The sequence below is a fragment of the Sceloporus occidentalis genome, unplaced genomic scaffold (assembly GCF_023333645.1).
Source record: "Sceloporus occidentalis isolate IW3139 unplaced genomic scaffold, rSceOcc1.0.p SCAF_286, whole genome shotgun sequence".
Lineage (NCBI taxonomy): Eukaryota > Metazoa > Chordata > Lepidosauria > Squamata > Phrynosomatidae > Sceloporus > Sceloporus occidentalis.
Genome location: NW_028317266.1, coordinates 198,462 through 270,550, shown reverse-complemented (window position 1 = coordinate 270,550; position 72,089 = coordinate 198,462). Strand labels below are relative to the sequence as shown.

At 41.7% G+C, this 72,089-nt stretch overlaps 1 protein-coding gene across 1 annotated transcript; it reads left to right on the top strand.

The window, feature by feature from the left end:
• The first annotated feature begins 23,643 nt into the window (after positions 1-23,643).
• On the top strand, positions 23,644-66,228 carry LOC149275456 (tubby-related protein 3-like). Its single transcript, XM_089504707.1, has 7 exons — positions 23,644-23,793; positions 28,599-28,769; positions 28,876-28,988; positions 39,166-39,274; positions 42,167-42,265; positions 42,386-42,557; positions 66,095-66,228. Exons 1-7 carry the CDS (start codon positions 23,644-23,646, stop codon positions 66,226-66,228), a joined length of 948 nt encoding a protein of 315 aa, XP_089360833.1.
• Positions 66,229-72,089: the final 5,861 nt, after the last annotated feature.

The following is a 72,089-nucleotide window of genomic DNA, read 5'->3' as shown; positions in this document are numbered from 1 at the left end:
CGTGGCATTGCAGGGGTTAACATTTGTCCCCACAAGCTTGTGGGGACTTAATATCAGTCAATGCTGTGCTCCAATGGAACATCAGCATTGAAAGTGTTAAACCCCCCCCCCAAAAAAACAACAACAACCAGCACTGACCTGAAAGTCCAGGGTGCTTCCAGGTCAAATGCTGTGAGTTTAGTAAGTGGGCTGATAATGATCAGATCACTCCTGACCAACTGTTAGTTTAAAAAAAAATCCTGGCTCCTAACTTTTTTAGCTGGCGCCTAGATTCACAACACATTTGTCAAGCCCTGTTATAGTATGTTCCCTGGTGCCGGGAAAGTATGGAAAATCTATATAAATTAGGTATTTCTGAAATCAGGACACCTGAATTGATAAACTTGGAGGGGATTTTCCATCACTTTACCTAATTTTGTGAGGATTCAGAGGGAAAATTAAAAAAAAAATAGGTGTATTGTGTAATTTTCGCTAGTTTTTACTAAATTTCTCATTTTCAGCTAAATTGTCAGCTAATCATCCAACTATGGTATCAAAAGAAAGCTGTATCTCTCCTTGAAAAAAACAATATATAGTTTTCATTACACTATTCACAGGAAAAGAGACTTGAGGTACCAAAAACCCCTGGGATTGAAGGGGTTAACAGCAGCCCGTACATGTACCAGCTTTGTCATTATCACGTTGCACTGCAAGCCCGTACATGTACCGGGTTTGTCGTTAAGGGGTTAAATTCTCAGAGATAATTATCCCTAAATCCCTTTCCTCGCACGTTGAGGTTAGGACAGTATCAAATATTCTATACTCTGCCCTTGGGGTCTTATGCAAAAACTTTGCAAATTTTTGTGTCGTCAGCAAATAGACATACCTTTCCATCAAAACCATCTGCAATATCACTAATAAAAATATTAAAGAGAATGGGTCCAAGTACAGCATCAGTTAACTCTGATCAGTTTAGTTAACTAGACTGAACCCCCCTTGCTTTTATGTGTCTATTTGCACTCACTGGCCACATTATTAGGTATACATGTTCAATTGCTTGTTAACACAAATAGCTAATCAGCCACTCACATGGCAGCAACTCAATGAATTTAAGCATGTAGAAGTGGTCGAGACAACTTGCTGAAGTTCAAACCGAGCATCAGAATGGGGAAAAAGGGGATTTAAGTGACTTTGAACATGACATGGTTGTTGGTGCCAGACGGGCCGGTCTGAGTATTTCAGAAACTGCTGCTCTACTGCCTTTTTTACCACAACCATCTCTAGGGTTTACAGAGAATGTTCTAAAAAGAAAATATATCAAGTGAGCGACATTTGTGTGGAAGAAAATGCCTTGTTGATGTCAGAGGAGAATGGGCAGACTGGTTCGAGATCACAGAAAGGCAACAGTAACTGAAGTAACCACTTGTTACAACCAAGGTATGCAGAATACCATCTCTGAACGCACAACACGCTGAACCTTAAAGCTACAGCAGCAGAAGACCACACAGATTGCCACTCCTGTCAGCTAAGAACAGGATACTGAGGCCACAATTTGGACAGGCTTACCAAAATTGGACAATGGAAGACTGAAATAATGTTGCCTGGTCTGATGAGTCAATTCCACCTGCATCATTCAGATGCAGGGTCAGAATTTGGTGTAAACAACTTGAAAGCATGGATCCATCCCGCCTTGTATCAATGGTTCAGGCTGTTGGTGGTGTAACGGTGTGGGGGACATTTTCTTGGCACACTTTGGGCCCCTTAGAACCAATTGAATGCTTCCAGTTTAGAAAGTATGTCACAAAGAATGAAGGCAGTTCTGAAAGCCAAAGGGTGTCCAACCCGGTACTAGCAAGGTGTACAAAATTAAAGTGGTCGGTGAGTGTATAGTGCTTAAGCTCACTTAAAAAGGGCCCTCTTTTTTTTTATGTAAGTCCAAATTCGGATGTGGTGTACTAGTCCTTTGAGATCAATGTGTTCTAGATCAGTGGTTCTCAACCCGTGTATCCTCAGGACCCACACTTTTCTTTGGTCATTAAGTCGTGACCCAAAAATAACCTCAGAAAAGATGAGGGAGTGGAAAGGCTGTCCGCGGGCTGCAGCATGAAGAGGGGAGGAGCAATCAGAGAAAAACTTTATTCACCTCCCACTAGGAGCAGACAGTGACCGCAAACCAATCAAGCAACTTGCTTTGCGGTCGGGGAGTAATACTAAAGAACATGCCGGACCAGAGGCTACCTGATGGCCCTGATTGTTACGGCCGCGGTCCTGACAGTATGCCTCCAGTCCGGCCCTGACCCTCCGCGACCCACTGAAGACAGGGTCGCGACCCACTTTTGTGTCACGACCCATGAGTTGAGAACCACTTTCCTAGATAATAACAACAGAATTGATCAAGGAAACATGGACGGGGAAGAGAGGAGTGGACCCCTTTGGTTAATAATGGGTGCTTCAGACCCAGTTTTGATTTTGTTTTAATGTATTTAATTTTAATGTAACGGGATATTATTTTGTGAGATACAGACCAGGACATGCCAGTTCATTGTGCATTTACATGTCCTCCCCTGTAACTCACAAAAAGTGTAGACATTCACAAGCCCTTACAAACAATTTGCAGGTTAGTGGATTAGCAACATGTTTAGTTAAATCAGTCAAATTCCTCAGGTCCCTTCGCTCACTTCATTATGCATTATAAAGGGTGAGCTCAGCCCTTATTGCTGGAGAAACATGCCAGTATTCTGCATTACAATGAATAGTAAAGCAAGCCAGTTGAATACGCAACTTTTCTGCAAGCCCCCCGAAACATCTCCTTTGAATGAAAATACCCATTACATTCATTAAAAGTATTACATTTACATATAGTCAAAAGCGCAAAACAAAAATCTATCCCACCAAATGATTGTTCTTCCTGGGTTACTTTTTTGTCAGTTTTTAATTTTTCCTCTTTTTTTAATTCTTCATGTTCTTTGGAGCATGGAATTAAACTGATATTTTTGTGTATTGGTGGTTAGTCCCTTCCTGGCAAAACACAGAGAAGGCAACCCTGGAAACACCTACGTGCAAGGACAGCAAGACAATCACTGAGACTCGCCTGCCCCTTTTCATGGTGGTTGGGTATAGCTATCACAGCTACGGGGGAGTGGCTAGAGGCAGTGATCTAAGCCCTGTAGGGAAGTGTGAACTGACAGGTGACACCACTGGGTAGGTAGCCAGAAAGTGGAGGAATAGGATAAAGGGGTGGGGCCCTCTGGGCTGGTGTCCTGCGGCTGGAAGGTAAATTTTGGTCTGGATAGCTCGCTGTAGTTTGGGACAAGATCTTAAGAAAGGGGCTAAAGGTTAAAGCTGTAGCCAAATTATTATGGTTAAGGTTAATTTGTTAATTGTATGTTGCTATCCAGTCAAGTGTTTTGTTCATTAACCCTTCAACACCTGTTTGTTTCTAAATAACCTTCTGGGCTTATGCGAGCAAATGCTAGTGCTTTTTATTTTTTTTTATTTAATCTGTTATAACTTTATTATTGGTAAATGTATGCAATTGTCTTTGATATCTATTTAAGTGAACTGCCACTTTAATTCTTGACAATGACAAGTAGGAATTAAAGTATTTTTTTATATTACAGAAAATAATGTTTTATCTTGTTTTCAAGTGGATAAAAAAGAACTTGAGATGAAAAATAAAAAAGTTAAAGTGAACTCTGGAGCGCATACCAACGCAGTAAAAAAGGATGGCAAACACAAAAAAAAAGGTACATTTTTATAGCACATTAAACTCACTAAAGCAGAACTAGAATTACAGTGCCATCGCCTTCTTTTATTTAAGCCAAATATGTTGCCATCTAATTTGCTACATTTGTTGTGGTGTACTGTACAAAAGCCAGATGACAGTAAAAAAAAGCCAAGCTCCTTAAATGGAAGATATCAGGGATAATTACCTTGCACCCAATTAATTGAAATGTTTTTTTTCTCTCAGGACAAGAGGTTGACAATGAAAGTTCAAATTTCAGTTCAAAGAATCTAAAGTCATCAATGGAGGAAACAAATTCAATGTTTATGACCAAAGCTGATGCAGCTAAAGATTTGAAAACTAAGAAAAAGGGTAACAATTGGTGTGCTTTCCAATTCACAAATACAGAGTTTTATTACAAATTAAATGGTTTTACGTTTTAAGGCAAGCTGTTCTGTATGGTGCATTTAGTTAAGAACTATTAACAAACTCGCTATATAATACAGTGATCTCCTTATATTACCCTCCAACAGCTGCTTTAAATTCTAATGTGGAGGAGGAAGAAAAACCAGTCAAGAACACAAATAAGAAAGGGAAAAAGGGAAAGAAATCTAAAAAGGTAAGTGTACCCTAACAACAAAATCAAAATTTTTACAATCAGTAAAACAGATTCTCATAAGCATTTTTAGAAGAAAAATGTGTGTGGTTATATTAGCCTAGATTGTAAGCTTGTTTGAGCAGGTGTGTTATATACTACTTCTTATGTCTTGTCCACCCATTGTACAGAACTATGGACCATGATGGTGCTAAATAAAACAATACTTAAAAACCCCTTAAGGACAATACTGTTTCTTACTCGTAGTATATTGTGGGACAATGGCTCTTAACATTTTTCAGTGTTGCTGTTTAGCTGTGATTTTCTTCTCTCTCATTTCGTGCTCCTACACATATTATATATTGTTTTTTTCAGGACAAACAGGGCTTTCTTTAGATACCGTTATTTTTATCATATCATCTAATTTACTTTAAAAAAAAATGTTAAAATATATGGTATGGTAATATATATTTTATGGTTAAAATGACTTTTTCTCACTTTTTAAACAAAAAACTTTTACTCGTCTGCAAAAACTAATGAAAAAACTGCTAAATAGATTCTACTATTTGTCCAGAGTTTAGAAATACCCAATGTTTTATGCTTTTTTTCTGCACGTTATGGGGCAATAAGTACCAGTAGCGTTATGCTATTTCAAAACCATTTTTCCCCCAAAGCTGGTCATTCTGCCTCATATCCTATTTCGGGTATCTTTGAAGCTGGCCAATACAACTTACCCCATCAAACCAAATATTTTTGAAAACTAAACACCCCAAAGTATTTGAAATGCTGGTATTTTAACTCTTTCCATGCACTAATTTTACCACCAGCCTTTGTCAAACTTTATGGTAGTGTCACGGAACCGGGTCCATACAGATGACTGCATTGACCCAGTGCGCCCAAAGATTGTGTGCAGGAGTTACGGTGCAGTAGCGGAGTTGGACAGGGCCTGGCGCAGGGCGACCACACTCACCCGGGTGTTGAGCACACATACCAGCACCCTGACATAGCAGCAGATGTAGTCTAAAATGAAACGAAGTGATATCCTGCAGGCACCCTGGAACAAGCATGAGACATAGCACTAGACTATGATAACATTATATAAATATACTCGGGGCCAATACAAACCATTGTGTGGAAATCTGTTCATAAACAGGACTATGCATAGGACACGTGGTCATGCGTTTAGACTGGAAGAAAGGAGATTTAGTCTAAAGCAGAGGAAAGGGTTTTTTACAGCAAGGACAATAAGGATGTGGAATTCTCTGCCTGCAGAGGTAGTTTTATCAGAGTCTGTACAGACATTTAAACAGCAACTGGATGTATACTTGGAAAAACATAATGTTCGGGGATATATTCTTTAATTATGGGGAAACAGCTTATTGATCCAAGGAGAAATCTGACTGCCATTTTGGGGTCAAGAAGGTTTTCCCTGGTTAGTGCAAAATTGGAAAGAGCCAAACTGGGGGTTTTTTGCCTTCTTTTAGATCAACAGCAACTAGTTAACCGATATAGGAAAGGCTGAACTTGATGGACGCATGTCTTTTTTCATCCTATATAACTATATAACTATGACTCGCGTGCAGGAAGCGAGTATGGAAGCTAAGCAAAGGATATAGCAGAAACATAACAAGCAAGGGGGACAGAGTGAGCAAGATCCAGAGAGAGCAAGAAAGAAACATAACCAAACAAGACATACATAATACAGGCAGGGCCGGCCTTAGGGGTGTGCGACCTGTGTGGCCGCAACAGGGGTGTCTGCTCGGGACTTAAATTAAAACATCTGTTTTTTTTGTTTGTTTGTTTTTTTAACTTTATTTAACATCCTCCATGTTAAACAAAGTTTTTTTAGCAATCACACGCCTATCATGCCAAGTCGGCTAGTACAGGCTGGAATCTGGGTATGCCTGGGCATGATAGGAGTGTGATTGCTGTTAACATATTGTTATTTAAATTTTTTGTCCTATTCTGGTGTGTTACTTACTTTAAATAAAAGTGTGAGATTTTTTTTTATGGTGTGGGGGGGGGGTCATATTTGGTTTCGGCCAGGTAAATGCTGCATTTTCTGTTTCAGTCCAGAATTTTCGTTTCGGTGCATCCCTACTACTAAGCCAGACAATGAAGTGGTAGGCCTACACCACATCAATGTTTGGCTTAGTATATAGTGATAGGAGTTATGCTGCAATATTGTCATTGTCTGGCTCAATGTATAGTGATAGGGATTACGCTGTACCACCGTCAATGTCTGCCTCAGTATATAGTGATAGGTGTTATGCTGTACCCCAGTCAATGTGTGCCTCAGTATATAATGATAGAAGCTATGCAGTTTTAAAGTGTGTGTGTGTGTGTGTGTGTGTGTGTGGGGTGCCACATACAGGATCCGCCCCAGGTGCCAAATACTCTAGGTACACTCCTGCATGCGAGAATTTTTGTGAAGATAAAGAATTGCATTTTGTGACAGTGGGGATTTTTACATGTTACCATATTTGTTTTTATTTTTTTTTTGAACATTTTTGAACATTATTTATTTTTTATTTTTTTTAATTGTTTAAAATGTATTTTTTTTTTTTTACTAATCACTCTGATTAGTGAGCTGGGCTCCATTGACCTTGCATGGTTGGATGCAGTACCTGCATTCAACCTGTAGGAGGAGATCTAGAGTTCTCAAGATGCCATTGTGTGAATTACGGCAACGTCTTTGACGGCTTTCGGGGTAGGGGGGTTGTGTAGCTACACCGTTAATGCTTAGGAAGCGATTCCGATCGCTTCCTAAGCTGTTTTAGCCAGGCCATTTTTCTTCCGGGGAGGGCTTTCCTCCCCACATCCACGGTCAGCCTCACTTGTGAGGCTTCCATGGATGCTGCAAAGCAGCTATTTAACGGGAGCCCATACATGTACGGGCTTTGTCGTTAAGGGGTGAAAGGAGACACAGTGCTGCCTTTTGCTCTATGTGAGCGCCCATTTAGAAGTATCCACCCTTAACTGATATGGAGCACTAGACTTGTACCTACGTATTTGTACAAATTTTAATTTTAATGAAAGTTGCCACTTTCGTTAATTCATACGAATGTCAGAAAACAAAGATGGACCTCCTAAAGCGATTTTAAATTTGCCTTTCATTGCTTTTTCACTCTCACTGACTCTCTTACACAGACACACTTTCTCACAATGTCTTCCTAAGTTCTCCTACCACTTCTGTGCCCCTGTCTCCTTTTCCCCAAGCTCTACTTCTTCTTTTGCCTCCTCTTGTTCTGCCTTCTTTCTCTGTGTCATGGTGCTGGATAGTCTGACTGACTACCTCCGCTGACTTGTGCTCCCTTAGTCTGGGACAACACACTCTTTGCCTGGTTTCCCAGTCACTAGCCGAGACTCAATGTAGGGTATAACATTCAGAAACCTTTACTGTACACAGGCACAGATATATATCTTCACATAATCACATCAACACACAGAATGAGATCTATGAGTACTATAACCACCCCCTTTAGCTGGGGTATTCAGGTCTCTCAGGAACAATAGGGAAGATAAAGGGATCCACAAACAGACCCCAACCTCTGATATCTTCCTCCGATCACCAGGCAGGAGCCCTGGCTGTGCACCCTGTGGAGATAATCCTGTCTGCTTCACAGATGGCATAGTGGGGCAGGAGGCTATTCTGGCCGCCCAATAGTTCCAAAAGGAAAACCTGTATGTCCTGGTACTGGGCCTGGGGGTGTGAGCGGCAGAGGGGCAGCTTCTGGGTCTGGGCAATACGAAAAAAATCTCATCAACGATTTCTACCCATAGCCATCCCTCAGCATTCAAGCATCTTTCATTTCCGGTTTCAGGCCCTTTTGTTTGGTCTGTCAGCAGTCCCAGGTTCTTCACAAAACTTCTGGCAGTGGTGGCAGCTCACTTCGGGCTCCAAGGAATTTCTGTCTTTTCTTACGTAGACGACTAGCTTATCCATGCCAGTTCGGCTCCTGTTCTCCAGTCTCATTTTTCCAGAGCGGTCGAGACCTTGCAGGAGCTCAGATGGATTCTGAATTGGGACAAGTCCAGCACTGTTCCCTCTCAGCAAGCCATGTTCCTGGGTCTACATCTGGATTCTCACTCGGGAAAGGCTTTCTTCCACCTTTCAAGATCGACAGCATTTGTTCTCCACAAGATACACTGTTCCTTAGGCTTTGGCCCACCTGAGGATTCTCCAGAATTTTCTTTTGCATCAGTGGAACGGGAGCCTGCTCGTCCTGGACAAGCTCATCCGCCTGCCCGCTTGTGTCAGAGCATCTCTCACCTTGTGCCTTCGAAGAGACGTCCTAGCTGCAGGGAAAGTGTGGTCCTTACCGGCCAAGGAAACCCTAACCACCGACTCAAGCATCAGAGGATGGGTGGGGGGGCACTTATCAAGACAGCTTTCCTCAAGGCCTTTGGTCTCCTGCTGTTCAACCCCTTCCTTCCAACTGTCTGGAATTGCTTGAGGTGGAAAACGCCCTGCGTCATTGGGAGCTGCAGATGTAAGGCAAGAACATCCTGCTTTGCTCCGACAATCGGTCAGTTGTAGCGTATATCAACAAGCAAGGAGGTACCAGGAGCCCTTGTCTGCTGCACATATCTCTCAGGATCTTCTTTTGGGCGGAAGCCCATTGTCACGGAACTGGGTCCATACAGACGACTGTAATGACCCAGAGCGTCCAAAGATGGAGTTCAGGCAGTAGTGGAGTCAGACAAGGCCTGGTGCAGTTCGACTGCACTCACTAGGGTGGGCATCTAGGGTTGTGCGGCCACATACCAGGGCCGTCAGCCTTCCACAAGAACCAGGAAATCGTGTTACCCACCTTTTTTCCATTGCCCAGATCATCTGGGGAAGAGGCCCTTCACAATCTAGACCATGAGGTGCTTCACCATCTATCTGGAATGGACTCTGCTACTGAGGAAGTCCTCTCGCCTATTGTGGCCTCATCCGGTCCTGACAGGGGATTGAGCATTTCCACGTACTCCATTGCTATCTGGATTGTGTCGGCCATCAGTTTGGCATATTCTGCAGCCGGTCAGTCTCCCCCAGGATGAATCCGGGCCCACTCTACTCGGGCAGTATCCACCTCTTTACCAGATCTGTGGGACTGCTACCTGGGGAAGTCTCCATAACTTTGCCCAGCATTAGACTCAATAGCATGGCTAAGGAAGACTCTGTTTTTGGCCAGAAAGTCTTGGAAGCCATTTTTCTTCCTCTTAATCTTTTTTCCCACCTTTTTTAAGTGATTGAGTCCTGCCCTATCTCAGGTACAAGTAGAACTTACTGCTTTAGTAAAGTATTTGACCCTTTCCCTGATAGGAGACTCATAAAATATTGTCTTTGGGTTTGGCTGTGACGCAGACAGAAGTAATAGTATTTTGAAAAAAAGTAGTTTTACTAGCAAGGTTGTGGCTTTTATTAGAAATATTAGTAGACCTGTATATTGTCTGCAGCATGGTAGATATTCCTGGTGTAATGAGCCAAATGACAACTTTATTTTTGTTCTAATTGTTTAGCTTTTTTAATTAATTTTAGCAAAAAGCCACCAAAGCCTACAATACACTCCTCCATCTTCCCAACAACAACTGAAGCCCAAGCAAACTTGAAACTTTTACTGATGTTTTTATTTGTTAAAATTTATGTCACGCCTGTCACTAATTACTCCCCATTAAACCTTTCTAAATCTTTTCCCTCTCTACCTTCACAGCTACCCCAGTACCTCAGCACTAAACCTCTATATGTATAACCTGCCTGTGTTTGCTCTGCTACTTCTGTCCCCCACATATTCTTCCCTATTCCTATCACTGTCAACCACTAAACTCAACCAACATGCGCAACCTAAACAATCTTATTCCTATCATCTCTTACTCATCTCTAACCAGAAACCCCCTCCCGTCTTTAACTGCGCCCTATGGAATGTCCGCTCGGTATGCAACAATCTGGCTTGTATACATGATGTTTTTATCTCCTATGCTTTTAACCTCCTAGTACCTACTGAAACCTGGATCTGGACCTGGAAGGCCCATGATACTACCGCCTCTGCTGCACTCTCCTTCGGAGGATTACGCTTCAGCCACTCTCATAGGCTTGATAGCAAATAGGGAGGGGTGCAGGCATCCTTCTCGCACCTCACTGCACCTTCCAGCATATACCAAGCCCTCCCTCCCTCTCATGACCCTTGCACTGCCCATACCCAGGAGGTTCCCCATTTCCCAAACCCGAAATAAGAGACAGACACATTATTGGATTTAGAAAAGGCCGAGACATTTATTTAACAAATGTCTCGACATAACTTTATTTAACATCTTATAAATTATTGTAAAAACACTTTAATAATAACTTCTGTATAAATACTATACAGTCTTCTGTACACCTGTGTACAAACAGCTGAGGGTTCCCAACCTAAACACAAAACAATGGCTTCACACTACCCCTTCCGCCGGATACCACAATCGCCCAAGCGACCGCGGGTCGGATAGGGGAGCTCCACCTTAACGCTTTGGTTAATCCTGTACAGGGAGGGCATTAACTCTAACCTCTAACCAAAACCATCAACTTGCCACTCCCATTATCATTCAAACTTCTCCAGGGAACTCCTCCGCCACAGCAAAGAAAACAGATCCTGCAAAAAGAAAGAGGGAAAGGGGGAAAGAAAAAACACACAAAGCCAACACAGAAACACAAAGACAAAAGAAAAAAAAGGGGGAGGGCGGGCGGGAAACTGCTCCTGTGGTGTTCAGTAATTGCCCCTTGCACGTGTGCTTAGAGGGGCTTTATAGCCCTGTCCCCTTCCCCCTACAGTCACGTTCCTTGTGACTTCCCCCTCGTTCCCTGTGCATTCTCACCTCGTGCTAACCCTTGCTGAGTTAACCCTTTCCTGCCCTAATACCATGTGCACCGTCCTGTAGTGCTGGCAGGGTCATGTTCCCCTTACGCCTATGACTCCAGGGTTTCTTTCTGTTCCTTTGAGGTTCACACAATCTGTATTTTCTCTCCGCTCTCTCTTCAAATTGCAGTAATATCGCCCTACAGGTCCTACCTCACAATTCTTTGACCACTTTTCTGCCTGGCTCCCTTTCTTCCTCTCTCCTCATATTCCCTGTTTATGGGTGGTTTTAACATTCCTTTGGATATATCTAACAACTCTGTTGGCTCTAAACTCCTCTCCCTGACATCCTCTTCTGGTCTTTCTCAGTGGACTAATTCCCCTTCACACACTGAGAGACACTCACTTGATCTGGTTTTCTCCATCTCTCCCTTCCCTCTGTCTGACCACCACCTTGTAACCTTTTCTCCAGTGCTAACCCTTAACAAAACAAAGTTGCAGTGCTCCCCTCATATTTGTAGGCCATTACCAGATGATACCATTACCCAACTGTCAGCCTCATTAGAACCTCTTACCTTCCATTTTAACCCTTTCCTGCCCAGAAGCAGCAGCCTCCTTTTATAACAATACACTTGCCTTATCTCTTGACAGCGTAGCGCCAATTACTAAATGTTACCCCCGACAATTGAAACCAAAACCACACGCTTTCTTCCGAAGTGCTGCCGCACGGCTGAACACTACTTCAGAAAATACAAATCCAGTGAAGACTTTACTCACTATAAATTTATGCTTCGCACCTACTACTCTGCCCTCTCTCTCGTAAAACAGCTCCACTCTCATATACTCCCTTTCTTCCAACCTTTTTTCTACCTTCAACTCCCTTCTCTTTCCCTCCATACCCACAACACAAACCTCTCACTGCCCAAGATCTTGTTACCCACATCAGAGACAAGATCGAGACTATTAGACAAGACCTCTCTTCTTTACAACCCCCTCCTTCACCACCCATAACCACTCTTTCCACTCATCCTGTACTTACTGCCTTTTCCCCTACTACTGAAAAAGAGATAGCCACTCTTCTTTCTTCCTCTCACCCAACAACCTGTCCCCTTGACCCCATCACACCTCAAAGTCTCTATGTCCATCTCTTGGTCCTTCACTTACCTACCTATTTAATCTTTCTCTATCATCTGGAACTGTACTAACAGCCTTTAATCACACCCATTCTAAAAAATCCTTCCTCAGATCCCATCTGTCTGACTAACTACCGTCCTATCACTCTGATTCCTTTTATGTCTCAGTAAGGCGATTATACACAATCCGTTCAAGCAACTAACTTCCTCTCCTCCAATTCCCTCCTTGACCATCTACAGTCTGGTTTCAAACCCCTTTACTCTACTGAAACGGCTCTAACAAAATTCTTCAATTACTTGCTCTCTGCCAAAGCAAAAGGTCACTTATCCATTCTAATACTCTTGGATCTCTCTGCTGATTTTGATACTGTTGACAGAGCCGGCCTTAGGTGTTCTGGCGCCCTGTGCGGACTACTCCTCTGGCGCCCCCCCATCCCAAAAAAAGAAAGGAATAAAAACTTGTAACAAAACTTGTAACAAAACCCCAATCACTATATACTATGCCAAACATTGATGTGGTGTAGGCCTACCACTTCATTGTCTGGCTTAGTAGTGGGGATGCACCGAAACGAATTCTGGACTGAAACCGAAAGTGCAGCATTTACCTGGCCAAAAAAAAAATCTAACACTTTTATTTAAAGTAAGTAACACACCAAAATAGGACAAAACAATTAAATAACAATATTATATATATATATATATATATATATATATATATATGATTAACAGCAATCACATTCCTATCATGCCCAGGCATACCCAGATTCCAGGATGTACTCGCAGACTTGGCATGATAGGAGTATGATTGCCCTATCTACCCCTTCTCACTCTCTTCTGCCCTATCTACCCCTTCTCACTCCCTTCTCCCTATCTACCCCCTTTCCCCTGTCTCACTCCCTTCTCCCTATCTACCCCCTCCTAACTATCTACCCTTTCCCTCTTTGAAGTTCACTTACCTTTCAGGAGTCCTACGGTTGGGGTGCAAGGCCTCTGCCTCCCAGCTCTGCCACTGTATGGAACAGTATAGAATGATGGGAGTTATGATGTACTTTTAGAGCATAATTAGATCATGAAAAAGACATTGGAAATGGTACAACATAACACCCATCACTCTCACACACTTACCAATCCACATGTATACCAATCCACACGTATACCAATCCACACGTATACCAATCCACACGCATACCAATCCACACGCATACCAATCCACACGCATACACTAATCCACACATATATACCAATCCACACGTATACCAATCCACACGTATATACCAATCCACACATATACTAATCCACACATATACTAATCCACACACATACCAATCCACACATATACCAATCCACACACATACCAATCCACACACATACCAATCCACACACATACACTAATCCACACATATACACCAATCCACACACATACCAATCCACACATATACCAATCCACACATATACCAATCCACACACATACCAATCCACACATACTAATCCACACATACATACACTAATCCACACATACACTAATCCACACATACACCAATCCACTCTCTCTCACCGAATGCTTTCCTACCTTTCCTCTTTTCTCCTTACAGCTCCTTTTCCTTCTCTTCGCTCCTCTTCTTCAGTTCTTCTGTCTTCTTCCGGGTCAGAAGGCACGGACAGCGGTGGGCGCGGCTTCTGACAACAAACCCCGGCGCACAGTAGCTGTTGCCGCGCGGATCACAAGGGAGCGGTATCGGAGATCTTTAACAGACCTCTGGCTCCCTTGAGTGATTTTAAGCCGGTTCAAGGATCTCCCTTGAACCCGGCTTAAAATCACTCAAGGGAGCCGGAGGTCTGTTAAAGACCTCCGATACCGCTCCCTTGCGAGCCTGCTCCTCCAGCGGCGGACATTACTGTCCGCCTCTGGAGGGGTGCCGGGTGCCCCCCTGATGAGCGGCACCCGGTGCAGACCGCCCCCCCCGCTAGGTACGCTGCTGGCGGCAGCGGTACGCTACGGTGGCGTCGGACCCCGCGGCAGCGGTGGACCCCGCGGCGGCGCACCCTGGAGTGCGGTCGCACAGGTCGCACACCCCAAAGGCCGGCCCTGACTGTTGACCACCACCTTCTTCTTGACTCACTTGTTTTCTACAGGCATTCGAGATACAGCTCCCTCCTGGATCTCCCCATATCTGTCTAATTGTTCCTTCTCTGTCAGCTTCTCTGGCAAGACATCATCACCCCTTCCACTTTCGGTTGACGTCCCCTAAGGTTCAGTCCTTGGCCCTCTGCTGTTCTCTCTTTATACTTCATCTCTTGGCAAACTAATCAACTCATTTGGCCTCCAGTATCAGCTATATGCAGATCACACCTAAATCTAGCCGTCTTCTCCTGATCTCTCTCCATCCCTCATGTCCCGTATTACCAATTGCTTGTCTGCTGTTTCTTCATGGATGTCACAACACTACCTGAAACTTAATCTTTCTAAAACTGAACCTATTATCTTCCCTCCTTTCATCTCCACACCACTACCTGAATTCTCTATCACCATTAACAACACGACTATCTCTCCTACTAACCAGGCCCGATGCCTTGGGGTCATCCTCTCCTTCATCCCTCACATTTGGTTCCTCACCAGATCCTACTGCTTGCACCTAAAAACATCACTCCCATCCACCCATTCCTCACCCAAGAATCCACAAAAACTCATTCACTTCATTCACTTATCATAATTTCCCATCTTGACTACTGCAACTCTCTTCTGGTTGACATTCCACTGCCTCAACTCTCTCCTCTATGGTCTGTCCTAAATGCTGCTGCTAGGCTTATCTTCCTTGCATGCCACTCCTCTTTTGCTTCCCCGCTTTGTGAAACCCTCCACTGCTCCTCCATACATTTCTGCCCTCATAAGCAAATACTCTCCTACTGGATCCTTACACTCTTCCCAGGGGCTAAGGCTCTCCTCACTTATCACCTCTTCCTTTTTCCATCTACAAGATTTTACTCGGGCTGCCCCATATGTCTGGAATCCCTCCCAACATTGAAGAAACATCTCAAAACCCACTTCTTCAGAGAAGCATACCATCTTAGCTGCTAGAACTTCCTTGTCATTGATACAACCACCACACTACCTCTCATGCTTTCTCTGTGCCTTATGTTTGTCACCCCATTCCCTCAAGATTGTAAGCTTGCCAGCAGGTACGAAGAGAGCTGCATTCTCCGAGGGTTGAGGCTGTTTATTGTCACAAAAAAAGTATCTTGCTTTGTCCATTTTAGAGGTGCCAATCTGACTTTGGGGAGCTTAGAATCAAGGGTCTCTTCCCAAATGGCTGCTGCTCCAGTGAATCTATCACTTTTGCTTTGCAGGGGTGCAAGGGGTTGTACATTTGGGTGGCGCTACTGCCACTACTGCTGGGATTTTCCATTATCATAAGCATGCCCTTTCATAATACATGGGGCGCCTGAAGCCACAATTTGGTGCGATTAATCCTTTTTAATAAAATATGCAAATTGAAATAGAGTAAATTTCAATTAAATTGGTCTGACGTGATCTGTTCTTCACAAAACCGTGATGACTCCTACTGATGATATCATTGTTCACAATATATTCCTGTATGCCATCTCTTAATAAACTCTTAAACAATTTCCCCACCACAGATGTTAAGCTTACAGGTCTGTAATTTGTACAATGTGATCAGATCCCCTCTTAGACGTCTCTTTTCAAGTGAAAGCAAGTTCAGTTTTTCTAGTCTTTCTTCATAACTAAAATTCTCCATTCCTCTAATTAACATTGTAGCCCACATTAACATTATCTACACTTTCACCAGCTCTATAACATCCTTATTTAAAACTGATGCCCAAAATTGCACCGAATTTTCAAGGTGAGGTCTCACCATTGCTTTATAAAGAGGTAAAATTATATTTTCATGTAGTGATTTAATACTCCTCTTTATGCATGTCAATACCTTACTGGCTTTTGCAACCGCTGACTGGCACTGCACTTTGTTGCTAAGTCTATGGTCTACAATTATACCTAAGTCCTTCTCATTTTCTGCTTTTCCCAATGCAATGCCCTTAAGAGTGGGTTGCATACTTATTTTTGATACCAAAGTGCATTACCTTACACTTATCTATATTGAATCTCATCTGCCACTTATTTGACCAGTCCCCTAGTTTATCCAAATCATTCTGAAGAGACGCTACATCCTGATCAGACGTTATAACCTTACCTAATTTTGTGTCGTCAGCAAACACAGACAAGTGACTTCTAATATCTATTTCAAGATTATTAATACATAAGTTAGATAACTGGACCCAAGACAGAACCCTGAGCCACCCCACTTACCACAGTTGTCCAGCTTGAGAATTTACCAACAACTCATTGCACCCTCTCACTAATCCAAACACAGGCATTTTCTCCAAGACCTATTTGTCCTAGCTTATACAATAACCCTTGGTGTGGAACAGTGTCAAATGCTTTTGCAAAATCTAAATAGACAACATCTACAGCAACACCCAAAATCTAAATAGACAACATTTACTCACATTGATTTTTGTTTCTTTCTTGTGGATTTATTTTCCTAATGGTACATGTGTAGAAATATATTTTTGAAGTGTGAGTTTAAATATATTCCACTTTAATTATTTAAATATTAATTATATATCTATATATCATATTTATTTATTAATAGAAACTTTATGCACTTTATATTTATGTCTATATGCACATATTCATTAGGCTCATTTTTTGGAGATGTACTCTCCAAAGGGTTTACGTTGACACAATATAACTGTTGTATACCCTTAAGAAGTTCCGAGCCGAAGCCTGGTGCGCCGGCGCGGCGATGGCCGTCCTGAGGTCCTGCTCTCGGTTGGACGCCCCGCCCGTGGCACGCGGGCTCGGGAGATAGTCTCTCGGGCTTGCGTGCCGTGGGGAGGGGCGTCCGATACGTGGGGCAGTGAATCGTGGGGCGGAGGCGCAGCACCGGCGCCAATTACGGCTTCGGCGCGAAACTTCTGAGGGGAGGGGTATAAATATCAGTACAGGACAAGGAAATAGCAGCGACCCCTTGAAAAAGGAGAACCGAAACGGCGTTGGGGAAGTGGTTGGCAATATGGGTAAGGAGCACATTGCTCGTAGCTATTGTTCTGATTTTTTGGACTTGCTCAAATATTTATTATAAATGTCTATAGGTGCCTAATATATTTACCAACTTTATAGTGAAGATTTTGAACCATGTAAAACTTATTATGACTGTAGAATAGATAGGTGCACTTTGTATAGAGGAATATTTAATTGTACTTGAATGATTCAGCACTTTATGATTCTTATGATGGTTTACATGCACTCAAGACACTTTATATATACATAGCCATATTGCCTCCATATGCTCTGATTATTTTCCTATTATAACCTCTGTTGTCTATATAATGTAATGTTTTTTTATGAATTGAATACTTGTAAAATAAATAATATATTTTACATAAGGGCTTGTGTGCAACTCCCCTTTTTTCTGTCAGGTGTACACGTTTGTAGGAGTTCCCCTGTTTTGAGGATGAGATCCTTTATACATGCCACAACATCTATAACATTATGTTATTTGTGAAAAGTGTGGTTGGATTCTTTTGTGTTATATGTTTCACAGAAATTAGCATTGTGTTATGTGGTGCATTATTCTATGAATAGTGATTAGTAAGTGTTTAATATCAACAGGTCAATTACATTAGGCATAATTTTCACTTTGTACACATAGGGGTATCATTGGTTTATGAGTATATATTTACATTAGGTCATATTAAGTTTTTATATTTATTTATTGAATTATATATTGATTTAATTAGTTATAGTGATTGTTATTACTTTACATGATTGAATATTTATATTTCTATTTAATTTGTCACTATAATGGATTCATGTATCTATTTAATTATACATCTATAACATAGTAAGGTATTTACACTATATACATATACACACACATCAGTTTATATATTTCTTTTTTATTATAATATATTCACATTTTTTTAAGTACTATATTTTTTATTATATGAATATAAGTGATCTGATACAAGTATAGCACTATACACACGTTTACATATATATACATAGAGACTGAGATGTCAGTATAAGAGACACGGACTATGCAGATCCTTGCACCATAAATAATCATGTGATTATAAGCACCTGGCACTTGGAGATATATATGATTGATCCAATATACACGATTACAGCACTATATACACTTTTTTATATATACATGTATGGAGACTGAGATGCCGGTACACGGGACACGGATTATGCAGATTCCTGCACTTTAAATACATATGTTACTATAAGGATCCGGCACTCAGACATATACCTATATTCATATTAGTTGTTCACATCACATTTTCAGCAACATTTTTTACATATTTTTCGAAACAATTTTTAAATACTATACATATTTGCCTCTATATTTATCAATTTCAACATAGTAATCACAGTTTACTTGTTGAGCACAATAATACATATACATTTATAAAGGCATATATAGAGGTTGGGATTCCGGTATATTAGATTTGTACTATGCAGATTCCTTGCAGTTTAAATATACATGTTGCCATGATTACCCAGCACACAGATTGAACGTCTGAGATCCGGACGTAGCAGGTGACGTATTGCACATGCGAACTGGGGGATGGTGCACGCCGGGTTCAGACACTCCTTGCACTACAGGTGTGGTAAGTCTTGCTAATTATGTTGTTTTAGGGTATAAATTTGACTTGCATTTCGTTTTTTGTCATGTCCTGATGAAAGTCTGTAATAAACAAGACTGAAACGTTGACTTGAAAACCGAAGTTGTTTGTGTGGTTATTTGGAAAGTCCCTGGAGTGCCGGTAACTATTTTTGGACTTTATATTATTTACTGCTACAGCTATTTGGCACCGGGCATAAACTTGGCATTTGGAGTGCAATTGTTAATTTTGGACTTTATATATATATATATATATATATATATATATATTTAAATATAGAAAGCATTCTGTCATTAATCAATATCACACCAAAATAGATATATGGTTATTCAGCAAAAACAAAAATAAACAGCTTAAAATCAAGATATATGATATTTCTCAAACAACAAAATCAGATCAATTCACAATCAATATAATAAAAATACCAAGACTAGTTGCATTAAAAGCAATCAAAAACAGTTTATTATTTCTTTTATTTTTATAATTTATTTAAGAGCCAGTATTGTATACAAAAAAACGTTCCTGTCAGCTCATGACCTTTATAAAGACTGTTTGCTAGTAGTACCCTTACAGGCACACCACTGGCAAACTGTGCATGCTTTTATTGCTAGATTCGCTAGACTTGCACTAGTTCTGGTAATCTTTCGAGTCGCAAGTCTCTGTTGTTGCCCTGCAATTTAAAATGGTGTCAGCGCGACGGCTGTCACCCAGAGGATTTCCCCCTTTACCTGGAGGAAATTCGGGCAAAACATGAAGAGTTCCCAGGTATGCCTCCAGCCCCTGGCTAGCAGCATTCCATGTGGCAGAGGTAATAGTAATATCTAAAGGGGCTTAACAAAAATACAGGACGGAAGTTCTAGTGATTCTATACCCCATTAATATCAAAACTGCATTAATGGGTTACATGGCTAAATTTACAGGGCTAAAAGAGAGGTCTAAACCACATTATATGCAAGTACCGTATTTGCTCGATTATAAGATTATAATAAGGTTTTTTCAGAACAAATGCTCTGAAAAATACCCCTCGTCTTTTAATCGAGGTCGCCTTCTAATCAGACCTCAAATGAGCTGCAGGGGACCTGGATCCTCCTGCCTGGTAACCTCAGCTGGTGCCGGCACTTACACTGGGCGTCTATCACCGATCGCTGGTGAAAGTCACAGCAGCAGCGGAGGCTGTCTACGTGCATCGTGCATACCTTCCCCGGCTGCCAGAGAGGAGAATTCCCTGCAGCGCTGCGGGGAATTCTCTTCTCTGCCAGTTGGCGAACGTCCGCTCGATGAACGCAGACAACCCCCGCTACTGCTTGTACTTCCGCCTTAGCTTCTATGATGCAGCACTGGTGTTACATGACCTTCCGGTGGCATATAGGGTGTTAAAAAGCATTTCTGAAGGCAAGGGACATAAAGGTGTCACGACCACCCCCACACTGGCTCTCAACGCAGAAGTTTTTCCACCCAAAGTACTACTACTGAAGGAGAAGCCCTTGGCAGCAGCACCCCAGGATTTAGATGATCCCAACAGCAAGGAGGCCAGGTAGAGATAGGTATATTGGAACGGAGTTGGATCAACAAGGTACAGGACTAGCGTAGAAGGATCCAGTAAAGGATCTCCGCAGGGTAGGGGTTAGATGCCAAAAGAATAGTCAGGATAGCCGGGTCAGTGCACAAAATCGGGTAGTCATACATGCCGGGGTCCAAATATGGCGTCATATTCCAGCGCTCAGCAGTGAAGCAGTGCGCACCGCGGCAGAGCAGGAAGACAGAGGCTATGCACGCCTACCACAGGACCTCTACAAGGTAAGTGAACTTCAAAGGGAGCAGAGGGTAGATATTGAGAAGGGGGAGAGAGGATAAATAGTGAGGAGGGGGTAGATAGGGCAGAAGGGAGGGAGAAGGGAGTAGATAGGGCAGAACGGAGAGAGAAGGGGTAGATAGGGAGAAAGGAGGGTAGCAAGAATATTGAAATAAAGAATCAGAATGAGAGAGAGAGAGAGAGAGAGAGAGAGAATGGATTAATGTGTGGATGAATTGTGTGAGTGAGTGACAGAAGTAATGAATTTGTGAGACTGCATTAATGAATATGTGTAAATAATTTGTGTGAAAGAATAAATGATTGTGTGAATTAGTGAGTGACTTTAAATAGCAAAGATGGTATAAGCAGGGTGTTTAAGCATTGGAGACCTAGATGGCACAGGTAGCGTGTTTATGGGACAAAGATGGCGTACACTCGGCTGTTTGGGGACAATGTTGACTCATGCTGGGCTGTTTGGGGACAAAGATTGCACGTCCTATGTGTGTGTAATTTGGGTGCTGGTCAGGTTCTATGTGGTCAATGTGGACGCCAGGGCTGGCTTTGGTGTGTGTGTGTGTGCGACCTGTGATCTATGCCTGTAATTTAGGGGGTTTTATCTATACATTTAATGCTGAGTTTTTGTGTGAATTCCAAATTATCTATACCTGAAAAGCTGGGTTTTTGTGTTATTCTGTTAATCTTTACCTGCTATGCTATGTTTCCATACATTATTTATGTTTACCTGCAAATACAGGATTTGTATGTCTTATTCAGTTTATCAATACCTGGAGTGCTGTTTCCATGTGGTGTTTATTTGATCTATACCTTCAGTGCTGAGTTTACATGTGATTTCCAGTTGATCTATACCTGCAAAGCTGAGTTTGTGTGTTCTGTTGATCTATACCTGCAATGTTATGTTTCCATACGTATGTATACCTGCAAATACAGGGTTTTTATGTCTTATTCAGTTGGACGTGCTGTTTCCATGTGTTGTTTATTTGATCTATACCTTTACTACAGGGAATAAGTAAAAGAGAGGTATGGTTTAGTGAATGAGGGGACAAAGGGACTCTGGGGATGATTACGGGGAGAGGACCTCTCAATGTCACGGTGCAGTCAGAAGGAGGGAAGACTGTACTGACTCTCACAGTCTTCCCCTGATCTGCAGTCAGTGTGGTATGCTAGGGAGCGTGGAGCGTGGCTCAAGGAAATGCTTGGGTAGGGTCCAATTTGTTTCACTACAAAATATATTGGCAACAGGGTCTAATATTTATATATATATATTGGCAGCAGGGGAATACATTTATATATATTGGCAACAGGGGCTAATTTTAATATATATATAGGCTGCAGGGGCTAATATCAATATATATTGGCAACCGGGGCTAATAATTATACATAATGGCAGCAGGGTCTAATATTTATATATATATATCGACAGCAGGGTCTAATATTTACGGTATATATATTAGCAGTAGGGTCTTATTTTAATATATATCGGCAGCAAGGTCTAATATTTATATATATAAGCAGTAGGGTCTTATGTCTCTATATATATATATCAGCAGCAGGGTATAATATTAGTATGTATTAGCAGTGGGGTCTAATATTAAAGAATAAAAAATAACTGCCAGTGCAGCTGTTGTTTCGAAATCATATTTTAATCAAGGTCTTTATTTCAAAGAGATAAGTATATATTATGTAGTAAAAAATGAATGTCTGACGTATATATAATGTGTGTGTGTGTGTATATGTAGCTTTTATAATTGCCCCCCTCCTACTTTGGTCCCTGTCCCCCCATGTGCCCCCTCTAAATATGAAAGCTGGAGACGCCACTGCCCTACTTGAATGTTTGACAATAGATCAACATTGTTTGTTAGGATTCTTGTCTGGATCTTATTCTTTCTAGTTGGTGCTTGTACCAGTTGTGACATGAAGGTGTCATTTTAACAGGTTCAAAAACCTGAATCCCCTTGCAGAACTACTATTCCCTCTATCCCAATTTATGTCCGGGTAATTAAAATCTCCAATAATTAACGTGTTACCCAGATGTGCAGCTTTCTCAATTTGCTCTAACAGCTGTTCTTCCTCATCAGTATTAACATTAGGTGGTTTATAACATATCCCAACCAATAGTTGATTTCCTTTTTTTGCCCTAAGCTGATATCTATATCATAGCCCCTCCCACAACTACAGGCTAATGTACATTACCCTTAACATTTGTGTTTGGGGCAACTGCATAGGATTAGTGGAACGGAGAACCAAAGACCAAGAGAGGGTCTATTCGGTCTGAGGTGTGCCATGAACAACATACCAGGTAGGCCTATAGAGGGCAAAAGAAGAAGACACAAAGTTAGTCATACCATAACTTTATTAATAAACAAAACACGACAGTATGAATAACCAAGCTTATAGAATGAGTGACGTGAAGGCATTACGCATTTCCGATGTTGGTTGAGGGATATAAAGAGAGAAACAGGAGGAGTTCCACCTGCCTAGCTTTTTAATTACATGGACTGGAACCTTATTCTTAGATGCCGCTGAGGCAGCCCCGATTCGAAAAGAGTGACCCGAATATGCAAGCGGGTTAAGGCCAATCCTTGCAAGTAATAACCTAACATATCTGATAAATGTGACAGACGACAGGGCGCATGAATCCATAAAATGCTAGAAGCATGGCAGCTTTGAGCACTATACAATTGGCAAGCGACTGGGAGTCTTAACTGGCTTGGTTTTTTGCAGACCTCTCAGTAAGGTCTTGACCAGGTGCGTAGCAATCAGTGAGGGTTTGTTAGGAAAATATAGTGATATTGTCAGGCCCCCAGCCCCTCATCATACCCCTTACCGGGGTATTCGGCTGGACGCCGTGCTCCGTTGCGGGGCGGACTATGTCCCCGTCCTCCTACCGTGTCTCCCGTGCCGCCAGCCACGCGGCGGATCACTCGGCCACAACGGCCGCCTGCAAGGCGCGCTCCCGCACGATCCCGTCCTCATGCGCCATCTGCTGTCCGCCGCACGGTAGTGCAGGGCAGACAAAAGTAACCTTACTTAACCCCATGGTGGGAATTACTTATGCTCACAGGTGTAGGTGGTAACACCTGTGAGTCAGTGGGAGGAACCTGGCCTGTAGGATATAAAAACCCAGCTCACCCTCCAGTCTGAGCTTAGTTATTGAGCTTCTAGTGCCTTGTGTTCTGCTCTGTGCGATTCCCCATTTATCCTGCCTTTTTGTGTTTGACCTCCTGGTATTCGACTTCGGCTTGTTTCTCGTTATTGCTCCTTTGCTGTCTGCCCTGACCCAGATTTATCACTCGGACTTTGTATTTGGCTTATTCCTTCCATCTGGTGCTACCCTGCTCTACGCTCCCTACCTTTCCAGCAAGCACCCCGACAGGTTGCACTCCCGTTAAATAAAGCTTAATCGAACCATATGAGAGGTTTAAGCTCAAATGACAGTACGCTGCAAAAGCCAAGAGGGTGGCAACTGAATACGCGTTTGTGGGGGCAGATGCTAACACGAATCTGCCAAATAGGGACCAGGCTCTATCGTATGCCTAGGTAAAAAGAATATCCGAGATATCACGTGCTATAAAGTAATAAATAAATTGAACTTCCCTCAAGACAGCAGCTTCCAAGAAAACACTCTTCCTTAAAGTGTATATATAGCCAAGCAACGTAACATGGAGCGCATATACATGAGGAAAAAAATAAAAACACAATAGTGTAATAAATTCGAATACAAATTATAAAAATAAGTGTATGAACCACTCACAAGTGGACTTGAAGAATGAGCTCATCAAACGACCAAACGGAGTGGATCTAAACAGCTGCAGATACAAAAAACAAGCCCAAATGGTGCAGTATCTTAGAAACTCATGTAGAGATATAACGGAAATGCACTTACAATTGAAGTGGCACTACTAAGGAAAATGTAGTGCATAAGCGTATAGACGAAATTCAGTCAGAAGTAATGATAAAAATCCGGTTTATTCATATACAGTCCCTCGACGCGTTTCGCCGATTGCACGGCTTCTTCAGGAGTGATTAAAAACATAAAGTAAAATACAAGCAATAAACCTATCTAAACAAAATCCGCAAGTCTTTATATATGGGGATACTTCCGGGTATGTCATCACGCAATCCTGCGTGAGAAGACGTGTCGGCGTCATCCGTCCTAAAAGGTCTTCTTCTCCGTAATTCGCTGAGAGTGTTCCCGACGTCAATACATAGATCCCGGATGTAAACAGTCCGTGTAAGAGAAAAAATGAGTTGGTATACAATCGCTTGCAGTGGACCGTCCTATACACTTCTTCAATAGTGTGCGGTAATGTCCCACAACGGAGAATAAAATAAACACTAAATGATAATGTAATATAAAAAACACAATATAAAAAACATGTAAATGTATATGAATGTCCGATCTGAATTAAGTCTATACATACTAAAGTGCATAAGAGGTTGCGACCTATTTAAGGTGCACAAAGAAAGACATTGTAAGCATCATCCCATAATATACATAAAAGTTAAGTATCATAGAGAGATAATATTCTGTGCAGTTCCATGCATATAAAGTGCAAAAGTGTAATCAATAATGAAAGTGCTATAAGTGCATAAAACACCCTATGTTGGGGATTTTCTGGACCAACAATAATAAAGTGCAAGTAATATTCAAATGTGCAAAGGTAAGTGACATTTTTTTTTTTTTTTATTAATCGTTCAAAAGAGCTACAACATCCAAATCGATGTTGAGACCCCCTGATTTATGTGTTTGAAATTTGAAGATCCATTGTGTCTCTTTTTTTGCCAGAGTTTGCTTAATATCACCACCTCTCCAGTGGGGTGAAACAAGGTCAATCCCTATTATTTTGAAATCAGCCAAGGAGAAGTCCTTGCATGTGTTACAATGTTTGGGGACACTGTGTTTTTGATTGTTGTTACGTATACCACATAGATGTTCTAAGCCCCTAACTTTAAACTCCCTAGTTGTTCGACCTACATACTGGGCCCCACATGTACATTCAAGGAGATATATGACGTTTTTTGACCCACAATGAATGAAATGTCTAATGTCGTATTCTTTTTTTGTATTAAAACATTTAAATTTGGTGATTTTCTTGTCTTGTTTATAGCACGTTTTACACAGCTTACACCTTCCACACCTATGGAACCCTGGATTCTTATTGGATAAGAAATTATTACCTTTGGCTGTACTTTCATTTTCAGGTAGAATACTCGGGGACAAGATAGATTTTTATCATCACTTCTGACTGAATTTCGTCTATACGCTTATGCACTACATTTTCCTTAGTAGTGCCACTTCAATTGTAAGTGCATTTCCGTTATATCTCTACATGAGTTTCTAAGATACTGCACCATTTGGGCTTGTTTTTTGTATCTGCAGCTGTTTAGATCCACTCCGTTTGGTCGTTTGATGAGCTCATTCTTCAAGTCCACTTGTGAGTGGTTCATACACTTATTTTTATAATTTGTATTCGAATTTATTACTCTATCGTATGCCTTCCTGGTATTGTTGGACAACGCTCTCGTGATAATATGGCGAGCTGTGTGCAGATGCATCTCTATGCTAGAATGTGCTCGTCGAAAACCGGCGCAGTTGTTGGTGGTGCTGCTGCTGCCGCCGAGGGTTGAACCTTGAAAAACCTCTGAAAATTGAAATGAGATAACGCGTCAGCCGCTATAATCTGCTCTCCCGGCACATGTGAACATCTAATAAAAAATGTATGATATAATGATAACCACGTAAGTTTACGCATCAACCCCATAATGTGAACTGAGGACGACCTTCCTCTATTGACGATCTCCACTGTGGCCATGTTATCTGTAAAAAAGGTGACTGTATCACCTGTCCACACGCTGCCCCAGACTGTCGCTGCAACCACAATGGGATAGATTTCGAACAGGGCCGAGGTGTTGTGAAAGCGGGGTATCTCAAGCATCTACGAAGCCCACCTTTCTGCTAACCACTGATCCTGGAAAATAGCCGAAAAAGGGATGGAGCGGCTTCCGTAAAAACCCTCGGGGAAGAAAGACTGAGTTGGGAAATAAATATGGAACGTCTGTTCCATGTCTTAAGGAAACTGGCCCACATACGCAGGTCGGACCTAGCTGACTAATCTATGATTCTTGGGACAGTAGCAAATTCACCGCATCTGGGTCCGATAAGGCTGACCTGAGGTTCGGGCATTCCCAAGACTCCTGGGGCATGGCTACTACACCTGTATGGAAACCAAATGCCAAGCCTTGGACCAGAAAATTTACTAAATCTGGGGAGGGGTGGAACTGTAACTTACCCAAAAGGCCCTCCACATTGATCGGGGATAGTCATTGCTTAGGGAATAAAGTCCCAGGGCACATGGTCTGGGGTTGGGCCCTATGACATTTGATGCAAATGTGGAGAAGCCTGCACTGACTGAAATGGCAACCGGTGGTGTTGAAATTGTTGCAGATCTGGGACCTGCCTAGAAACGAGATGGGTCTACCCAATTTATCATGAGTTTTGGAAAGTAATTGTCCTGGACGGGAGGGGGCGGACAAGGCGGCCGAGCTAGTGGAGGGGGGCTGTCGGGTTGTCAAAATGTCAAAAAAAAAACCAATATATAATATGTGTGGGTTCACAAAATGAGAGAGAAGAAAATTACAGCTAAAGAGCAACACTGAAAAATGTTAAGAGCCTTTGTCCCAAAATGTACTACGAGTAGGAAACAGTATTGTCATTAAGGGGTTAATAAGTCTTCTATGTTGGACAGTACCAAAAGCCTTTCTGAAATCCAGATATGCAATGTCTACTGCACCACCATGATCAATTACTTCATTCACCCAATCAAAAAAATCTATCAGATGATTTTGGAATAATCTTCCTGAGGTAAACCCATGTTGTTTTTGATCTTGAAACCCATGTGATGTCGTATGTTTAACATTCTTATCCTTTGACATAGTGTCCATTAAATTCCCCACTACAGATGTAAGACATAAGACATGGCCTGTAGTTATTTTTTTTAATGGGCACAACATTCGCTTATTTCCAATCCCCTGGGACAACTCCTGTTAACAATGATTCGTTAACAATAAATCCGTTAACCGTTTTGCGAGTACACCACCAAGCTCTTTTAATAACTTGGGTTGTATCCCATCAGGTCCCATTGACATATTTGTCTTTAACCTCCGCCTCGATAAACTCCCATGTATCAAATGACTCAGTCTTTTTTCCTAACTTAGGTTCATTTTCTTTCATTTTCATTTGTAAAAACTGAACAGAACTTGTTGCGGTCCCCAACATTTTTGGCACCAGGGACCGGTTTTGTGGAAGACAACTTATCCACGGACCAGTGTCAGGGTGTTTTGGGTTTGATTCACGTGCATTACATTTATTGTGCATTTTACTTCTATTATTTTTATTATTAATATATTATTATGATTCCGGGACATGTGGTCACCCTATCGTGCGGCCCAGTTGTTGTTATTCTGTCTCTCACTGTTCAAATAAACTTACCATTAAAATTATAGACTGATCATGTCTTTGTCAGTGGGCAAAGTACATAATCAGCAGGGGATCAAATAGTTTTTTTTTCACTGTATAAAAAACCCCAATAGGCATAATTACATTTCTTATTCTTCAAGCACTTTTTGTTCTATTCTGGAAAACACCTGATGGGGAAATGTTAGCAATGTTTCACTGTTGATTTGACTTTCTTGGTTTTTACTTGCAATTACTGGCAAATTATGTATGATAAGTGAGTTCGACCTTCATTATATAGTGTATAACATTATTTATCTGAATGGATAAGCATTGCCTTTCACCTTTTGTTATCTGGTATTTTGACAGAAGGAGGACCGTTGTCTTTCACCAGTAATTGAAGTGGAAAATTTGGAGGAATTTGTGTTGCGTCCAGCACCACAGGGCGTAACTGTCAAGTGCAGAGTGACAAGGGACAAAAAAGGGATGGACAGGGGATTATACCCAACATATTATGTACATCTTGACAATGAGAAGAAGGTGAGACATTATTTGTAAAATAATTATAAAAGGTGTATGCCTATATTATGTTTCTATAGTATTTGGCATGTCCAATCCCTGAATGCTTATCATTTTAATTTTAAAGGTTTTCCTATTAGCTGGAAGAAAGCGGAAGAAAAGTAAAACCTCCAATTACTTGATTTCAATTGATGCTACTGACCTTTCACGAGGAGGAGAGAATTTTATTGGAAAACTAAGGTCAGGGACTTTGTCAACAACCATTGACAAATTATTATTATTATTATTATTATAATTATTATTATTACTATTTGTAACAGCATGTCCTCCATACTACTTCACCCTGATGAAAAAAGCCTTGTAAGTTTTCATAGACATTAAAAGATTCTCCTTGGATAACTTGTCCAAGTAAATAGTGTTCAGCTTCCCCATAGTGTTATCTCTAGCCTTGAAGTCTAGAATGCCTGTAAACTAATCAGAGTAAAATATTACATAGTAACACCTCAATACTTTAAGTGACTGAAGTATAGGCTCAGGTATCATACAATACATGTCACAGTCATGTCAGAGCTATGTGGATAGTAATTCCAAAAGGTATAACAAGTCTTGATCACTCTCTGCATGTTAATCCAAGATAAAATGATAAAACGGCACAAAATAACCATCCTTAACTGTTTCGTATTGGGGTACTATGTAGTCTGTTTTGCCAGTAGATGGCAGCATAATGGAAATGTGTACTTGTTCTGTTGTGTTAGGTCTGTTGTATATATATCTTAATGTGTTGCATGAGGTTAATGGAGTAAAGAAAAGAAGTTATGTTCCACTGCTTGTCTGTGTTTGTGAGCAACATCTATCTAACATTCAAATACACAAAACTAACATTTATTTATTTCAAGATCTTTTTATTGTCAAAATCCACATATCAAATAACATAGATATATATGTCATGAAATGCAAGTTACACCACAGGTATATCACTCCATAAAGTGTAAAGAAAGGAAAAGACAAGGACCAGAGTGACTTACAATCCTGGGTGATATACAATATCAGAGCATACCACGACATCCATAAAAGGTCATGAAAACCAAATTTTACGTAAAAAAAAATTAGAACAAAAAAATTAGAACAATATTAACGTTAACACATTGCTCGATCGAAAGCATACATTAACCCCTTCGGTTTTTGGTACCTCAAATCCCAGAGCAATTTTGCCATTTTTGCGCTATGTCGGTTCAGCGATTATTCTCCTTTCCTGTGAATAGTGTACCCATGTAAACTATATATAGTTTTTTTTAAGGAGAGATAGAGCTTTCTTTTGATACCATAGTTGGATGATTAGCTGAAAAGTTAGAATGAGAAATGTAGTAAAAACTAGTGAAGTTTATCAGTTCAGGTGTCCTGATTTCAGAAATACCTTATATAGATTTTCCATACTTTCCCGGCACCAGGGAACATACTATAAGGTGTACATTTTTTGTATAATTTTTATGCCTATAGCTTAACAGGTTTGGGGGTTGTGAACGGGGGCAGGAGGGTAGATGTTATGCTAGGGCAATGGGATGTAAGGTTTTTTATTATTATTATCTTTTTATATATATATTTTTTTTTTTTTAATTTATTTGAAATTTTTATATATATATATTTTTTTTAAATGGTTAGAGGTCCTCTTAGGGACCTCCTGAACATGTTATTAATGCCAGTGATGTCACAATGACATCACTTAGCTCACTTTATTATTTTTTTTAGTATTATTTATTATTTTAATGATTTTTTTATTATTATTTTTTAAATGAATAACTGTTTTTTTTTCTCCTTCTCTGTTTCAGGATGGGAGGGGGGGTGAGAGAGATATTTTCAGTTTCACCTATAAAAACTTAATCTAACCAGTGTAAATAGGGGGAAAAAACTCCAAAGTGTATTTGGGTATTCGTCCTGTTTTTGGAAACACCTCATAGGCCTGGTATTTTCATTTATTTTGGCACTTACAGGGTTAAATATGAATGACGCGCATTGCTGTTTCTAAACAAGATTTTTTTAAATGTGGTATCCTGGGAGTTGCGCCCCAGTAGCGGCCAGAAAAAGAAAAAACACTCAACAAAAGTATTTTTTTTTTTGAAGATGACATCCCAAAGTGTTTTACTTGGGGCATTTTAACACTTTTTATTGTCCTAAACATTGCAGTAAAATTTCATTTTTAACAAACCCATTCAATCCAAACACGGTATTTCAGTATTTTTTTCCTGGGTACATAAAATGACTGATGTGTACAGTTCAGGGCTGTGCGCTACTTTAGCTTTAGATTTTCTCTTGGGCACCATCTGTAGGTTTTCAGAGAAAGAGCAGGATAAAAACAGGCAGGGCAGACGGCTTGGAAGCAGCTGGACAGGTAGGTACGTCTGGTACACAAGACTGGATCATACACGGGAGCAGGGCCACACTCCAGGGGGCGCCGCCGCCACCGTAGCGTACCGCTGCCGCCAGCAGCGTACCTAGCGGCGGGGGGGGGAGCGGCACCTGGTGCCGCTCATCAGGGGGGCACCCGGCACCCCTCCAGAGACGGACAGTAATGTCCGCCGCTGGAGGAGCGGGCTCGCAAGGGAGCGGTATCGGAGGTCTTTAACAGACCTCCGGCTCCCTTGAGTGATTTTAAGCCGGTTCAAGAATCTCCCTTGAACCCGGTTTAACATCACTCAAGGGAGCCGGAGGTCTGTTAAAGACCTCCGATACCGCTCCCTTGTGATCCGCGCGGCAACAGCTGCTGTGCGCCGGGGTTTGTTGTCAGATCCCGGCGCACAACACTGAAGCCGCGCCCACCGCTGTCCGTGCCCTCTGACCCGGAAGAAGACAGAAGAACTGAAGAAGAAGAACGAAGAGGAGGAAAAGGAGCTGTAAGGAGAAAAGAGGAAAGGTAGGAAAGCATTCAGTGAGAGTGGATTGGTATGTTTGTGGATTGGTATGTGTGTGGATTAGTGTATATATGTGTGGATTGGTATATATGTGTGGATTGGTATATATGTGTGGATTGGTATATATGTGTGGATTAGTGTATATGTGTGGATTAGTGTATATGTGTGGATTAGATTATATGTGTGGATTGGTATACGTGTGGATTGGTATACGTGTGGATTGGTATACGTGTGGATTGGTATACGTGTGGATTGGTATACGTGTGGATTGGTATGTGTGTGGATTGGTAAGTGTGGATTGGTATATATGTGTGGATTAGTGTATACGTGTGGATTGGTATATATGTGTGGATTGGTATGTGTGTGGATTGGTATATATGTGTGGATTGGTATGCGTGTGGATTGGTATGCGTGTGGATTGGTAAGTGTGTGAGAGTGATGGGTGTTATGCTGTGCCATTTCCAATGTCTTTTTCATGATCTAATTATGCTCTAAAAGTACATCATAACTCCCATCATTCTATACTGTTCCATACAGTGGCAGAGCTGGGAGGCAGAGGCCTTGCACCCCCACCGCAGGACTCCTGAAAGGTAAGTGAACTTCAAAGAGGGAAAGGGTAGATAGTTAGGAGGGCGTATATAGGGAGAAGGGAGTGAGACATGGGAAAGGGGGTAGATAGGGAGAAGGGAGTGAGAAGGGGTAGATACGGCAGAAGAGAGTGAGAAGGGGTAGATAGGGCAATCATACTCCTATCATGCCAAGTCTGCGAGTAAATCCTGGAATCTGGGTATGCCTGGGCATGATAGGAATGTGATTGCTGTTAATCATATATATATATGATATATATAGACTTGAAAACCGAAGTTGTTTGTGTGGTTATTTGGAAAGTCCCTGGAGTGCCGGTAACTATTTTTGGACTTTATATATATATATATATATATATATATATATATATATATATAAAATATTATTTAATTGTTTTCTCCTATTTTGGTGTGTTACTTACTTTAAATAAAAGTGTTAGATTTTTTATGGTGTTGGGGGGGTCATATTCGGTTTTGGCCAGGTAAATGCTGCACTTTCGGTTTCAGTCCAGAATTCGTTTTGGTGCATCCCTACTACTAAGCCAGACAATTAAGTGGTAGGCCTAGACCACATCAGTGTTTGGCGTAGTATATAGTGATTGGGGTTTTGTTACAAGTTTTGTTACAAGTTTTTATTCCTTTCTTTTTTTGGGATGGGGGGGCGCCAGAGGAGTAGTCCGCACAGGGCGCCAGAACACCTAAGGCCGGCTCTGCACGGGAGACAGCTCAGATGCAGCAAAGCAGTAGCTCAGTATACAGGGGGCAGGAACACAATGCTCTACCAATGAGGCTAGGCTGATGCCTGGTTTATATTGAACCTTAATTGACCAAACGAGGGGCAGGTGTTTCAAGAGCATTAAGGAACTGCATGGTCCAAGGAGAGGCAGAAGGACTTTTCAATCCAAGATCCACCCAGTGGAGTAATGGATAGTGATTTACCTGGAATCCACAGGGTTGCAGGTTTGAATCCCTGTGGTGCCTGACCTGTATTTTTTTATTAATAATTTGTGTTTTTTCACACAAAAAAAATTACCCTAGATGACCCCTCTCATCTTTGTAAGGCAGGGTCATTGGCAGGAGTGATCTGATCATCATCAGCCCACTTTGATTGGTTCTGCAGCAGTTATTAAACTCACAGCATTTGACCTGGAAGCACCCTGGACTTTCAGGTCAGTGCTGTTAATTTTTTTTTAAAATTAATTATTTTTTAACTTTTTCAATGCTGATGCTGCATTGAAGCACAGCATTGACTGATATTTAGTCCCCACATGCTTCTGGGGATTGAAGGCTCGGGGGCGGGCTCTGTGTGGCTGTGCTGTCTACTCAGACACCCGGGCAGACAGCAGCAGCGCCCCTGCGATCAGCACGATTGTGGCAACGTGGGGGCATTTTTTTGAGATGACGTACCTGTAAGTGCAGGTGATGCAGGTGAGCAATACGTAGGAATCATAAAAGAAATTAAAACCTAGCAAAGTAACACGTGAATACTACCATTACAGTAACGCAACTGTAGGTGCCAAGGATAGGTCCAAGTGGCCGTCCAACCTGGTCCTTATCCCTGGTCAAGGCACCCAGTCTAACAGGGGTGTATGTAGCCATAAAGAAAATAGAACAATGTGGCATACACAAAAGAAAATCCATCTCTCCTGTGGTTGGGCAGCCCCCCGCCTGGGGGATCCCACTACCTATTAATATAAGAGACAGAGACTGAGCCACCTGCTGCTTCCTAACAGTACTTCCTGGTACCTCCGCCACGTTATCCAAAAGAGCTGTGACTGTACTCAAGGACCAATCCTAAGCTATACTTCCATAAGGAGCCATATACCCAAATCCACAACCTCTCACGCCAGTACCCAAGAATAAGTATTTATAGAGTCTCAGAAAGACAGGCAAATTGTCCAAGGATACCACTTAGACGATTGGTAAGTGTGTCCGCTGTTCCCTCCAGAGACTGCAAATCTATGACTGCAATGATGCTCACTCCGTATGATGCTGTCGATCCCTGCGAGGTGTCGGGGTGGATTGCTGCTCCTCCTCTGCGGTCTGGGCAGCCAGGGTGCACTCGACAATTGAGGCAGACCTGAGGTCAACCGATTCTCCACAGACCAGTCCAGTAGGGGGTTTGAGGTATATCCATGGCTTTGCAAAAATCTGGGACATCGTTCGGCCTGCGTAGAGAATGAATAATGGATCCTTTCTTCACTGTGAGCCCTTTTTGCTTTTCATATGTTAAGTGACCAATTTGCTTTCCTGGCCTGCAAGGTATTCCACGACACGTCCGGCAAAACATTTAAAGCAGCGTCCTTAAAAGAAAAGTTGTGTTGTTTTCTTGCCGCTTGCAGAATTTCTTCTTTCACTCTATATGAATGAAGACAGCATATGACATCTCGTGGCGGTGAGCCTTCAACCCCCTTTGGTCAGAGCTCTGTGGAGTTATCACATATTTCAGATCTTCTTTATCGCCTCCTTCCGGTAGGCCTCTGATGCATACGTTGCATGTTCTACCACTATTATCCAAATCCGTGATATGTGCCATAAGCTGTGAGAGTGCTTGTTGCTGGGTGAGTAGTTTGTCATCCATAACTTTCAGTGTGGTATGAGCGTCATCTGATCTTCCTCCAAATTGTTAATCCTTTGGCCTTGTTGGTGTTGATTTCTTCTTTCATGGTGGATTTAAGTTGATCAGTGAGGTCTGCAAAATCCTTTTTGATCTGCTGAGTAATACCCTGCAAGTCCTCTTTTGTAGGTATATTCAGGATTCTACTCCTCCACTCGTCTGTTTCGTCGATCTGCCCCCGGCTTGATGCCGCCTCTGCCATATTGTCGGCAAGAATCTCGGCATGTTGGACCGGCTTTAGAAAGTCTTTCACGGAGGAAACTCTGCTCATCTTAACCCCTCGTGAGGTGGAAGGAGTCTGGGGTTGTTTCTTCAAGTTTTCCCCCCACAGTAAGCCTCTAAATCTCCGTCTTTAGTGATAAATTTGATGCCCAAGGCGAGGGAGCTACGCTCATTAGCTTCTGCTCACATTGGTGGTCGGCCACGCCTCTCCATCCTTAACATTAAATAGGCACTTTAACCATAACAAAAGAATAATATAATACTAATATCAGGCTAGTTGAATATCTCCTTTATGATATCAGTCTTATTAGTGGCATTTACCCTTTCTCTATGATTTTCTAATTAGTCCCACTCTGTTGCTCCAAATATATGTCAATAGTTTTTTCTTCTATAAGAGAGAAACTCACTCAGGCCATTGGAGACCTTAAGGAGATATTGCACATATTGCTCCACTGGTGCAGTACAGCACAAGGAACATTGGTCACTCCATCACTATTGTTGACATGAGGCGTACGGGAGAAGTGGTCCATTACTGTCAGGTCCCCACCGCGGTACTCACCTTCGTCCCACGACGCATCCTCCTTCCGACCCACACTGCCGATATGGTGACGCACGAAGAGGGGTCCGATGTGGCAGACCCGCTCACTCCCCGGCATTGACAGCGCCGTGATCTTCTTCCCGGCACCGTGATCTTCAGGACGACCGGAACACAACTACAGGGCCGTCCCAACAGAGACGGAGAACACGTTCCGTCTCTCACACGCCCTCTAGTGGCGCGCGTGCATACAAATCCTCTTCTTAAAGGCACAGTCGCCATCATTCTCGGGTGTATGAAATTAGGTTCATCTTGACATCAGAGGGAGCACTTCCTATAAATCTGTGTCCTTTAGTTGGACTCAATTTGGTATTGTTCCAGAACACACAGGGGAGGTTACTTATGGTTCCTATAGGTATACCTTCCTGCCACTTATACCACCTCTGTTCCGACTTGGAAGCTTGAGGTGAACTGAGAAGGTATAAATCTAAGGTTGGGAAATTACTCTGGTGTGCTTACTAGGGACCAAGATCTAATTTTTTAGTATGTTTCCATCTTTCCTTGCCGGATCCCTATGGACAGAAAAACTGTTACTTTACCCTGCGAGTGAGTAGTTAGGTTTTCTGTTAATTTCTCTTTTTTATTTTTTATCTGTTTTGTGTAAATAATCTGTTTATCATACATTTTTGCATGCACTGTGATAATGTTTGGTTCATAATAAATATTCCTTTATTAAGTTCTGCCTTTGTCAGGCAAAGACTTACCAATTAGGCCAATTTTTTTGGTGATGTGAAATCACATAGATATTGTGTTAAAGCATATTTTGTGTATTTTCTGTCTAATTTCTCTGGGGTACCAATGCACCCCATTTATAAATTGTCTTGGTGGTGGCAGTGTTATATTAGTTATATCATTATAATTAAGTGCATTTTTAAATCACTATTTCCGGTCTAGGGCACACAGATAGCGAATTTGAACCCTTGTCCCTTAGTGCGCCCTTCTCGAGGAGACCACGTAACTCTGTGTTTTCACCAAGCTGTGGGCCTCTGGACTCCTGCGCAAATTCCGTGGAGGCTTGTCCTGAACGGGAAGGGACACAAAATCGATCTGTTAGCCTCTTACTGTCTGGAGGACCTGAGGGTCTGTCAAAATCCTCTCCCAGTTGCGGGAAAAAAGGGGACATCCTGCATGAGACCTGTTAAAGGGAAAAAGGAGAGGCGACATTTGTACTCATTCGAGTTGGAGCGGCCTCTGGGGAAAGCTGAAGTTCCTCTGACTCTGCCGTTTCCTCTCAGAAAGGAGGAGCGCTGGTGAAAGGATACTTGGTAGGAACTGGAGACTGGCAAGAAATCTCTTGGTAAGAGCGGCTGGAGCGCTGTCTTCACGCCCTGGAGGAAAAATGAGGTGCTGATTGAAACACCTTGCTCATGGAGGATTTGGCTCTGTTCCAGGACGTCATCACCGACACGTGTCTTTTGAGCTCCTTAATGAAGGAGTCACCAAAGAGTAAGCCGTTGGCAGGAAGCAGTAAAACGGTGAGTGATCTGACCTGTTTGGTGAGCAGCAAAGAAAGAGGAGAAAGGAGGGGTTGTCAAGGGCTTAAATGGCCTCATCTCTGCTGTTTGGTGTCAGTAAAGAGAGAAATGCAAATTTGAGCCTCCTGTCTTGCCTTAAAATTAGACCCTTTAGTCCTTCAGGACTAAGGCTGAGTTTCCATATTTTTACACTTAAGGGCTGAAAGGCATTAAGCACTTTTGCTGCCATATTTTCAGGAATAATTTCCTCCTCTCTCATTTAGTTTAACAACACATTATATATATTGTTTTTTTCTATTGATAAGTAGGCTTTTCTTTTGAAACCATACTCGTGTGTGTGTATATAGTAGACCTGGGTGCCGGCGAAGTCTTCATGTTCATCTTCGTGTTTGTCTTTGGGGGGAAAAAAATCTTTGTATTCTACGAATATTCACCTGTTCCATATTCGTTTTGGCAAATATTTTTATATGTTCTTTGTATATATGTTCTTTGTTCTCTTCTATTTCTGCCATTTTTCTAGCCTAAGTCTTCCGTAGTATAGCAGGGATCCGTAGGCTCTGAACAACTGGGAGGAACAGGGAATTTTAGTCCCCCTGGAAAATTGCAGGGCAAGGTACACCTCAGAGCAACTTGGTATGGGGAGTCCAATGGCTTTGGTGCCAGGATTTAAAGGTCTGTAAGAGTGACTCTATTGGTCGCTGGCAGGGGTGTCACGGACCGGGTGAACAGGTCTGATGGGAGCCCAGGTGCAGGGGATACAAAGGGCTCTGTCTGTACCCCACGATGCATGATGGTTTGGGGTTGTTTCAGACAGGCGCAGGAAATAAACCACAGACAGGATATGCAGTTAATATCTGTATTGCAGATGATGGTACAACAACATATATATGGAAAGTCTCTTGGCTGGAAGCCCTCTGGATGGGGCACACATGGCTGGAAGCCCTCTGGATGGGGCACACACGACAGGAAGCCCCCTGGATGGGGCACACACGACAGGAAGCCCCCTGGATGGGGCACACATGACTGGAAGCCCCCTGGATGGGGCACACACAACAGGTTGCCCACTTGCAGGGCACACAGCAGATTGCCCACTTGCAGGGTACTCAGCTTTGGAGTCCACTTGTGGGGCGCTGGCCACAACTCAGGAACAGGAACAGTTGTGATCCCAGTGACATGTTGGGGTTAAAATAAACTAAGTGTCCCTCTAACCCCTTGCCTACTAGCAGTGTGTGTATAAAACAAATCACCTGTATCGTAATCACAGTCAAGTCTGGTCATCTGAGTGATCCATTAATTCCACTTCATAGTTAATAGATCCTTTACTGAGGGTATTTTATACCTGGGTATATGGAGCTTTTCTCATATTTTTATCATATGTTCAAATTATTTCCCTTTTTATTCTTTATATATAAAATGTATGATAGTTCTATGATAATTGTCAATAAACTAGTTGAGTTAACCAAAATATCCCAAAATATATCAAGTGTAATGTTTAGCATACAGGTACCACCATGAGGGGGTTCAACCTGATGATAAACCAAATTCAAAATTCAATAGACAAGACAGACTTTGCCATCCCTCCTATTCATTACATTTTTTTCTGGCAATAAATTTTCACATACAAGTAAAAAAAAAAAAAAAAAAGCTTTGTAGTGCTGAAAAAATAGACAAGAAGAAATCCCGCAAGCCAGACCAAACACAGCGAGTAAATAAAATAGTAAAATATTCAAAATGAAGTGGTATATAGAGGAATTGCATTCAAAAGATAATAAAACAGAAGAAAACATGAAGTAAGCACTGCCCCTACCAAATACAACATGAAAGCATGATGCCATTTTATTGGCTTTCTTCATCAGTGACCCCATAGACTATTACATACAACAGAATACTAAAAAAGGACCCTGAGGGCTACATTAAAAAAAATATGCATTTTTGAAGATTACAACAGCAATCAATAACTGGGTGTATTATTATGTACACTCTGTAGAGATAATTATTGCAAACTATTTTATTTTTAGGTCCAACCTCATGGGAACAAAATTTACAGTATTTGACAATGGTGCAAACCCTGAGAGAGCCAATGCTGATTGGTCAAATGTACGGCAAGAAATAGCAGCAATTATTTATGTGAGTATTAACCAAATAAGGACCACAACCCATTTTTTTTCAAAGGTGAAAAGCGTGGGGCGGAGAGGGTTCACACAACTGGTAAATCTGGTCTTTAACTTTAATTTTTCTCCAATTTATTTAGTACCCTATCTTTTAGCATCATCCATCTTTTATGCAAACCCAAGTGTATTTAAAAAAAAAAAACTAAACCATTTCAACAATGATGTATCGGGAGGCAATGCCATACACAATAATACCAGTATTTTGAATAAAAGTGGTAAACCTAAACACAATATTTCTAAACACGTGATATATGTGCTCAATTTCAAATGTGAACAAAAATTATATAAAAATACTCCCCCCGATGTTTCACTGCAGCACCCAGCCTAAGTATTCCTCCAAATACTCCAAAAGCAAATACAGGTATAATCAGAAGAAGGGGCGCATGTACATAGGGAGAGAAAACAAAAACAAATTCCACAATAGTGTAGTATGATTAGGAAAAGCAGATTAGAGATACTACTGATGGCACTCACACAAATAGATGAATATCAGGCTCTTCAAATATTGTGAAAGATTTTCTTTAATATTTTCTTGAAATCTATAAAAGTAAAAGCAGTAATAATACAGTATCTTCCAACCTCATACACTTAAAATACTAAAAACACTTACAGGACATGGTGGCATAACTAGACCCCTGCAAACGAACCCAGTACAAGTAAGGAAGTATAAAGATGATATATCATCTTATATTTGAAGAGCCTGATATTCCTGAGTGCAATCAGTATCTGTAATCTGCTTTTCCTAATCATACTACACTATTGTGGAATTTGTTTTTGTTTTCTCTCCCTATGTACATGCGCCCCTTCTGATTATAAAAACATACATGCACAGAATGTTTTATACTATAACACCAAATAATATATAAACTAGATTTTATTGAATAAATATATAATAAATGTACATCAATGGACTGAAAAAATAAACATCAATATAAAACCTAAAACAAAAAAAAAATAAAACAAATATAAATAAGTTACTGGGAGCCCTAATGATTATATTTGTTTTTTATTTGGAGGGGAATGTATTTTATGTGGCACTGTGGATTATATTCAGGGCCGGACTGGACCTACCGGGACACCAGGAAATGTCCCAGTGGTCCGGCAGGTACGTGGGCCGGGCAGCCGGCAGAACAACATTCAAAGCAAAACGAGCGGGATTGAAAGCCGGCTCCTAATGAAATTAAAGGGGCTGGCGTGCACGCACCGTGCCGCCCAATGGCCGTTCCTCAGCACAGAAGAGCCAAGGCACGGCCATTGGGCGGCGCGTTGCGTGCATGCCGGCCCCTTTAATTTTATGAACAGCCTCCACCCGCTGCCCCCACCAGACACCAGGGAGTTAGAAGAAGTGGTAAGTCGGGGGGGGGGGATGTCATATGGGGACATAAGGCTTTTCTGGAGGCAGTGTCGCATGATATGCGTTTTAACCCCCTATATGCCACTCTGCCTCTAGAAATGCCTTTTAACCTCCTATATGCCACGCTGCCTCCAGAAATGCCTTATACCCCCCTATATGCCACTCTGTCCCATGATATGCGTTTTAACCTCCTATATGCCAGAGTGGCATATAGGGCTGTAAGGCATTTCATGGAGGCAGAGTGGCATATAGGGGGTATAAGGAATTTCTGGAGGCAGAGTGGCATATAGGGGGTTAAAAGGCATTTCTAGAGGCAGAGTAGCATATAGGGGATTGAAATGCATTCTGCCCGCCCCCCCCCCCATATACACACACACTTACATTAGGGCTGCAACTAACAATTTTTTAGATTAATGGATTAATCGGATAAAAAAAAATATGCAGATTTTTCATTTATTTAAAATGATGTAATGAACAAACTGGGTGTTAAAAACAAACATCAGAATAAAAAGATTTACATCAACGTGCCATTACCCATCTCTATCACAATGGCATTTCTCTAATTGCCTTCTTATTTTACTGACATAATAAAAACTAGATTTTAAAGGTACAAGAATCCAAACACAATATTTCTCAAACTAGGTTTTAATACTTAAAAAGGTTTTAGTAGTAAATATTCATGTAAACTATTTTTTCACATTTAATAAAAAACTATGATTGAGAAAAATGCATTTCTTGTTTTTATTTGCCACTCTGCCCCAAGATATGCCCCACCGGCTGGCAGAGAGGAAGATCCAGGTCTCCTGCAGCAGTGCAGTCGAGCTGGATCTTAGTGTTATTATCCAACCTCTATTTGAGGTCGAATTATAAAACGAGGGGTATTTTTCAGAGCAATTTGCTTTGGAAAAAAAACCTCATCTTATAGTTGATAGAATTGATTCAACTAACTAATTGTCACACACTAACATACCCAGACACATAAAACCCACACTAACATACTTACACACTAAGATACACAAACAACTACCATACACACACTAAGATATGCAGATACACACACATAGATTCACCCACACACAGTCACACTCACTTACATACCCAGACTCAAACACATATTGCTGAACTCCATACTTGTCCTTGAAATTAGGGGCATAATGTTGTCTTTCTTGATAGGGGCAATTGCAATTTGAGGACACTGAAGCAGAGGCGACAATGTTTCAGTGGGATTTTATTCATGTAGGATACCGTATGTAGGAGTGGGTTAACCAATATTTTCTTGTGGTAAATTTTCACACATTTACCTCTACTTTATAAATAAAAAGTGCAGTCTTTATGTACAAACACCTCTCATACTTTACCAGGAGCACCCCTGATAGCATCCTGTCTACTTTGGAATGCATTACCATAACAGAACACAAAAAAATGATCATAAATCTTCTGATCAGTATAATTTGTTGATGTCAGCCAATCCATTCCTTAACCACTCTGTTGCAGGAAACAAATGTTTTAGGATTTAAAGGTCCAAGGAGGATGACAGTTCTAATCCCAGGGATGGATGAAGACTGTGAAAGGGTCCCTATTCGTCCTCGAAATGTGAGTTTTTCAACTAAATATAGAGGAATTTAGAAAATGGGTTACATAGTAAGGGACATCTGCCTATTTTGGTGGATATGAGCTGAAAAAATGTACCTTTTTGTGAACACCTTTTGCCAGGATAATGATGGAATTCTTCAAAGATGGCAGAACAAGAACAAGGATAATTTGATTGAATTACACAACAAAAGTCCTGTATGGAATGACGAAACACAGTCTTATGTGCTGAACTTTCATGGACGTGTTACACAACCTTCTATCAAGAACTTCCAGATAGTGCATGCTGATGACCGTAAGTAAATTAAGAAAATGTTTTTTAAGTGCTGTTTATCTAATACATAAATCAGGTAGCAATGGCTCCAGGCTTACATGTTTTAATGACTTTGGTCCACTACTAAAGATCTTACAGAGGGGACGAGTGCAAGAACTATTACATACATGTAAGTAGGTAGGGATTTGTTACGTACTAAAACATGGTTTGCAATAATTTAAAAAAAAAATCCACTCCCCCCAAATATTGAAATGTAAATTTTAACGTAATATGCATATACAATTGTGAAATACGTAAGTAATGCATACACAATATCTCTTCAGCTGAAATGGTTAATATACCACTGTAGACAAATAGGTGTGGAGGGCTGCCATGATTTCCCAAGAAAACAAAAAAGGAGGCAAAACACACTGGCACCACCACCAGCAAAAGAAGCACTGGAAACGGAAAAGGTGAATGAGTGAGCAATTGACGACCCGCTCACCTGTTTCACCCCCAGGACGAAGCTTCCATAAGCAGTCCATGACGTTTGGGAGCAGACTTTTAGAGCTCAAACACCAGGCCCTAGCATAAGCTGGCTACTCCGGCGGAGGTAGCAGGCATTGCCACAGCGCAAACAGACGCAGCCAGGGGGGAGAAACTACCTTTACCATTGGGGAAAATTTACTTTCCAAGCTCTCTTCCTTCGTGACCGGGATGTACCTGGTGCTTCCCAGGACTGGGAAGTATCAGGTATGTCATCCCCAAAAAATGCCCCCACTTCGCCACAATCATGTTGATCGTGGGGGGTGCTGCTGCTGTCTTCCCAGGTGTATGGGCAGACCAGCACAGACACCCCGAACCCCGCCCCGAGCCTTCGATCACTCCCACGGAGCGATTCTATAGGCTCAAAACGCAATCACCGTTATCCCCTGCTGCCTGATCACTCCATAAGAGCGACAGTGCATCGTTAACCCCTTCAATGCCAGCATTTTAGGGGTTAATACCCGTTTTGTATGGGGCTCTGCTGCTGCTGGTCTGCCAAAAAATAGCCCCCACAAGCCTTTTGATCATTCCTACAGGAGTGATCAAAGAGACTCCTCCCTGCAATTGCCGGCGTACCGGAGATTGTGTCGCAGCTGCCGGAACAGGGAGGAAGGGTGGAACAGGGAGGAAGGGTTCTTCGGTCCCCACATGAGTGTGGAGACCAGCCCCCACCCTCCCCTGCTGCCCAATTGCTCTGTTAAGAGCAATCATGCAGTGTTAACCCCTTCAATGCAGTGTTAACCCCCTCAAAAGTGGGCTGATGATTATCAGATCACTCCTGGCCAATAGGAGTGATTATGGCAGCCCCTGGATGACTCTGCCCTAGAAAAAGAGAGGGGTCATCTAGTGTAATTATGAATAAAACACACAAATTATTAATAAAAAATATATAATTATTAACTGATCACTTTTCAGTGACATTTTAATTCACTGATTATTGATCGGTCTCCCTGATAGATGTCAGTGGCCTAAACTTGTCACTTACAACTCATCTGATAAAGAAGTATTTAACATGTACAGGCTGCCGTTAAATAGCTGCATCGCCGTTTTCGCTGCGATCGGCGGCTTTGCAGCATCCACTGAAGCCTCACAATTGAGGCCCTCGGCAGCCCTCCCCGGACTAAAACAGCTTTCTAGCATAAACTGTGTTGCTGACATGCCTCGATATCGAGGCATGTAGCAACACAACCCCCCCGACCTCCGATCGCCTTGTGATTGCTCCAAAGAGCAACCACAAGTGCCATCCTGTAAATGACGTTGCCGTCATTCACAGGATGGCATTAACAATAGATATGAGTTCACAGAGGGTCTATCCAGACCCTCTTGAGAACTCTCCAGCTCCTCCTGCAGGTTGAATGCAGGTACTGCATCCAACCATGCAAGGTCAATGGAGCCCAGCTCACTAATCAGTGATTAGTAAAAAAAAATTAAAAATTTAAATTGTTTTTTTTTTTTTTAAATATGGTAACATGTAAAAATCCCCACTGTCACCAAAAAAAAAGTTTTTAATAAGCAAGTTTTTAATAAGCAAGTCCCAAAATTCTTTATCTTTACAAAAATTCCAGCATGGAAAGAGTTAAAATATTGGCATTACAAATGCCCATAGGGTGTCTCGTATTAAAAAATGCATGAGTGGATGGGGTAAATTGAATTGGCCGAGTTCCAAGATGTCCCAAATATGGGTCATGGGGGCAGTAGGACCAGATGTCTAAATGGCATAAAAATACACACCTCACAAAGGCAGCCTTTTACCTCCCAAATAACCCAACAAACCCATGCATGTGGGGTATCACTGCGCTCAGGAGATGTTACTGAACACATATTGGGGTGTTGTTCGACAAGTTTATACCTGAAGTACAACGTGTATGAAAAAAATACCAAAAAATTTTACTACCATAAAGTTTGACAAAGGCTAGTGGTAGACTTAGTGCATGCAAAGGGTTAAAATACCAGCATTTCAAATACCTTGGGATGTCTAGTTTTTAAAAATATATGATTTGATGGGGTAAATTGCATTGGCCGGCTTCAAAGATACCCGAAATGGCACATGGGGGGAAGAATTACCAGATTTGGAAAAAAAGGTTTTGAAATAGCAAAACGCTACCTCTACTTATTGCCCCATAACGTGCAGAACAAAAGCAAAAAAACATAAAAACATTGGGTATTTCTAAACTCAGGACAAATAGTAGAATCTATTTAGCAGGCTTTTTCATTAGTTTTTGCAGATGAGTAAAAGTTTTTTGTTTAAAAAGTTAGAAAAAGTAATATTTTTAACAAAAAATACCCATGTTTTATCATTTTTGTTATAGTAAATTAGATGATATGATAAAATTAATGGTATCTAAAGAAAGCCCAGTTTGTCCTGAAAAAAACAATATATAATATGTGTGGGAGCACGAAATGAGAAAGAAGAAAATCACAGCTAAACAGCAACACTGAAAAATTTTAAAAGAGCCATTGTCCCACAATATACTACGAGTAATAACCCCTATTGTCCTTAAGGGGTTAAAAAAATAATTTGAAATACGCACGTTCCAATTTTGACTCCACAATATCTGAGAAACATGACTTATCACTTGGGGGGGCTGTTACTGAACACAAGTCAAGACCTATTTTGTTCTTTCACATATCCACTAAGAAATATAAACATGAAACTGCATGTGGATGTGATATATATATATATATATTTTTATTTTTTTATTTTTATTTTTTGCCTAAATTTGGAAGGTGCCGGTGTGGAATCAGCTACATGGGGCAGCCCAATACGCCCTTAACTAGATTCCTTGAGCTGTCTAGTTTTTGGAAATATATAGTTTATGGGGTTAAAATGAAATATGAGATGTATACATGAGACCTGGATCCAGCAAACTGATCTGTTCCAATTTTGAACCCGCAGTGCCAAAGAGACATGCCCTACCCATATGGGGTATTCCTGTGTTTCTAAATACAAATCACAAGTTGTTTCAATAATTTCATGTACCCAGGGACAAAAAAATACTGAAATACTGTGTTTGGATAGAATGTTTTGTTTTTTTATAAATGAAAAACATTTATTTTTAACTGCAATGTTTAGGACAGACTGGCACTAAAATGGTTAAAATGCCCCAAGTAAAATACTTTGGGATGTCGTCTTTCAAAAAATATGTACTTTTGTTTAGCAGTTTTTCTTTTTCTGGCCACTATCGGGGCGCAACTCCCAGCATACCACATTTAAAAAAAATGTTTGTTTAGAAACAGCGATGCGCGTCATTCATATTTAACACTGTAAGTGCCAAAAGAAGCGTAAATACCACGCATATGAGGTGTTTCCAACAACAGGACAAATACCTAAATACACTTTTGGAGTTTTTTTTTCCATTTCCAATTTCCCCCACATTTTTAGATATTTTTCATACTAATTGATTAGTATATATATATATATAATTATTATTTCAAAAGAAATCCCTACTTGTGCTGAAAAAAACAATATAATTGAGAGAGAGAAATTACAGTTGAAGAAAGACATAGCAAAAACACAACAACGGCTCTGGTCTTTTAGCGCACACATGGTAAACCCCCCCCCACAAAAAAAAACATGGTCCTGAAGGGGTTAAAGCTTTGTATCGTACAGTTGTCATACAGTCAATCTTTCTTTTTTTTTAAAAAATAGAAAATTAAATTTAACAGCAAAACAGTTAGCTTCACTTCTTGCTAAACAAAAAAACACGCAGCACTTATGCGGCTGGACTCACTAGCCCAACAAGTTCACTTCACTGATGGACTGAGGTGAGCAAAACAAATGAAATGTAATAATTATTAATTAATATTAAGAAGAAAAAATTACTTTGTCTCTTGCTGTTGCTAACACAAAGCACAAACTAAAGCACTGCAGCACCAGTACTAGTAAGATTAGCTTAACTTTAAAATTAAAAATTATTAACTATCAACTAAGCAGTAGCGTACCTAGTGGGGGGGCAGGGGGGGCGGTCCGCACCCGGTACCACTCATCAGGGGGGTACCAACTTGCGATGCGTGTGGCAACTGCTGCTGTGCGCCAGGGATTGTTGTCAGACAATCCACTGAAGTCGCGCCCACCGCCGTCCGTGCCCTCCGCCGTCCGTGCCCTCTGAACCGGAAGTAGACAGAAGAGGAGCGAAGAGGAGGAAAAGGAGCTGACTGCTGTAAGGAGAAAAGTGACAGAGGAAAGGTAGGAAAGCATTCAGTGAGAGTGAGAAGGGAGGGGGGTAGATAGTGAGAAGCGAGGGAGAGTGGGGTAGATGGTGAGAAGGGGGTAGAAAAGGGGGAAAGGTAGATAGTGAGAAAGAGGGTAGTAAGTATATTGAAATAAACAGTGAGAATGAGTGAGAGAATAAATGAATGTGTGGATGCATTGTGAGAATGAGTGAGAGAATGAATGAATGTGTGGATGAATTGTCTGAATGAGGGAGATAATTAATGAGTTTGTGAGAATGCATTAATGAACAGTGAGAATGAGTGAGAGAATAAATGAATATGTGGAAAATTTGTGTGAATGAGTGAGAGAATAAATGATTGAAATTATGTGAATGAAAGTGTGAATTGGTAAGTGACTGTAAAAGTGTTTGTATGATAGATGTATAATTGATTTGTGGAAAGGCAAAGATGGCACAAGCAGGATGTTTGAGCCTTGGGGACCAAGATGACACAGGCAGGGTGGTTATGGGACAAAGATGGCACAGGCCGGGCTGTTTGAGGACAAAGTTGACTCATGCTAGGCTGTTTGGGGACAAAGATGGCAGGTCCTATGTGTGTAATCTGGGTGCTGGTCAGGTTCTATGTGGGCAGTGTGGACGCCAGGGCTGGCTTTGGGTTGTGCAACCTATCATCTATGCCTGTATCTCTACCTTTTATTGCTGAGTTTTATGTGATTTCCAGTTGATCTATTTCCATACATTATTATTGTATACTTGTAAATACGGGATTTGTATGTTTGATTCTATGCCTCCAGTGCTGGGTTCACATGTGAACAATAATAATAACAATATTAATATATATATATAATTGCTGACAGCAATCACACTCCTATCATGCCCAGACAACCAGTACATGCTAGAACCTGGACATGATAGGACTGTGATTGCTGTTAGCTGAGGCTGAGTGATTGCTGTGGCTGTCTGCATCAGTATATAGTGATAGGTGTTATGCTGTACCACCGTCAATGTCTGTGCCAGTCTATAACGATAGAAACTATGCAGTTTTAAAGTGTGTGTGTGGGGTGCCACATACAGGATCCGCCCCAGGTGCCAAATACTCTATGTACACCCCTGCAACTAAGTAATTAATAATAATTATTAGGGATTTCTTATGTTAATATAATTAATAATTAATGATCAACTTCTAGTTTAAGCTTAAGGGTAGTAGTGGACTGATTAATCTTTATGTGGAATAAATTAACTCTATCTTCTACCTGACAGAATAGCTCAAGCACACTAAGCTAATATAATACAGCTAATTTAGCTAGCTAAAATGAATTATAGTATTATTATGAATTATAATTAATGAACACACTTATAGTCGTCTACACTAGTATACTATGATTGATATTTATATATTATATTACTATTAAATTATATTTTTAATTAATATTATAATACCAAGAGTTCAGCTTAACTAACTTATTGACTGCCTGTCCGGAACTGAAATTACAAAATCAAGTTTTAATAATTATTTTAAAAACTTAGGGAAGACAGTAGGCAAGCAGTAGGCAGTGGGGATGGTCAGCCCCAGGGCACTACAGTGCCAATGAGGCACTGTGTGCAGCAAACTGTTAGGTCAACAGCACTATACAGTTGACAGTTTCACAAAAGCACTGAAAAAAATCCTACTTCAGTAAAGTACACTGTGAGAAATGGCAGGCTGAGGCTATTAACAGTCTCACACAGAACAATCTCTCCTCTCTCTGTAATGCTCTGATGCAGCACAGCAGTGTTGCAAAAGCAGTCACAGCGAACATTAATGGATCTCATGCAAGCTCTGCTCTTATAAAGGCTGTTTCCCGTTTCAAAAAAGGGAGCACAAACATTGGACAAGCCCTCAGCATGATGTCACAAGAGTTAACTGATTGGACAAATGAAGATCCGCTCACTCAATCAATGTCCCTCCTCTTCTTTCTAAACATTGGCGGGCACGCCGCAGAAACGAAGACGAACATGAAGAAACTAAGAATCTTTGTTCTGTGTGTCTTCGTGTACGTTCTGCCGCCATGTTCGCTTCTTCAGTATTCGGTTTGAACAACGAAAACGAATGCACAAGTCTATAAATAACGTATAAATCATACAATCACTTCATAAACATATACCAAATATACTGCTTATAAAATAGTTTTTTGCCATTTGCCCCCCAAAATTTCCCCAGAATTCATTTAAAAAAATCTGGTCACCTGACCCAGAAGCGATTTGGCTAATGCAGTACGTAACTCTGCTTAATAAAGTGCTGTGTCCTGCCAGGGGCGTACCTAGAGTATTTGGCACCTGGGGTGGATCCTGTATGTGGCATCCCTCCCTCCCACACACACACACACACTTTAAAACTGCATAGTTTCTATCATAATATACTGGCACAGACATTGACAGGGGTACAACATAACTTATCATTATATACTGAGGCACACGTTGACGGGGGTACAGCATAAATGTTATCCTTATATACTGAGGCAAACATTGACGGCGGTACAGCATAACGCCTATGACTAAACATTGAGCCAGACATTCACTCTCACTGAATGTTTTTTTTAGCTTTCCTCTGTCACTGTCACTTTTCCCGCTACAGCTCCTTTTCCTCCTCCTCTTGGCTTTTCTTCTGTCTCATTCCGGTGTATTGAGCGTGGAAGGCGGTGGGCGTGGCTTCAGTGTTGTGTGCCCGGATATGACAGCAAATCCCGAAACATACCACAGTTGCAACATTAACAGACCTCCCGCTCCCTTGATTGACTTTAAGCCGGTTCTGAGCCTCCTCCTCTAACGGCGGACATTACTGTCCATTTCTGGAGGGATGCAGGCCTGGTCGATAAAATTGTAAAAAATGAGAACACTCTGACTGCTGATAGAGCCTGTGTAAGCACGATCAATTATGCAATATGCTTTGTCCACCCAGTTGGTATCAGGCATATTTTATAAGGACACTGTAGGACAACATCAAGATCACACACTGGATGGTGTTGATACTGGCTTATATAATATATTCAAGAGAAGGTGACACTAAACCACTTCGATTTTAAAAGAAAACCCACCAGAAATAAAGATACATTCTGCTTAATGTCTGCAGAAGCTGACCTGTTAAAAGTTTAAACTATAAAAGCATCTCTTTTTTGTCAAAAGGGTGCAGGTATCACTGGCCTTTTCACCTTGCAGTTTACTTCTGTAGCTGATGATTTGGTTTCTGCAACACATTTTTGAAATAACAAGTATTTTAAAATCTTGAGGACACATAAAGACAGTATAAGGTAGTAAACATAGTTAGATACATGTTATTATAGTCACTGAGTGCAAAATGCATAATCCCATGCTGGGAGAGATATACTTAATGTTTATGAATTGCACAGAACCTGGTTTTCAGGGGTATGGTAAGGGTGTAGGGCCACGAGGGCCAGGTAGACCAAGAGCAGTAACAATGTATCAGAAGTAGGGGCGCATGAACATGTGGAGAAAAAAGTAAAAAATAATAGTGTAATAAATCCTGGTAAAGAAATAGTATGTAAGTATCAGTATAGTATAGTATCAGACTTACCTTGATTTCTCCTGAGGAAGCCGACACTCGTTCGGCGAAACGCGTTGAGACATATACAGAATTTTAACTACGGACTTACGGACTTTGCATACGGACATTTTATTGATCTTCTTCTACTTTGGAGGAAATTCTCCTACCGCGCTTATGCATGACTTAGTTGTTATGCCAACTTGTTTGTGATTTATTCTACTTTATTAAATCATTACCAATTTTTATTGCACTATTTGTTGTCTTTCATCTATATTACAGACCCTAAAGAAGACACCATAATCTTGTTTGATGAGCTGGCTTTCTAATCACTTTTGTGAGTGCAACTAATACTTACATACTATTTCTTTACCAGGATTTATTACACTATTATTTTTTACTTTTTTCTCCACATGTTCATGAGCCCCTACTTCTGATACATTGACTCTTTGAACACTTATGATGAGTGTTTTTTGGGAGCAGCAGAACGTGTAGGGTATATATATATATATATATTCATTATCACATCCACACGTGCAGGTGGCCCTTTTTGTTTTCCAAGAGCAGTAACAGCCAGAAGGTAGAGCACACACGTAGTGAGACAGTCCAAGGGTCAAGGCAGGCAGCAGGTGTTCACTGAGGCCAAACGTCGCAGGACAGGAGATAGCCAGGGTAATGCAAAGTCAAGCCAAGGTCAAAGGCGGGAGTTCAAACAGGGTCAACACATGAGTGTAGGGAGAAATGGTGTTGTACCAAGACAAAACTGTGGTGAGAACAGAGGTTAAATAGGTCCAGAGGCTGAAGCTCCACCCCTAATGGCTAGGCCCCTCCTATCCTAACAGAATCTACCCCCACAGAGGTCACACCAGGAAGGAGGACACGTCACTTAAAATATTGATTTAAAAATGTATAACACAAACTTCTTAAAGATTTGTCTTCAGGATTAGTAATTTTGTTCATTTGAGTGATCAAACATTGGTGGTGTTTGACTTGGCCTTGAGACTGTGTTTTTTAAAATGGGGCTCCCAGACCCAGCATATATACATCATAGGGAGTGGAGCGCCAGGTAGGTTGGAAGTTTTATATAGGAACATATGGTCCACCCCACAAATTTGTTATTTTTAATGACGATCAATATCGGTGAAGAATAATCCCAAAGACAAAATTTTAACTAATCTAAATCACTATTAATAATAGGGAAACATAAAGCATATATTGGTATGACGTGAACCTCATTGATGAGGCAATATACAGTTCTGAGCTTTATCCCACACATATACTAACAGTGTAATATTATCTATTTTACAAAATAAATATATACGTAGCATGCCCCCAAACTGTCCCGATTTGCAGGGGCCAAGGGTGAGACGTGATCCGTACCCACCTCAGGCGCAGCTGGGGGGGGGGGGGCTCTCACACAGCCGTCTGATCAGCAGCTGCAGCCTGCACATTTTGAAATGTTGGGAGGTATGATATAGGTATTGTCCTGTCACCACTACACATACCCCAGGGGTCTATGTGGAGCTCAACAGGCAGCTAAACACCCTCCTACAAGTCAATAAATGAGACTAGGTTGAAGTCTGTAGCTTTATTAACCAGCCGTAGGGATGGGGTAAAACTGAGGGAAAAAACAGAATGATGCAAACTGTAAGAATACAGAATACATCAATATAATACACCATTACAATAATACAGTTGACAAAGCATGTTACCAAGTGTGATAGGCCACTATTAATACAGAAATATAACAAATATAACATAAATAAAGTGTCTCTAAAGCTACTGAAAGCAGTGAGGTGACTGAGGAAATCATAAACCCTATCTCTTACCGATGATGATTGCATAAGAGGAGGGATTGAGACCAGGTGCCAGCTTCCAAGCTCATGTGGTGAGAAAATATGGCCGTCTCTTACCCACAATCTTCTACAGGGGCAGGAAAGGAAATACATAACTCTTTACAGCCTCCAGCATTATGCAACTCCTGTGAGGCAGGGCTAAGATGCTCAAGTATTAAAGGCTGGTGATTACAGCAAATAGCCACCAGATGGCACCAACATCTATAACACTATACATAATAGGACATCATACTAGATCTTAAATGTAATACACAAACATTTTTAAATCATATGTCCTAAGGACAGCACAGGTTTGTATGGTTAAAAAAAAAAAATCTACAAAATCTAATTGAAAAACCTGCAAAATATATTTTACAATTTTTCCTCAGTTCAGTATAGTAATGTGTTATTCAGGTGAAAATAGTATTCATAGCTTCGGGGAATGTAGAATTCAAGTGGTGAAGATTCACAAATAGGTGCTAGCATTTGTACCTCTAGATAAGGGCTGATGCTGATCTGTGCCGGCTTTACTTCAAAAATGACTTGGCACTTTTTACAGATGATGTGTGGATGAATAGCATGGTTTCTATTTAGAAGAGGACATTCTGGAATTGTTTTACCTATATACGCTAATCCTGCCCCCTCCTGATGCATTTTGTTTATCACATTGAAACAAGCCCCAAAATCTACTGGTGCTTTCCTAAACGGTCTTCTGAAAAATCCACCTACTCCAAACCCGTACACATATGCGCTTCAATGAAAGCCAGGGAGGTAGGGTGACCACATTTTATTTCTGCCATTCAGGGACACACAATGAAGCGCATGAGATTACACACACACAGGTATATATATATATATACATATATGCGTTAGACATGCATTTTTAAAGACATAATATGTACTTATCTCTTTGAAGTAAAGACCGTGATTGAAATATGATTTCAAAATAACAGCTGAACTGGCAGTTAGTTTTCATTCTTTAATATTAGATACTGCAGCCAATATATATATATACCGTATTTGCTCGGTTATAAGACGACCCTGATTATAAGATGACCCCCCAAAATCTGAATATTAATTTAAGACAAAAAAGAAAAAGCCTGAATATAAGTAGAATATAAGCCTGAGTATACGACCAGTAAATGTTAATTCATGTAAACTATTTTTTTAAATAAAAGCTATGATTGAGAAAAATATTTAGTTTTTATTTCCTTTTATTTTCCAACCTGGCCCCCCAGTTATGCACATCTGCCCCCAGGCTTGCCACTCTGCCCCAGAAATGCCTTATACCCCCTAAATGCCACTGTGCCCCATGATATGCTTTTTAACCCTCTATATGCCACTGTGCCCCATGATATGCCTTTTAACCCTCTAAATGCCACTGTGCCCCATGATATGCCTTTTAACCCTCTATATGCCACTGTGCCCCATGATATGCCTTTTGACCCCCTATGTGCCACTCTGCCTCCAGAAATGCCTTATACCCCTATATGCCACTCTGACATTTAGGGGGTTAAAAGGCATATTATAGGGCAGAGTGGCATATAGGGAGGTATTTCAGGAGGCAGATGGCGTATAGAGGGTTAAAAGGCATTTCTGGAGGCAGAGTGGCATTAAGGGGGTTAAAAGGCATTTCATAGAGCACTCTGCCTACAGAAATGCCTTATGCCCCCCATTTAACACCCCTCCCCTAAAAAAACAAAAACTTACCGATGCTTCTGACTCCCGGTGTGTTGTCCGGGCACCAGGTAGACGTCTACGCGATTCGCGTAGGCAACTTCCGCTGCAGCCGGAAGGAGGTGCGAATCACTTAGATGTCTCGCTGCCCCGGCTACACACCAGGGACTCAGAAGCGGTGGGGGGGAAGTCAGGAGGATCCAGGTCCCCTGCAGTGCTGCGGGGGATCTGGATCTTAGTCTCATAGTCAGACCTATTTGAGGTCTGATTTTAAGACGACCCTGATTATAAGACGAGGGGTATTTTCCAGATATTTTCTGGAAAAAACCTTGTCTTGTAATCGAGCAAATACGTTATATATATAGATATATATATATGCCACATTGAATCAGAAATCAGACATACAAATCCTGTATTTGCAGGTATATAATAATAATGCATGGAAAGGTAGTGCATTAATAATGCATTGCAAGTATAGATCAACAAAATAACACAAACACAGCATTGCAGGTATAGATCAACTGGAAATCACATGAAGAAAGCACTGCAGGTATTGGTCAACTAAATAAGACATGCAAATACAGGATTTGTAGGTATACATTACAACATAGCATAGCAGACATAGATCAACAGAATAACACGCAAACTCAGCTTTGCAGGTATAGATCAATTGGAATTCACATAAAAACAGAATTAAAGGTGTGACAGAATGACCTGTCATACAGAAGCCCAAGGTACTCAGAGATGGCTCCAGCCTGGCTGCCAAACTCCATTGTTAAACTAATCCCATTAACAGGATGGCTACCAGGGGGATATTCAGTAGCTAAAGGTGATTAAATGTTGGGTTGTCTACCTGTTTATCAATGTTAATTAATGTTAATGAAGTTCTGTGGCTATATCAGTCTATGTTTTACAACAATAAACTGTTCATTCCTGCTGTACTCAATTCAAGGTAGTTGTGTCTACTTATTGGGTACACATAGCAGGGTTCCAAGGTGCGCATGCTGGCTGGTGCTGGAAGTGATTCCGGGGACAAGAGGAGGATACATGTGGGTGATCTCTGGGAGTTACTACAGCTCTCTTGGTGAACCCGTTGAAAAAGGTATAGATAAAAGCCCCTAAATTACAGGCATAGATCAAAGGTTGTACACCCCAAAGCCAGCCCTGGCGTCCACACTGCCCACACAGCATCCAGATAATACACATAGGACTTGCCATCTTTGTGCCCAAACAGCCCAGCATGAATCAACATTGTCCCTAAATAGCCCGACCTGTGCCATCTTTGCACCATAAATACCCTGCCTGTGCCATCTTGGTCCCCAAGGCTCAAACACCCTGCTTGTGCCATCTTTGCCTTTCCATAAAACAATTATACATCTATGATACACACAAACACTTTTACAGTCACTCACTAATTCAAACTTTCATTCACATAATTCATTCACACAATAATTTATTCTCTCACTCATTCACACAAATCATTTACACATATTCATTAATGCATTCTCACAAATTCATTAATTCTCCCACTCATTCACACAATTCATCCACACATTGATTCATTAATTCTCTCACTCATTCACACAATTCATCCACATATTCATTCTCTCACTCATTATAACTCTTTATTTCAATATTCTTACTACCCCCTCTCCCCTTCTCTCAATCTACCCTCTCCCCCCTTTGAAGATCACTTACTTTGCAGAAGTCTTGCGGTGGGAGCACAAGGCCTCTGTCTCGCTGCTCTGCCGTGGTGTTCACTGCTGACCGCCGGAATATGACGTCATATTCTGACACTCAGCTTGAAATGCCGGCACTGAGACAGAGGCCTCGCGGAGGAGACTGAGAGGCGCCGAGCGGTTGCTTATTCTTAAGCGACTGCTTGGTGCCCTACTCCTCCAAGAGCAAAAATGTAGTTTAATACCCTTCCTGTGTTTGAATTAGATATGGAAACATTGCCAAACACTAATTTGCATCCATCAGACAAGCCTAAAGACTTGTTTTTTCCACAGAAATGCTATATTGCAAGGGGTTATCGATAGGTATATGCAAACACCTCGTTTTGCCTCTAAATCCTCCTTTATACATCATTTAGAGCTCATGTCTGCTGTGTAGTGTTGTCCGATTCTTTTCAATGAACCGGATGAATCAGTTTAGTAGACTGAACAACTCATTTGTAACTGTTCAGTCTGTGAATCATTGACTGCACTGGTAATAGGATCCTACAGTGAGTCATCTGTACAGCACACAGAATCACAGGTCAGGTTATAGCTCATCAGTTCACTGACTCAAAGAATCGTTCAGGGCAACTCTGAGCTACCAGTTCATTGATTCAGACTTCAGAGCATATTCAAGTCATCGGTATACAGTACACTGACACAATTATACTTTTATAACTAAATACAGGATTAATCTTCACTGCCCTCAGATGAATCAGTTCATTTCAATGAATCACTCAAAATGAACCGATTCACTTTACTGATCCGAACTTCCCATCACTACCACTGTGCTACATGGCTTTTAAACAATGCCTTGGGCAGACTTGCACATGGACATCTTTTTTTTTAAATCTACAGTCACACAGTACATCCCTCAGGTGGGACTCAAGGAAAGTCTCTAAAGCAACATCTGCATTGTAATTCATCATAATTGATAAAATGAAATAATAAAAAATAATCATTAGCAACCACAATTAAACTACTTCTTTCCCTCTCTTAACTCACCTTACTACGATCCCTACGACTTAGTTCACTCACCCGAAACACTTACCTCACATTTACATTTACATATCTGTCCCTTTAAACAGCTATCCCTAACACCTTCCCCTCCAACAAAACTACCGTATTTGCTCGATTATAAGACGACCCTGATTATAAGACGACCCCCCAAATCTGAATATTAATTTAGGAAAAAAAAGAAAAAGCCTGAATATAAGACGACCATATAGGAAAAAAGTTTTACCAGTAAATGTTAATTCATGTAAACTATTTTTTTAATAAAAGCTATGATTGAGAAAAATATTTTGGCTTTATTTCCTTCTATTTTCCAACCTGCCCCCCCAGTTATGCACATCTGCCCCAGAAATGCCTTATACCCCCTATATGGCACTGTGCCCCATGATATGCCTTTTGACCCCCTATGTGCCACTCTGCCTCCAGAAATGCCTTATACCCCTACATGCCACTCTGGCATTAGGGGGGTTAAAAGGCATATTATGGGGCAGAGTGGCATATAGGGAGGTGTAAGGCATTTCAGGAGACAGAGTGGCGTATAGGGAGTTAAAAAGGCATTTCTGGAGGCAAAGTGGCATTAAGGGGGTTAAAAGGCATTTCCTAGAGCACTCTGCCTCCAGAAATGCCTTATGCCCCGCATTTAACACTCCCCCGCCACCCCCCAACTTACCGGTGCTTCTGACTCCCCTGTCATGTAGCCGGGGCAGCGTGTAGAACTTACGCTGCAGCCGGAAGGAGGTGTGGCTAGCAGCGGGGGTTGTCTGCATCCATTGCGCAGACCTTCCCCGGCTGTCAGAGATCGGTGCCGCACCGGTGCCGTACCGGTGCCAGGAACTCTGATCTCTGACAGCCGGGGAAGGTCTGCGCGATGGACGCAGACAGCCCACGCTGCTAGCCACACCTCCTTCCAGCTGCAGCGTAAGTTGTCTACGCGAATCGCGTAGACATCTACACGCTGCCCCTGCTACACACCGGGGACTCAGAAGCACCGGTAAGTGGGGCGGGGGGAGGGAGACAGGAGGATCCAGGTCCCCTTCAGCTGCGGGGGATCTGGATCTTAGTCGTCTCATAGTCAGACATATTTGAGTTCTGATTATAAGACGACCCCGATTATAATCGAGCAAATACGGTAGTAGGTGGTTTGCAGGACAGGAAAAAACACAACATACTTGCATTACATTCAAAAGGTTACACCCCAAGTCCCTGAAAACAACTCCTTGGTCCACAATAGACCCATACCTCCCCACAATAGAATCTTAAAAGAACATCCTCCCCCTACACCCTTACCCGCGTTAGTAAGCAATAAACACAAAACACATTCCTAATCCCACCACCTCCCCCAGTCAAACATTGGGAATTTTGGTAGGTGGGTGCAATTTAGGTTAACAATGATCACCTTTTTGCCTCTATATCCACTTTAAAACATGGACCCCTTGGAGCAAATGTGTGCTGTACTAGACAGCCTTTAAACAGAGTTGCAAAGGTGCAAAAGCCTGATCACTACTCATGTACTGTACAGCTGTCTCGTCTGCCACCCCCAGACAAGCTCAGAGACTTGCTGTTTCCACAGAAATGTAAACCTAATTTGAACAGGCCTACCCAAAACCCCTTGCAGTGGTTGCAGCGCTAAAAAATGTCTGTGTCTCTGGGCTTGTCTGGTGGTTGCGGATTATTGCTTAATAATGCCTCTGCTACCCCATTAGTTGTTTTTATTTTGCATAAAAAGAAAGAGTACAGAAAAAGAAAACCAGATATTTCTCCAGGAAGGAAATAAAGAAAGAAAGAAGGTAAGAGGGGGAGCCAAGGCAATCACAAGGAACATGTAGCTTTCACATTCCAGGGGGTGTGCAAATTATGCATAAAGAATCCAGAAGAAGTACCCCATAGACTCTAAGATAGTATTGGTCCCAAAATGTGTGAAGTATTTAGCGCTGAATGAGCCATGTGCTCACAGGTACGAGTGGTGGACAAGGAATACAAGACCTCCTGTAACGAAGGAGGGGACTGATTTTTCTATCTCCTAACAATACAACTTTTCGCTGCCAATAGGACATGTACTAGTAGTTTGCGGCAAGGATAATCCATATCAGGAGGAAGCATATCCAACTAGGCCACTGTAATGGAGGTACGGATCGGATGGAGGCTCCATGGCCAAGGCGAGCAGCAATGGGGAAAGAGGCCATCCCTGTCGTGTGCCATGGTGTCGCTGAGATGCAGCTCCTAAGCTTAAATGGTGTTACATTCTGTGACACCAAAAACCCACCACAGGACACACTGTGACCACTCCAGAGAGCTACTACAAAAGATTTTGCCTCTCGTGAAATAGTGGCGCCCATTAAAAAATAAACAAGAGGGTCTCTTGTAAACTTCCCGTGCAGGTTGAATACAAGTACTGCATTCAACCATGCAAGTGTCACGGGGTCAGGTAGCGAAGGAGGATCCAACTATGCAGATATGTAGACGTAGAGAAGTCCAGTAAACAGTCCGTGATCAAGGGCAACGGCAGGCAGCAAGGTCAAACGTAACCGAGGTCAAGGCAGGCAGATCAGAAGCATAAACGGTTAAACAGGTCCGGGGTCGTAGGCAGGCAGCGCAGAATTGTGGTCAAATAACAGGTAAAGGTCGGTACACAAGGCAATAGAGAAAATGGCAGGGAACAGCACACCCAAAAAGCATAACACTTTGAACGGGTAAAGACAGTGGAAACAAATGGGGCTTAAATAGGAGATGGTACTCACATACAGGCCACGGCGTTGCGTGCGTGGCGTGCATTGCGTCCGTCGCGTGACGTCGTCGCGGCCGAGGCAGACCTACGACGCGTCATACCCGCGGTCCCGGCGGTACGAGGAGGGGACGCGCCTGCATGTCCTCGGCGTGCAGGCGCGATCCCGGCCGAGAGTGTGGAGGCAGGGCTGCCCTGCCGACGTCGGGACGCAGCGGAGGCGGAGCAGCGACACTGGCGCGTCCACACGGCGTCGGCGGCAGTGACGGGTGAGCCGCCGCGAACCAGAAAAGGTACATGCCGCGGCGGCGCGCGTGACACCCTGCCGACGTCGGATCGCGGCAGGGGCGGAGCCACGACAACGGCGCGTGCACACGGCGTCGGCTGCAGTGACGGACGAGCCGCCGCGTGCCCCAAAGGTACGTGCCGCTGCGGCGCGCGTGACAGCAAGTCAATGGAGCCCAGCTTTCTAATCACAATGTGATTAGTAAAATATTTGAAATACATTTTTAAAAAATGAAAAAAATAAAAATAGTTAAAATACCGTATTTGCTCGATTATAAGATGACCCTGATTATAAGATGACTCCCCAAAATCTAAATAATTTAGGAAAAAAAGAAAAAGCCTGAATATAAGACTTCCCTATAGGAAAAAAAGTTTTTTTCACTGTGCCCCATGATATGCCTTATACCCCTATATGCCACTCTGGCACATAGGGGGTTAAAAGGCATATCATGGGGCAGAGTGGCATATAGGGGGTTAAAAGGCATTTCTGGAGATTTATATATATATATATAACTGCTAACAGCAATCACACTCCTATCAAGCCCAGGCAGCCAGTACATGCTGGAAACTGGGGATGATAGGAGTGTGATTACAGCCTCCCTATGCCATGCTACCACCCCCCCCTTACACATCCATGCTATCACACACACACACTCATTCACAAACATTTAAATACTCATTCATTCCATTAATCACACATACTTGCTCATAAACCCACCCCCTTACCTGAACTGCAGATCTCTCACATATCTGTAGTACCCATAGATATGTTTGTTTGTTTGTTTGGGGGCTACAAGGTTACATTTGAGAGGTGGACAATTTTTTGGCATCTGGTCAGTTTGACATATGGGGGGTATAAGGGATTTCTGGAGGCAGAGTGGCATATAGGGGTGTATACAGCATATCTATGGGGCAGAGTGGCATATCAGGGAGGCAGAGTGACATATAGGGGGGTATAAGGAGTTTCTGGGGGCAGAGTGTGAATTAATATTTATTAGTAAAACATTTTTCCTATAGGGTAGTATTATATTCAGGCTTTTTCTTTTTTTCCTAAATTAATATTCAAATTTGGGGGGGGTCCTCTTATAATCAGTGTCATCTTATAATCAAGCAAATAGGGTATTTCTGATACAGCAACCTACCATTCTTCTTTTATGATGATAGGTTTACCCAGTTGTGATGGGACGCCATGTACCCCGACTGGGTACACCCGTCAGCTGTTATTTGCTTCCTCCTGGAACCGCAAGGGTTAACCGATTCCAGCACTAGACGATGTGGCCGCACAACCCTAGGCAGATGCAGTCGCCCTGTACCAGGCCCTGTCCAACTTCGCTACTGCGCAATAACTCCTGAACACCTTCTTTGGGCGCTCTGGGTCATTATAGTCCTTTGTATGGACCCAGTCCCTGACACACATTAACATACCAATGCCCTGCCCAGACAGCCTGGCACCAGCAGGCTCAGTAATGTCCGTATAACCCCAAAACGTTGTTTTCGGGCTGATCCGAGGGAGTGACGGTGATCCTGGGGTACCGATGGATAGCCCGGGGTCCCTAGAATATTCTGTCCAAAAAGCGCCACGATCCGCTGTTGGGACCCCGAGCGGTAGCAGTTTAAAGTTTCCCCGGGGCGGACCGTGATATAGACGGGCGTGCATTCCATAACTGTGCCGGCTGAACCCCGCTCTTCTGGAAGTCACAGAAACTGTGGTTCCATAGGAGGCTCCCTCTCCAAACCACACCACCTGTGGGTTAACTCTACAAAACAGAGGATTATGGCCAGGACCCAGTCAGGCAAAAGGATATGTGAGACACTGGTGATACAAAAGGAAAAACAAGAACCACAATAATTAAAACAAACAGATCTTGGCAACCCAGGGTTGTGACACCAGTTTAGTGGTATAATTGGATATTTCATTTCATGGTTGTGAATGATGGACTACTAGACAGTGTTACATAAAATGCTTCGCTCTTAATGTTTATTTAATTTAGAGGATAGTTAACTGTTTTTCAACATTCGTATTAAATGATGTTGGAAGGATGTTCAGTTTTGTCTCCTAAAAAACTATTGTTATTAGCAGGTATTTTTTGTATTTCTTTAGTGCAAAATGATCCCTCAATTTCTCAGTAACAGCCTTTTAGCAATTAAAGTGATTTTCTACTAGGGTTTTTATGCAAAAAGATTTTATTATTTCATCTGTAAAAGTCTGTTCGTATCCTTTACCAAAAGTAACCACATACTTTTGATATCCAGTCTCGGTCCCCAATTTTCAAAGCTGGTTGAAATCTTCCTGCACCTGAAATAAAATGCATAAAAAGTCCTTCCATGTAGTAAGGGTGTTTTCATGTGTAACCTCTGCTGGAGTGCAAAGGATTGACCTGTGTATATTGTGGTTGTAACTAGATATGAGATCAGCCATCTACATATCTGCATGTATTGCACTGTCCCATGAAACTGCTCCATCTGCTTTTACGTTGTTATTCCTTACAAAGTCTTACATTCTTACTTTATTTAAATGTGATTTTACACTGTTTGTTTAGGAATTATTTGCCTTCATCTGTAACTTTTGAGGTACTCGACCAGACTTGAATATACTGCTATACTTTCCTGTTTTGTTCCTCAAAACAACACCCCAGGGATATTTGGGGAGGGGATCTATTAGTCAGAATATATTTTATTCCACTATTGTAGTTTGCAAGGTTGGCCAGCCAATGACCATCTATCTTGAGACACAAGTCATATTCAGAATTAGGCTTGTGTAAGAACTATATTTTTGTTTGCATTATAAAGCTTTTCAATACCGCTAAAACTACCTGCCTACCTAGGATTATAAAGTACTGTATATCTTTTAATAAGGGCTCCATAATGATCAATTGTCATTGGTCTGACTTTCAGGAGTAAAAGGTAATGAGTGTCATAAACAATTTTTTTTTCTTAGGCCGGCCTTCGGCCCTAGAAAGATAACCTTCACTCTTTATCAGGAGATTAAGTTGTTGATAAACATACACTGATTCTCAAGACTGCAAGGTTCAAACATGAACATTTAACATGTATAGTCACAAAGTTTGTTTTTCTCATTGTCCCAGCTCAATATCCATCACTAAATCTGCATTCTCATTTTTTACCAATGATTTCAAATAATTCCCCCCCTACAGATGTCAAGCTCACTGGCCTATAGCTGCGCAACAGAGATTTTGATCCTTTTTTAAATAATGGGCAACGCATTTGCCTTTTGCCAGTCTGATAGCAATATACCTGAACTGAAAGAATCATCAAAGATAAAAATAATAGGTTTAGTTCCTTAAGTACCTTGAGTGTATACAATCTGGCCCTGAGGCATTGTCTTCTTTAACTGTATTTAATTGCATAAGCACTTTTTCCTGTGTGCCAATCCCATCTTTGTTGCAACGGCTCCATAACATCAGCCAGCAGGGGCACAGCCATTCTTCCTTGATCTTACCATAAGGAAAACAAATATTTAAGATATTTGCTTTCTCTTTCCTTCCTTACCAACCAAATTTCCTCTCTTCTTCATTCTCATTACCTCACCCTTTTTTCATTATCCTTACCGTTCTGTTTTTTGCTTTGCCTTTTCTTTGATCCACCTTTTCATTATCCATCTGTTTCTTTATCTCATCTCCACTATTTCTCTTTCACTTTACTCCTCTTTCACTTTACTCCTCTTTCACTTTACTCCTCTTTCACTTTACTCCTCTTTCACTTTATCTCTTCCTTTTTCTTTATCTCATCACTTTTCTTTATCTTTCTCTTTTCTTCCTACATCTACTTTTCATTATCTTTCCCCTTGTCGGGATTCTATCCTGACTGGAGGATAGTTAAACTTTTACCCTTAGATTGCTATGTATATAATAATGTGCTGTGTATTTCTGTTCAGATGTGTTTGGTTATGCTATTACCCTGCCTCCCTCATCTGAAGCCTTGACTACTCACACCTGACCTTATGAACAGGCTTTATATCCCTGCCTCCCAGTAACAGAGTGGTGAGTTCATTAAGTTCTTTGGAACCAAAGTTCATGCCAGACTCTGGATCTGTCTATTGGATTTACCTGCCTGCCTGTTTCCTTTTTAACCAGGACTGCCTTTTGGATTTACCCTTTTGCCAGCCTGTTACCTGTTTGACCTGGGTTGCCTACTGGATATCCCCCTTTTGCTTGCTACCAGTCCCAGACCCTTTTAGATACTTACCTGGACTTTTCTACCTTCATACTCCCCAGCAGTCTGTGTACATGATTTGCCTCCCACTCTGCTGCTTATGGTGAGATGTCTGCTTTGCTTTGTTTAATATACCTATAACCAAACATTCCGCTTGTGTTTGTGAAGAGTGTTTCTATCACTATGTGCTCTTACACTCCTGCGCTCTGGACTCCAACATCCAGATATGATGAGCCTGACACCCCTTTTTTGCCATCTCTCATTAACTCACTCCTTTTCTCTTTCTCATCTCACCCTTTTCTCTTTCTATCTTATCTCTCCTATGTATCTCTATCACTCCTCCTATTTATCTATATCATCTTTCTCTGTATGTCTCCCCTTTGTGCACATCTCTCCTTATTCTAATTTCTCTCTCTCTCTCTCTCTCTCTCTCTCTCTCTCTCCATTTTCTCATCTATTTCTCAGTATATCCTCTTCTCACTATATCTCCTGTTTCTCCTCGTCTTCCCTCTTTTTCATTGTCACCAGTCCAGTCTGCCTCTGGAGAGAGCTGACAGGGTGGTGGTGTCTGGCTGCCTGCCCTCACAGAGAAAGGGCTGTTGATTTCCCAAGCCAGTGCCTCTGTACAGTTCTTGTGTGTGTCTGTTTTTGGAGGTGTCAATGTACATTTTTAGGCTGTGTTTGATGTTAGTTCATGGTGTTAGAATAAGTATGTGGGATATCAGTGTAGAGTAGCTTCTTTACTGCTTGATCCTGCTAGATCGAAATATTTTACATCTATGTAAAAGAATGGGGGGAATGTTCTGCCTGAAGTGCTACTTTGTGTTATTTTGCCTGAACCCATGCCTAGTAAAACAGTGTCCCAATCAGCATTTTGCAAACACATTCACCAAACTATAATAGACATTGGCAGATAGTACACTATATCACTATATGGAAAAAGTATTGGGACACCTAATTTTATGTGATTCCATTCTAAATACATAGACATTAATATCAAGCTGGTCCCCTCAACCATGTCTTTATGGACCTTTTTGTGTACTGGGGCACAGTCATGCTGGAATAGAAAAGGGCCTTCCCCAAAGTGTTCTCACAAAGTTGGAAACAGCATTGTCCAAAATGTCTTGGTATGCTGAAGGGGACATACCAAGACATTTTGGACAATGCTATGCTTGGTTGAATTTGGTGTGGAAGAACTTGACTATACCGCATAGAACCCCAACCTCAACCCCATCTAACATCTTCGGGATGAACTGAAATGGAGATTGCGAGCCAGGCTTTCTAATCCAACATCAATGTCTGACCTCACAAATGCTCTACTGGATGAATGGGCAAGAATTCCCACTGACACATTCCACAATCTTATGGAAGGTCTTCCCAGAAGAGTGGAATCTGATATAGCTGCAAAGGGGGGGGGCAACTTCATATTAATGTAATGTCATCAAAGTTCCTGATGGTTTAATGGTCAGGTTTTCCAATACTTGTCCATATAGTATACATTAAATTGGTACTGTGCTACACATTCACTGATACCACATAGAAAACAATGAGCACAGAGATGATCCAATCAGAGGCAAATGTTGCATTTAGTCCTTGTAATTCTAGACACCTTGGGGCATTATGTGTAATTGCAATTAACAGCTAAAAAAGGGTGGTTTTTTCCCAAGTAGGACCATCCCTGGACTTCCCTGACTGCCAGCACAGACCTCTCCACTAATACTTCCTCATGCTGCTTTCAGAGCAAGCAGACAGCAAAAGAGGAAGTATTAGTGGGCAAACACACACTTACACCTCCTACACACTGATTATGAGGGAAAAGCTTAATATGGTGACATTGTATGTCTCAATATTTTATTAAATGTTCAGTTTGGTTTTAATCTCTGCATTTTTATTTCACAGTTGATTACATCATCATGCAGTTTGGGCGCATAGCTGATGATACTTTTACCATGGACTATAGGTATCCTATGTGCACGGTTCAAGCTTTTGCCATCGCATTATCCAGCTTTGATGGGAAATTAGCATGTGAATAATTGATTGGAACAATAGCTCTTAAATCTACTTTCTTTTTGTGAATGCCCTCACTGATTAAAATTAACATATAATAAAACAAAAATGCATTATTTTGTGTGGTTTATGGAATAGTTAATGAAAACACTGGAGGGTAGGCACAAAGCTGTAGGGTAGTTTGATTGAAAACACATTCCATTTCACAGACTGTACAGATCTCTTTCTTTTAATGACTCAGAATATCGTTCAGTCCCGTATTCTGAATAGTTACAAATGGAAAAAACATGTGCATCAGAGGACTGCATTGGGAGGCGGGTCCCGCCAAAAAACTTGCGGGCGGTCTTGCTGGTGCTGTGGACGGGAGTGGGCGGTCAGGCACTGTACCTGCGGGTCCCGGTAATCCAGCACAGTCCCGCAAGGCTGCCTTTTCGCTGCTCCCTTACAGTGTCTCCTCTCTTGCTCCGCCCAGGAACAAAACGGAGTCACGTGATGTGACATCACTTCCCGTGACTCTGCCTTGTTCCTGGGCGGAGCAAGAGAAGAGACACTGTGAGGGAGCAGCGAGAACGCAGCCTTGCGGGACTGCGCGGGAACTCTGCATTTCAGGTAAGAAGGTGGGCGTGATTGGCCACAAATGTGGCGGGAGCATGCGGGATTGGCCACAAATGTGGCAGGAGCGTGCGGGCTTTTTGGGCCATAAAGTAAAATGTTCCATTTAACATTCCATGGGGCACATCACACATTCCTTAAAGGATACTTTTAAAAGCCTTCCAAACTTGTTGATTTTAAAACCATGAATACAAAATTCGACCCCAGACTTAGATCCTGCAAGGTCTCGAGAAAGCAACCCTCCTGCCGTATACTAACCAATTTGCCCAATCTGCTAGCCTGAGGAGCTAAAAGAGAAATGACAGGGGAAGAGGTTAAAGAGGTGAGAGGATACACCACAGCCATATTATCACAGTGGAACAATAGCTGATGGTTAGCCAACAGCCCGTAAATTTGCTGCTACCAATATAGGGAATAATTCCAACAATGTCAGATTTTTCATTGCGGCCCAAAATCTATGCGCACCAGACACATTTGTAAACAAGTCTATATCGGAGTTACATTCAATGGCACCAAGCCACAGCGGCCTTTTGTAATAAGATTAGGAGAATGACTGCTAAATCGCCTCTGTGGAATTTAGTCATCCTTAGTCATGAGGTGCTTTGATACTGCAGGTTGCTATGGACACCTACAGAAAATGAGCATCATGAGTATGACCCAACAGGCAAAGTTTAATTTTCCCAACAAAGATTGCAGCTTCCGTAAAGTCACTTTCTTAACCCTTCACACTCCAATATCTTGAGGAAGCAAGCCTTGAAGTCTATCTGCCAGCAAATGAAAGGCTATTTTGATTGTTCCTAAAGCTCTTCCTAAAGTTAAGAACAGTGCACAGGACTGTTGTGCCTGCCTCTGTTGCTTCCCCAATCCAGAACAAATGCCCCCTATAAGTTCCAGCACCTCCAAGATCTTCTGGAACATCCCCTCTAATTGAACACAATTTTACCATCCTGATGCAGCAGTAAGAGGCCCCTACACTTCTTAACCATGCAAAAATCCCTCAAAGCTGCTTCCGGGAAAATGACCAAGCCCTCTATTGAACCCAACCTTACCCACACACCCTTACCCAAAACATCAGTCTTAGACTGACAGATCTTGAAATGCGATGTGCGCTCATCGAAGGTCACATCCTCCCACATAACACCTCCTGAACGTCTCTTACTGGGGCTGACACTTGAACCCAATCTCAGAACTCCCTAAACACCCCACATTCCTGTTCAAACAGAGCCCACTCATCTCACACTACCACACTCAGCCAACCCAAGGGCCCATAACTTCACTGGACATGGGGTCCCCTCTTGGTCTGCATAAGGTACAGTAGCTTGAAACTCTGGCCGCTATCATTTCGACCCTCCATCCTTAAATATTCAAAACAGCAGAGAAAAAAACACACAGAGACTAATTGGCCACAGCATTTATTTATGAAATGCCGCAACATTGTCTAGTACTGAAACATTAACAGCATTATATAAAATCTTACACATCTTAAATTCCGTATTTTAAACCAACCAATCGTAACTAATTGTCTATTGACGACAACCAGCCCCGCCAAATACCACCAGTCATTATAAAACTCTGGCAATAAAACACCTTGAATGTAGTAACCATATTAGCTTACATCTAACCCCACAACAGGAATGTAGCACACCCTTATGACAAAAAGTAGATTAAGATCTAAAATAACCTCTGGATCACATCCGCCACGGGCCAACGTGCTTGACCAACTTAAGCATGTTGCCCCTGTCACACCTGAACTGCTCTAGCTACTCCATCGGCCACCTTCAGGCACCAGAGATCTAAACTAATAACATTCAAATGCACGCCATCTCTTCCCAGCATCCAAGAAGGGTCATCCTCAATTTCCTTATGCTTAACCACTATGCCTCTGTTGTAAGCCACAAATCTAGAAATTACTTTAACCCTACGTCTGGCCCTCTCCACCCCTGCTAAGGACCTAGCACCGAACAGCAGCAGGATTATGCAAGACCAAACGAGCATAACGTCTGAAAAAGCTGTGCCTCATCATATCATACTTAATTAACTTACATAGGTCATTACCCCCGGCGTGGATAAGGAGAACGCCTGGTGCCCTGTGGCAACAAGCTTGTCATACCACTCCCAGCGCAGTCCCCTAAAACCCAACCATCTGACCTTGGCCTGTGATGGATCCAAACCTAGGAATCGCCCTTGTGGCCCTTATCCCAGCATGCTGTGCTACCCAGAATATATAGGAGTGTCCCATAATCCACACTAAGCAAACCTCAGAACCTATAAAAATTAGGCCTAATATATCTCCTAAACCGACCCGATTCCCACCTGCCTATGCATTTTATAATTGTCTCACCCAAACCCCTCCTAACTGCCTGAGTTGCAGCTCCAATTCGAAACAAGTGAGATCCATATTCAGCAGGAGATAGGCCTAAACTGCAAAGACATTTTCTAAATACCACTACAAATTAAAATCTGGAGAGGGACCTACCGTCTGCGTGTCGCAACAAAGAACATCACCGCTGGGCCGCAGGTATGCTCACAACGAACCTACTCGACAAAAATTGGATCCCGTAATGGAGAGCAGCTACCCAAAAACCCTTATCCCTCTTATCCGTCTTGGAACGTCTAATCAGAAGCTTGCAACCCTCCTTGCGATTTGATATTATCCGCCACCAACTCACCTATCTGAAATGCGCCAAAAAATGCCAATAAAAAACTTAAATGGAACAACCCTAGTTCAAAACTAGAAGAGCAAATGTGACTAAGGCACCTGCAGATGTGCTCAAGCAGCCGAAATGTGACAGGATGCTGCAAGTCAGGCCTGCTACCACCCCGGTAATAAGCCTTCATGGCCTGAGCTACTAAAAACCTCCTTAGCAATATGCCACCTGGCCTGCAGCTTGAAATAAAAGGCCAATGCCGCCAACTGCCTGTCAATGCCAGATACTGATGACCCCTTGGCAAATTAATTTCCCAGACACCACAACAGCACCACCAACTGCCCCTCCTCAGAACACGGGTTGCCTGTCTCCTCTAAAAGCCCAACCCATTCCTATCATACTGCCCTGTACGATGCCCATGATGCTGAAGCCAAAGACATGCCAATTTGTAGACTCCATATCCACGCTGGAACGGTTGCTCTCGACTCGTCCGCACCAGGCCTCCTGAAAACCCTGCCATTGCTGTCGGCATAAAGCATCAGCAATAACATTAGACACACCCTCAACATGACATGCCCGAACCCACATATTCAATTCTAGGCATCGTAACAATAAATGCCGCAACAAGCTAAGAACCGGCTTAGATGCCGATGTTAAACGATTAATTGCCTGAACAACACTCATATTGTCACATTGAAAAATTATCTTACTATTATGCAATTTCTCACCCCAAACTAGAGGACTGCATTGGGAGGCGTGTCTCCTCTCTTGCTCCGCCCAGGAACAAAACGGAGTCAAGTGATGTGACGTCACTTCCCATGACTCCGCCTTGTTCCTGGGCGGAGCAAGAGAAGAGACGCTGTGAAGGAGCAACTCAAAGGCAGCCTTACAGGACTGGGCGGGAAATCTGCAGTTCAGGTAAGGAGGTGGGCCACAAATGTGGCAGGACCGGGCGAATTGGCTACAAATGTGGCGGAAGCGGAACACCCACATTGCGGGAGCAGGCGGGAGTGGGATTAAAAAAGCAGTCCCGCGCAGGGCTCTACCCCAAACCTTATTGCCCGCAACAATGGGGAACAACTCCAGCAGTGTTAAGTTCTTAGTCAAACCACACTGCTGGCAGAGCAGCGGCCAAACACCTGCAAACCATATATTTGTCAGTTATAGTTAGTAATAGTATACTAGTGTAGAGTGTACTGTAGACATTCAAGACATCTACTAGTGTCTAATCTAAAATCAGTAATATCAATAATTCTATAATTCTTTCTTATCTTAATAGTTAATTAAATTAGCTATAAATAAAAGTAATACTATTAATTAATTACTACTAGCGTATAGTTCAGCTAATCTTATTAGTACTGGTGCTGCAGCTCTATAGTTTGTGCTTTGTTTTAGCAACAGCAAGAGACCAAGTCAATTTTTCTTAATTAATAATCTTTCATTTTATTTCATTTGTTTTGCTCACCTCAGTCCATCAGTGAAGTGAACTTGTTGGGCTAGTGAGTGCAGCCACATAAGTGCTGTGGTTTTTTTTGATCAGCAAGCAGTGACGTTAACTGTTTTGCAAAGATTTTCTCATTTATTTTACATTTTATTTCAATTTTATTAAAAGTACCCTTAGTGTTTTGCTCACCTCAATCCATCAGTGAAGTGAACTTGTTGGGCTAGTGAGTGCAGCCGCATAAGTGCTGTGTGTTTTTGTTCAGCAAGCAGTGAAGCTAACTGTTTTGCTGTGACATTTTATTTTATTTCTAATTCTTTTCAAGAAAAATTGACTGTGACGAGCTGTACTAAGCAAAGCTTCAAGCTACTAGCTGTAGTACTAAAATAATTCTAATCTTTAATCTTAATCTATAATATATTATAAATAATATATAACAATATCAATTCTAATTCATAATCTATAATATAAGTAATTCTAATTCTAAATTCTAATTCATAATCTATATTCTTCTATCTATAATACATAATATATAAGTAAATTATTTCTAATCTATTAATATTATATAACTTAATATTAATTAATAAATCATATACTGAATCTGATTTAACCTCACTTTAGCTTAGTGGGTTTGAGAGCGTCTGCCTAGAGGTAGACTTATAGTAAGGAAATATAGCTTTAGGCTAGCATAGTAGTAGGCTAAGCTCTTAGGCCCGTGTAAATTCAAATTAAAAATACAATACTGCTAGTTATTAAATAGTTAATCTTGAGTTAATAATTTAAATAACTTTAGCACTTTGGCAGATTGCACACAACAGCACAGTGCAGTAGTGCATAGTTTTACTTTTTAAGCAGTAGCACTGAAGAGAACTTCCTCTAATTTTTTTGTCTTTAATTCGTTTTTCCTTTTTTTTTTTTTATTTTTTTTTTTTTTATAGTTTTTTAAACACTACACTACACTACACACACAACACAAAATTTGAAATGGATCCTCCTTTTGGGACTAAGGAGGGACAAGCTCCATCTACCACCACCACCACCAGCACCACCACCAGTTCTAAGATGCAGCCTTTGCGTCAGTCTAGTCGGCCAAGCTCTCGCTTATCTTTTGGGGAAGCATTGCTTGAAGGATCATCAAGTAAAGGAAAGGCACCAACAGCAGGCAGTAGTAGTGCGGCTAGGCCCA

Bases quoted from the DNA above. Each gene is read 5' to 3' on its own strand.
- LOC149275456 (XM_089504707.1), top strand. From the start codon at position 23,644: ATGTCCCCGTCCTCCTACCGTGTCTCCCGTGCCGCCAGCCACGCGGCG. The intron at 28,770-28,875 runs GTGAGACATTAT...TTAATTTTAAAG, and splicing joins ATCTTGACAATGAGAAGAAG to GTTTTCCTATTAGCTGGAAG. The intron at 42,558-66,094 runs GTAAGTAAATTA...TTTATTTCACAG, and splicing joins GATAGTGCATGCTGATGACC to TTGATTACATCATCATGCAG.